The following is a 60,105-nucleotide window of genomic DNA, read 5'->3' on the forward strand; positions in this document are numbered from 1 at the left end:
GTAGCTGGAGCAAGTTAACATGCGCAAGTGGCCCGCGCGCACGCAAAAGATCACGCGAGTACAGTTATCGGCACGGATATCGAGCCATGACCTTCACCTGCGCAGAAGCGATTTACTGCCTTATTGCCTTATGCGTACGGGTGCGCAAAGCGATCCCCACTCTTCCGCCGAGAGCCCAATATCCGTGCCGGTATCTGTATTTTGCTTTGGTACATGCTCGAGTCGCTAGATCCGCACGTTTTAATGCATATAACCTGTGCATGTGCCTCAACATGCGCAAGCTACTTTTACCGTGTAGACGCACCCTAAAGATAACTCGGTGTCTGCGAATTAAATAAGTAATTAATAGTTTTGAAGACGCTGTAAATGGAATCGTTGTAGTTTGGCTAGTGTGGTATGTGAAGGGTTAGCGTCGTAAATGCGATTTATTTGATGAGATTTTGGTTTAGTTCTTCGGTTAATGTCGCTTCTTGTCTAAGTTGCAGTTGGAAAGTTAGGATTTATAGTCGTATAAGTAACTGTTATAAATGTTGTCACATTTAATTAGTACCTATTGCTGCAACTGCAAATACCTACACTTAAAAATACAGGGATACCTTACCTAATCCCGTCTTAACTATAAACTAAAAGCAAAAAACACTATTTATATAAATAAATATGTATTACACACACAATTAATATTTAACAAAATGTACAGAGATCTGTCAAATCTAAAGAGATGGAAACTTTCTAAGATGAGTTCTTCCCGCAAAGCCCTGTATTACTTTTAGGTATTTCAGTTCATCCAAAGGTTGTCTATAAAACGATCGCATTGTGCGATGAGAATATCCATTGTATCCTCGTTAGGTCTCATAATTGTTTTCCTATTAGTAGTAGTAATGCTGTAGGTATAGGTGTTTTTCATTGCAGCATTAGGTGAGTACCCTTTCGAATTCTATGAACGTGTGATTTAAAAAATATTTCACTAAAGCGGTATCAATCGTAAAGCTACCTAATATGTTGTTTTAGGGAGTGTTTAAATAAAAGTCGCCATAACTCATTCTGTTCCTTCTTATCAAATTCTTTTATTTATACATTTTGTAGGGAAAGGCTGTTCTTGTTCTTTGTTTTTTCCATAAGAAATTGGTAGCAATTGCATATGAAGGCTCCGTCTCTAACTTCTCTTCGAATCTTTTACTTACCTCATGAAGACACATCTCTATCGAGTCCTCCAAGCACTCCCATTGATCTATTTCCCGATTATCGAGAAAAGATCGCATTGGTAACGAAAGGCGATTCTGTAAATAAATCAACAACTGTCCGGCGGCACCGCATTAAAAGATAACATCTCAATTTGCGAAGTTGGACGCTGGAGCCTCGGGACTTATTAATTTTGGTCTTTGTAAGAGTATGCTGGTACGAAACCCCTTTTTTTAAAGAGGATTGGTAAGAAGGAAGGAATTGAGACTTTATGTCTGCAATTTTCTTTAGACGATAAATTAATATTTATTCACATATATGTTGATTTCGTCCTGTGTGTGGTTGACACCTCTATTTAAAGATATCTGGCTGTTTTGAAATGCAACTTTCAGCAGCTGTTTAGTAAGTGTTTGTGGTATTATTTAATTCATGTAGTGAATGAGTGGTCATAATATGATGAAACACAGTCTTGCTATAGAAATGTTTGTAAAATCTTCATTTTTACATTAGATGCCTAAATATCGGTGACGTGATCATAATTTTGTGAGTTGCGATATCAGCCGAATAAGGCCACTCCCATATGTGTGCCGATCACGCAGATAACACCAAAGCACATACTAATATGCAAACGATTAGTGATCGCAAGTAATGAGCTTGCGAGCATAGGTGTTCCTAATTGATGCTGATTCGCCTCTGGTGCTCGTTGCGCGTGGACGTGTCGAAAAAATTCCTTCGAAAAGTATTAGTGCGAAATAAATGGTACTCATTGCAAAGTGATTCTTACCGTCATGGACTCAAAGTGAACTTAAACACAAAGTGCAAATTAAGTTAAAACCTTGTGACAGCACACACCGGCGAGTGCGCAGCACCGCTCACCCCCGCGGGTAAAGGAGATAGTTGCTATTTTTCGTCGCGCTCACACCCGAACGGAGAACGAGCGACAGGCCGTACGTCACGCACGATGAGTGTACAAAGGTCGCCACCGACTCATACAAGAGCGATGAGCGAGAGCACAAGCGCTAGCGGATCTGCACCCAACTTACTCACCTACGTCGATAATGATGATTTTAAAAACGTCAACACATCGAAACGAAAAGAACGCACCGAAGAAACGGAATATAAAAAAGATTTCGAAGACTTCCGCACTAACATGACGAGTCTTCTAGAGAACTTTGGCAAGACCCAGATTAATAATCTAAATTACATAAAAGATGAAATATCTGAAATTAAAAGTGAAATTAAAACCATAAAATCAACAACTGAATCCTATACACAGCGTTTTAGCCAAATAGATAACGATATACAAGATATTAAAAACGACAACACTATAACCCAAAACAAAATTAAACGCATAGAAGACGAAATAAATGAAATAAAAACTCACCAAAACTCTGGAAATACAACACCTCAATCGCCCGTCTTGTGCCACCAAAACCATAACCTTATTCTTGAGCTAAAGAACCAGTGCGAACGCGAGAAGAATATCGTTATTGTGGGTATACCAGAAATCAATGAGAGAAACATACAGTCCAGGCAAAACCACGATAATAATGAAGCCATGAAAATATTTATAGCGTTGTACGAAAACTGTCCTAAACCAATTAAAACTATCCGACTAGGAAAATACATCCCAAACAAAACAGACCACTAAAAGTCTGTTTTAACAATACCGACGTTCCGAAATATCTACTAAGAAACAAGAAGAACCTACAGGATAATGTACAAATTTATGCAGATCAAACCCCAGCACAAAAACAATATTTACAAACATTAAAAGAGGAGCTAAATAAACGCATTGAAAATGGTGAATCGGATCTCATCATTAAATATATAAAAGGTATACCAACAATTATCCAAAACAAAACAAAACCAAAAAACTAATAACAGATTCTGTACAAAAGGCAATATACACAAATAGACTAAACCATCAACTTGTAAGTAGGTACGAAGATTTACCAACCTACCCGTCCTCGTTACGATTTTTCTATGCGAACCTACGTAGTATTCGCAAGACTGGCAAACTCGACGAAATAAAATGTATAATAAAAGCAACACCTATGACTGTACATTGCTTAATTTTCTCTGAAACATGGATTACATCAGATGCGGACGCAAAATTGTACCAAATACCAAATTATAAACATATCTTTAACTACCGAACGGATCGCAGAGGCGGCGGGGTTTCAATTTACATATACGACATAACGGAAGAGTTATACGAATTTGGAAACCATTACCTATGGATACATATAGATAAACTCTCGTTGAATATAGGAGCGATCTACAAACCCGGCGACTCCAATATCAACAATTTCATAGAGACATATACTTCACAATTAGAAAAAAGAAAAAGAACAATCGTATTTGGAGACTTTAACATCGACCTACTTAGTAAGGACAACCACGTTACAAGATACTTGGACGAAATAAAGGGAACCGGCTACGAAATATTAAACAAAATAAATAAACTATACAGTACCCGGGAAACCGACACTACAAACACCATACTGGATCATATATGCACCAACCTCAATAATCACACTTTCAGCATATCTATAATTGACTCAAGCTTATCAGACCATAAGCAATTATTCCTTCAAATAGGCAGCTTAGCACCAAAAGTAAAAAAAAGAATCAAGTACAAAGCACTCGACTATGAAAAATTATACAATAATACCATGACAGCAAACTACACTAATAATGAAAACGACTACTATTACTTAGAAAGATTTATCTCGGAACAAATATACAAAAATAAAGTGGATAAGACTAAAATCCTAAATCTACCCCAAGAAGACTGGATAAACCGGAATATTATAGACTCGATCAACCTACGAAATCAATTATGGCAACAAATAAAATCCTACCGAAAAGACGACAAACTACAGAAGAGCTTTAAGGAAGAACAAGAAAAAGTAAACAACCTTATAAAAACACAGAAAAAGAGCTACTACTACAATCTGTTCCAGAACAACTATAAACGACCTAAAAAGATGTGGCAACTAATAAACAATTTAGCGACCAACAAAATCAAAGACAGTAGTGCTCCTCCTAAACTACTGACAAACTCGGGACTCATCACAAATGGTAATGAAGTTTGTAACATATTTAACTCATTCTTTGCATCAATAGGCGCGGACTTAGCTAATAACATACCTCAAATGTACCATACAAACACAGGCAACATCCTCATGTACGACAGTAACTACACACATGAAGTAACTTTAAGTGAACTACCCCAATGTGACACTAATGAAATTATAAAAATTATTGACAGCCTTGACAGCAACAGTAGTACAGGTTTAGACGGTATCAGCACAAAAGCCATTAAATGCCTTAAAAATATAATTGCTGGAAGATTATCCGACTGTATAAATATGTGTCTAAGTCGGGGTATTTTCCCTGACTCGCTTAAAATTGCAAGGGTCAGTCCTATTCACAAATCTGGGAGTAGAACTGACCCCGGCAACTACCGACCGGTATCAGTCCTGCCAGTTATTTCGAAAATATTCGAACGAGTCTTATACAACCGTTTACAGGCGTATTTAACTAAGAAAAATTTTTTAATTGACCAGCAATATGGTTTTCGCCCTAAATCAAGTACCCTTACAGCCGCAGTAGACCTAGTAACAAAAATAAAAACAAATATTGATCGAAAGAATCTTGTTGTAGGTATTTTCATCGACCTAAAAAAAGCGTACGATACAGTTAGCCATCACAAACTACTACAAAAATTAAATAATATAGGTATTTGTGGCAACGCCCTTAGTATATTTGCTTCTTATTTACAAAACAGAAAACAAGTTGTAAAAATTGATAACTTCACAAGTTCAATACAAAACATAACATACGGCTGTCCGCAAGGTTCAGTTATTAGTTCGCTACTATTCCTTATATACATTAATAATATAGACAAGATAGGGTTGAAAGGACACCTAACATTATACGCAGACGACACCTGCCTCTTTTATTTCAACAAGTCGTTACAAGAAATTATGGTTGATGCTCAAAAAGATCTGGATCTACTTAACGAGTGGCTAAAATATAACTTACTAACTATTAACACGTCAAAAACATCATTTATGATCTTTTCTGCAAAAAATAAACGGCTTCCCGATTTCTCACCTCTTACGATAGACGGAGAAGTGATTAAACAATCCAGTCACGAAAAATACCTCGGGTTGTGGGTAGATGACAAACTTTCGTGGAAATTGCACATAGACCATGTCAAAACAAAATTAACGTCACTATTAGGAGTATTAAGAAATATTAGAAACTGTATACCAAAGAAAGTACGACACATTATATATAACTCTCTAGTAAAATCCAACTTGGAATACTTAATCGAAATATGGGGATCAGCCACTAAATCAGATCTAAAATCACTACAAAGACTTCAAAATAAAATCATCAAAATACTATTTCATTTTCACTATCTATACCCAACAACAAAACTTTACGAAAAAACAAACCTACTAAATCTGAAACAACTTTACACATTCTACACCTGCATTCTTATAAAAAAAATTATCACTAATTCTACACAATCAAACATTCAAATACGTAAAAAGACAACAACATACAATACCAGAAGCAAAAACAAGTTTCAACTAATGACTGCAAGAGCACGAACTAACTACGGCAAAACAACAATACTATTTGAAGGAGCACGACTGTTCAATGATTTACCGGAAGAAATAAAGAAGTGTGAAAGTATTAATATATTTAAATCTAAATTAAGAAAACATATTTGTAACCGATGACGTGATTAACGCGCCAGATGCGGACATCTAAATTATTTTTATATGAACTATTTTGTATCTCATTTTAAGTGAACTATTATTGTTCTTATGAGAATAAAATTCTTTAAACCTAATTGTTTTTATCAATGAGGACATGTTACAGTACCTAAAAAAGTGCATTCTGGAAGTAGGTAGGTACTACAACTTTTTTATGTCACATAGAAACCATCTTTTAAGAACGATTATTTATAAATAGTTTGGTAATAAAATGTTAGTTACTTTTAACCATGAACATCCTCGTTCTCCCAATCAAAATTTCCTTCATAATGCGGTGTAAAGAAATGTTTATGTAAGAGTTATATAAATATAACTCTTTAACATATTTCTACATTATTAAAAAGCTTTGTGTATTCTGTTGTTTATCTCAATAAAATAAAGAGGGCGTTTTGCGAATGAGGGCACGTAGGCACGTCCTGGAAGCTTCATCTTTGAGGAGCCAAAGATCGCTCCCATTGTGATACCGACTCCGAATCTGCATAATTTACATTCATTAAAGGAACGAAATGATTAATAATAGGGATCTCTGGTATTACGTACTTTGGGTTTACCATGAAGTGTGAGGAAAATTTTGGTACCTATATTACAAAATACAGTATGAAGTAAAGTAAATGAGAAATGCTTCACATGACTACGAAATGTCATAGCAGTGTTCTTAGTAGTTAAAATCGATAAAGTGCGTGTGAAGTCCCAGTTCCACTTTATAACTTTGTGTTTTCTCATGACTTATAATTCCTTCTTCAAGACTAAATTGGATTCTGCATCCGTCTTTACTTTAACAGTCATGATTTCAATCTTCAGTCATAAATACTCATAAACCACAAACTAAACTAAAATATTTCGGCATTGAAACCGTGGTCACCGTACTCAGAGACGTACAATCGGTTGAGATTTTAGCAAAATATTATCCTGCGAGTTCCTATTCCTATATTAGAAAATTAAACGAGTATTGAGGAGCTAATGGTTTGAATATTCAAAGGGAATAAATTAAGGGTAATGTAGGCGCGGCTTCTTCAAACAAAAGAGGGAAAACAAATTGTTTTGCGTACATCATGACGGTGTTACTTTGTAAGGAGCCGCGAAAACTGACGGTTCGTGCTTATCATTTACAATTCATTTCGAATGTTTAGCTTTTTAGGTATTCTTGAGAATAATAAAGTATATTCTACCTACCTCTCTTATAGCACAAATAATTGTCCTTTAGGATTTTGTTCAGTATTGAATCATAAATTTACGCATATTTAAGAAAGCTTCCTATACCAAAGTCCTTATACAATGTTATCTTCAACAATATTCCAGTAGCTACCTCTAGGAAGTATAAGGCACAGATATATTCTAGGTTTTAATGAAGTAATAAATTCGTTGGAAACCTAAAGATCTGATGGTAACGTTACGTCGTTTGTTAGAATCGGATTTAACTTCATTACCCACATACTAGTGGATGTATGAAACGAATGAAATTAAATCTTATAAGTTTCTATCGCCTAAGTATTAACCGCTTCTTGAATAGATTCGACTTAAAATGTATATAAATTCAAAAGATGTAGGTACAAATCATTCCTAATTATGTACTTCTAGATCATAGCAAGCACCTTCTCACCTACTCATGTAAACTCTTATACCTTGGCATAAAGATATTGGACAACACACTTCCAAGACCCTTAGTGTCACCAATAGGGTTCGGTAAGACATCGAACTGGTTTTCACATACAATATTACTTACCCTAAGATCGTGTAGGAGATACTCGTAGTAGAATCCGATAGGAAGCTTACGTGGCTTTTTATATGACAATGCTAGCACACTCTTTTTAATGAACTCTTCATACATCAACTTGTCTAATAACTCTTGTGTAGGACGATTATTATTATTGCTTTTCGATAGTTAAATTCTGTACTGAAACCACCATAATTGGAAGCAGTGGCCACAGACTTTGTGGTGAACTTAATGTCCGCAACGACTACCAAAGATTTTGGAATGTTAACGGCGATCCACCAATTTTAACTGCCATCTGAAAGACGGTGGAAGTCAAATAAAGTGACACTCTTGCAGACCCCAGACTGCGCCTTTACTTGATTGCTGTTTAGGTTTATTAGTATTAATTTTGGCCAAAGGTGACAGTAGCAATTTATCTATTTTGATAACATTTCCGTTAGTAGCAACAAGATTGTTTCCTTCTCTTCCTATAATTGCACTGTAATTCCCCAACAGAATTACATACTTACCATTAAAAAAATACACAAATACGTTTGTTAAAGACGTTGATACGAAGGCATTAGCCGCGAAACTCGGTGGCAGTGATAAGAGTTTAGATTTATTGTTCATTTATTGTCCTGATAACGGTGCAACCCGCACTAATCCGAACTTTGTCAAATGACGTAGTGTTATGTAATTGTGTTCATTTGTTTTTTTATTTGTTGATAGTGACGTAGGAGGTTGTATGTACTATGGTGAGGTTAGTCAATAATCTTACCTTTAGATATCTTCCCCATAAAAGTCTATTTTTCATAGAAGGTTAAGAAGGACTTTTTGGCAAAACCTTTCTCATTTGGCTGATAAGCAGTGGTGCTGTGTTCCTATGATTTTTTTGACTAAGTGTGTATAATGATTTGATGTGATATTATTTTCAAATATTTATATTTTTTTCCTATGTCGTCATGCGATAAATAAGGAATTCCTTTTAGTTATTTATTGTTTTATGTACTTAGTAATAAATACATCAATCAATAATTTAAAACCGAACATGATAACTAAGACGTTTCAGCAATTCATCAAATCTTGAATTTCATGCTTCAGTGATCATAATATCTAAACAGTGGCGATAAGTTAATGAAAATGCAATTTATTTTATACGTGTTTCTTATTGTATTAAAAGTTCGTTGGGGTCGAACCTATACGTACAATACTTTAATGCACCTACATTAAGAGAACATATTTCAATAACTTCTTGTTTATATGCCTTCCATGTTTCCAAATAATTATGTACCGATTATGTATTCTTTCTTGTCCAGTGTTTTGATTCGAGTTACGATCTCTCTACCTACTTCCATATATCCTTCGAGCCTTTTTTTCCAACTATGTTGTGGTCGGCTTCCAGCGATCTTACTACTAATAATACTTTACATTTCCTAATTTCCCAACTCTGAAATGATTCGTAGGTAAATATCTCCAAAAAGTTCGAATTCCAACAGTAGGTCTTCAACTTGTTTAAAAATAGAAAAATTCAGTTAAGGTAAAATCTGTCCAAAAATCTCACGATGATCAAACTTATATAGTAAGTTACATCATACACACACGTCTCTCGGTCAAGTTCAGCGCACGATGGCAGGAGCAGGATTACGGTCTTAGTTCTTACTGCTAATCTGCAGTAATCTTGCCGCTGCAGTCCGAGCCCAGTACTTATAACTGCTCATATTTACGGCACTTGGTACACTTGAAGCGTGGGACAATGTTTTTGTTCTGATTTATAAATACAAAATATATATTTCCTGACAAAACTTTATTTTATATAATATCCCACGATGATCAAATCTACATGGTAAGTTACGTCATACACACACGTCTCTCGGTCAAGTTCAGCGCACGATGGCAGGCGCAGGATTACGGTCTTACTGCTAATCTGCAGTACCTAATCTTGCTGCTGCACTGCCCAGTACTTATGCTGCTCATATTTACGTCACTTTGTACACTTGATGCGTGGGACAGTGTTTTAGTTTTGCATTATACCTAAATACAAAATATTTATTTCCTGGCAAAATTTTCTTTTATATAATATCCCAGGATGGTCAAAGAAGTAACACGTCATACACACACGTCTCTCGGTCAAGTTCAGCGTGCGATGGCAGGCGCAGGATTACGGTCTTACTGCTAATCTGCAGTAATCTTGCCGCTGCAGTGCCCAGTACTTGTGCTGCTCATATTTACGTCACTTTGTATAGTTGATGCGTGGGACAGTATTTTAGTTTTGGTTTTAAATGCAAAATATATATTTCCTGCCTAAACTTTCTTTTATATAATATCCCAGGATGACCAAAGAACTAACAAGGTAAGTGACGTCATACACACACGTCTCTCGGTCAAGTTCAGCGCACGATGGCAGGCGCAGGATTACGGTCTTACTGCTAATCTGCAGTAATCTTGCCGCTGCAGTGCGTGCCCAGTACTTGTGCTGCTCATATTTACGTCAAGCGTACCTACACTTGAAGCATGGGACAGTGTTTTAGTTTTGATTATTAATAAATAAGTATTAAAATAAGAGTACTTTATTAGATACTAGCTACATAGTTTTCCTGGTTCCAGCTGAGTCTTTAGAAACTGAAGTTATTTTTTATTAGTTTCTATTGATAAAGTTATTTGTCAAACAATTTCATATACTTAAATTAATTACGTAGTTATGATTGAATCTCATAGGCTGGGTAACTAATCCAGAGTTGATGAAACAGACTCTAAAGAACATGGATCTACCTAATCAGCAAGCCATGTGGCTAAGTAATTAAATGCATAAAATAATATCACTAGCTAATTTCCCGTAATCTTAATTAAAAGACACCGCAACAATCAATCACATTAATCTGAGCTTATAAAAACGTGCATTCTTTAACACATTTAGATAATAATTAATAAATACTTACTGCCTAAAACCTGTATTGTACATACTACAGAAATTAATACAGGGCTGGAGTCAGCGACCTACTTATTGTAATTATAATATCTGCTTATTTAAATTTTTATTTAATATCTAATGATGCAAAGTTACGAAACCTTATTATTAGATTTTGACGAATAAAAATAAAAGTTACGATCTATCTCGGTCGTTAAACTTATGCTGGGTTTATTAAAATATAACAGGATGAATTTTGAGAAATTGTTTTACTTGTTTTGAGGGACAGCTTTTCCTATATAATTTAAACAACTCTTTCGATATATTTATAAAGTAGGTGACAGATGAGTTTTATTAACAATTAAGTATGTCTCTCAACTTTAATCTTACCTGTTACTTTGCTCCCATACTTAAACATTCAATATCTATTTCATATCATAAGTTTGGTTCTATACATCAGGTTGGTTGGAAACGCATAACGAGAATTTCAATACCTCTCTGTGAATGGCTTACCCAAGCCTGCTTCTTGTTGATAGTCGTAAAGTTTTCTAGGATTGTTTGTATGTTCCATGTAACGAAAGTACCTATCCTTTACGTACTGTAAAACCCCAAATATATACATAAGTTATCCATGGAAAATTAATAAGATTGGTAATATCGGTTAGTAAGACTTGACTAAGACGAAAATGACATCTATAATATCTTTACTAGCTAGAAATTCCTAGAATATAAATTCCTCCAGTCAGTACGGAGAAAACGTTTACCGATATTCCATTCCAAATAAATCCCGTGTAAGTTTAAAGCATAAATTCAAATTTAATGCTAATGGTTTAGCAGCAATAAAAGGGGATGTAAATACTATCAATTACGTTTGTCAGGGGGATGGCGACAATATTGTGTTTTCGATCATATCGCCGCTCATATTTCCATGCAAATTCTAACAGCCATATGTTTATAGTTTATGGTTTCTTTAGGGTTAATACTTGATAGTTGTATTGAGAAAAACTCTAAGCTCGGTTTTTCCATCTATACCTAATATCCTTAGTCCTTAAATCGCTTCAGTCTTCAACTATGTGCCTATGTTTGGTTGTGATTATATTACCATTGTCATGGTAGAATAGTACTTTAATTGTAAGCTATAACGATAACTTAACAAAAATGAACCTGAGTATTAGGTTTGTCATTCCTGCTTATTGCTTGAAATACTTACTCAACTTTAAATTATCCTTTTTCTTCAGCATCTTTCAAAGTGCGTCCAGAAATTCTTCTTTACCTTTTGGACTCTGAAAATCTGCATCTATAAGCTATTTGATTACCCAATAACAGGTAGGTACCTATACCTACTTACCTACATAATTATTTTATAATATCTATTTTTATTTTCTTTCAATGTTCAGTTTTTCAATTCCAGTTCTTGTTTGCTTTCTTCGACCACAGTTGTGGGTTTTGTATTAAAGAACTCATTGACAACGTTGTTTGTAAAAAGGACTACCTACTCATATTATTTATCGACGGGTAGCTCGGAGCTGCATAACTATCTGATTGTTTGGTTGCAGTTCAGATTATTGTTTTGTGGCCAATATGTTAAGCATTGGATTTGTAGCAATCTACATTTTGTTGAGCTTCAAAACTTTGTAGTTATTAAATACATTGGGCATACCGAAATAAACCTATATTAACTGAAATAAGTAAACCTGTTATCATACTTATCCTTTGAATTTTTCAAAATCAATACATGTACCCTCAATTTGCAAAGATAGCATGAGTCCTATATTTGTGTAATGTCATACAAAACTTTATTCTGGTTGGGCGGTTACACATTCCAAGTCATTTGTGTGTTATAAGTGTTTCATAAGCTATGTTTAAGATTACGATGTGTTTTATTGTTTTTATAAATAGGAGGTTATTTTTAGCGGCGGGTTACGTCTGCTCTCAAATAAGAGCACTTTCAGATGATCGAAATACTACTTGGTTCTAATAAGTATTTTTGCAGTTTAAGTTATTGAACTTATTATTTTATTTTGTACTCTTACTACTCACATTTGTATTCTTACTACTCACTAGTAAATAAGCTTCTAAAATCTGGAAACCCCTAAGTATTGGTATTTAGTAACTAAACCAAATGAAAAATGAAGATGGGTAACTTCATATATGTATAAACAGCGATAGCCTATCTTTTTCATTGAATTTATTGTGCATCAATTCAAGTTATGATATGATAAGTTATTAAATTATTGTTCTAAGCATCCGGTGTTTATTTGATAATGATACCTAGATATGTATGATTATAGCATCTATAATCTGTATACCTAAAGTTTTAATCCACTATCTATGTATTTTAGAAATAGAAACGTAGGTAGGTAGGTACTTCTTTATTATTACGAAAAATCAAACTAATGTATAGGCATTCTAACTAAAGGTACCAGAAAAATTTAACACTACTGTTAATTATTTATTCATATTAACTTTTTTATTATATTCTTATAAGTTCAAAATAAAGTTGGATAAAATTAAATGGATAGGTACTTTTCTTTCAAAAATAATGATTTTTCTTAATATAACTTAACACTGCTTGATAATTTAATGAGATCTACTGTTATTGTGAATGCTTGTGTTGAATTGTAAAGAACATTCATGTGTCCGTCGGTCGTTTGCCGTCGGGCGAGGCGCGACGGCTCGGCTCGCAGGCCGGGCGGCGTAGCGCGTAGCCGGCGCGTAGAGGCCGCGTAGCAGCCACACCGCTCCGCTGCCTGCTACAGTCGCACTCATTAACAATGCCAAACTAATTAACCACTCGAAAACACGTGAAAGTCGACGCGTCAAAACAGACTGAAACAGCATGCAACGCCGGCGTGCGGCGAGCGTACAGGAGCGAGCGCTACGGGAAGGTTGCCGCCATATTGCCGCAGGCCCCGCCCCCTGCGCTCTCGCAACCGCCCATTGGCCCTTCACTCTATTTAAGGTGGAGCCACTACCAGCTAAATGTTGCCAGCTTTTTGAATAAATAATTTCAGTAATTTAAGTAATGAAGGCAATTATGGCGTTGTTTAGCTAAGTTTGCGCGGCGGCGAGTGGGAACTTTATATTTATACCGCTCTCTTTATGTACGCCGACGCGCGGTTAATGCGCCCGATCTGTTTACGTTGCGAACCGGGAGCGAGCTAGCGATTTATTGCGCCCGACTCCGGTGCACGCCACGCGATTTAAACTGCAATTATTTTACGCTATAAGGAAAACATATTGCACCATTTAAATGAGTTTTTACAACACAATTTATAAGAGCAGATGATGTGCTCTGATTTACCTTTTTAGCTACCCCTCTTATAGAATTCAAAGTTTGTATTTGTTCATGCTATTTGAATATGTAAAGTAGATCTATGTTTATCAAGTACCAATGTAAGTGCAACACACTGGTTAAAATTTCCCAATGACAAAATGGAATATTTTTGAAGTCTATAAATCTGAATATGGTTGCGTCACAGTAGTCCGTCAAAGATCCAGTGTCCACACTTCACGGGCAGAAGTAAACAGTGACGTCACGAAGCGTCATCGAGGCGATAAAAAGTCGATTTTATTCGCACAAGTTCGGCCAGCTGACTGCGTCCCCCACCCCGCGGCCCGCGGCACCACGCACGGAATTTTCAGTGTGGCGAGATTTCAGGGCGAGAGAGAGAGGTATAGGGGAAACAGGCACGTGTGAGAGAGACGAGGGTAGGTGGGCGCCGGCTGTTGGAGCGGCGCGGTGGGCGGGCGCGCTCCGGATGATGTATAGAGTGGTGGAGTTAGGTTCAAATTGGTCCGGGAAGTGGCCGAGATTAGAGCCAGCGCGGGCCGCAACGCGCCGCGTACGTAAGCCCACTTAAGACTGTTTTTAATACTAGTATTTTTTACGCGATCCCGACAGGATTTAGCGGATAAGCGACGTCGCCGCGATCGTGCGCTTTGATTTATCGGTATCGGATTCGTATTTGGTTTGTTCTCTGGTGTTTACGTTAGTGGGTGACGGCCGGGCGCGTGGACGTAATCCCGTGGCTTGTACCAGATTATGACGGATATCATCGGATTTCGTGTACACACACTGTGAAAATCAGCGTTCCGAGGAATCACCGAACTCACCACCATCGCCTGTCCGCAGCCGGTCTGACATTTTAACTGTGAGTATGTCCACTGTCAAAGTTCCACTTGTTTCGGCTTTATTTACGACAGCTGGATTGTGCAGTTTCTATCTCAAAATGTATTTCTGAAGCCGTCCTCATTGCCAAATCCACACTGAGTATGCCATGAAATGTGTCAAGATTTTAAAGTTCCATTCAAACTGGTATCCCATAAGTTCCTGGCAAGTTGAACTGAGTACAGAGAGTTACTAAGAATCTTATAAGACAGTCAGGTATATTTAAGTGACCATGTAATCCTACGTGATTAGGTGTTATGATGTGTGTAGAAGAAAGCCTATCTATGGCAAACAGGTTACCTAGGTGCTTGCTCAGTAAAGCTGACGCTTACTATTGTTTATCCTCAGTGAGATGCCAATATTTGCATTAGGAATATTATAATATTAAATAACTATGTTTTGCCTTGAAGTAGAATAACACTGCTTATTTATTTTACTATAGTTGGCAATAAATGCTAACCTCAAAATGACATACATACAAGGCTTTGTAGTATAAACTTTATGTTCACATTCACATCTATCTTTGCTGGAATTGAATGCTTTTTGTTTGCTATTTACTTACCTACAGATCCAAATGCCAAATCATTGACAATTTATATAATGAATCAATAACGTATACTTACCTTGATAGTCTGAATTACTAAGTCTGCTTGATTTTTTCAGGCCATTTCTTTATATCTTTCTTATAGTAATTTTACTCTAGGGTCATTATTAACCAAAGGAGGCACTTTATATTACCTATACATATAAAACTACCTCTATAATATTAGAAAGTCAACTTGCATTTATGAAATATAGGTAAGTAGGTAATTTATTATCAAGTGTAACACCTCTTATATTATTAGTACAAAGTCCCTTGCACGTTCAGTAATTATAAGCAAAGGGTATTATAATAACGAATATAAGGGAATATAATAACAGATCAGGTACCTACCTAGCACTTTACAAACTGGTTAATAAGTTTAATTACTGAATTATGTATGTGATGTATGTCTTTATGATGCATGATAGGTAAAACTTTTTTTATCAAATTATTAAAACAACACTTTTACAGTACCTAGTAAACTTGATCTAAGAAATGACAATTGTACCTTTAAATATTTTAATTTTTATTAAAGCTTTTAATTTTATATTTAAAGAAGGTTGGTCAACATGATGTTAATAAACGAACAAATTATTCCTTATAAATAATAATAGTCATAATTAAAAAGTTTTAAAGTCATTCCTTTACTAATCTAAAATTTGTCTTCTTCTATGACATTTAAAAACAAGTTTGTATGATTTAATTGCCACAAATTGCCTTCTTTATTCAAAATTACAAAATATCACCAAGTTTTTACAGGGCTTAGAAACTTGCTAGTTCTTCCTGAATAACCTTCAAACTTTTAAGAATATCTACCTGAAGCTTGGTAAGTATATACCAACCTTTCTTTAAAAATATTTAAAACTCACCTTTAGGTTTTCAAGACAATATTTTCTAACCTTTTCTGACCCTCTTAATTAATTTTACTAAATGTCAACCGGGAAATATAATTTGATTTCTAAATAAACTTCTATCATTAAGTATAACCACATCCAACAATATATAAGAATATTAAAACTGATTTGATTTTTTTCAAATAATGACTCAATTTATTTTCAAGAAATACTTAATTCTAAATCTAAAAATAATGTAACCTTTTTTTATTTATTCATTAATAGGTTGGTTATAATTAAGCACCTTCTTTGTCATCATCTGCAAAAAAAACTGACCCTATAAAAGTTCATAAACCAGCCAGTACCAGTGTTCAGTGAACCATGAAAATCTGTACATGACTAAGTATAACTTGGAAACTGCTTGCTCACTTCTAACTTGTTCCGTCGTTTTGCCAAGCGCTCGTAACTTTATTCCGTACTTTAGGTTCTTATATGACGGTAGGAATTTTACATGTCGTCATAAAGTTAGAAATAATCAGGAAAAAAATCACTTTACGTAATAGCGAAAAATTTATATTTTATTTAGTCCCAAATTAGGTGTTTTTAAATCGTTTGGCAACTATTACTAGGCCTATATTGAACATTGTGAGGACTGCACTTGTGTTTATTCTTTAAAGTTCAAAGAAGAAATAAATTAATGACTGGGATAGAAATTAATAAAGTCAATTTATTTTCTTGTGCATTTAAAAGCCCTTATGGAAGTTGAAAGAATAAAAGAATATAGAACTTCTCCAAAAAGTAGCTTTCTTCAGAAAAGAACGGGCAAGAATCTTCATGGTTACACTTCTTAAAACAATTTATTATTTTTTACAAAAATATTTTTTTAATCTATGCATAGAATACATCAATGCGTGAGGAAGCATGCGAAACATGTAAGTATCTACCTAATTCTTTCCAAAATCTACATGCCAGTTGTAATTAGGTATTGTTTCTGTCACTAAATAAAACATTATATTTATGCTCTGAACAAATAAATTAGCTGTTGCAAGCAATTGCAGCAGCCAATTGATTATAAAAACAACGGAAGTTTTAAGTTATAAAGGGAAATTAATACGGATTTACCAAAATGCAATAAGTTGATAAAGATCGGTCGGTACAAATAGCAGGCTTGATAAAACATATTATCGACATTGATTATTACCTACGAACTACTATTTCGGAGGCATTTTTTGATAATAACAATATATTTGGCAAATAATAATTGTTTCGTGCAATGTACACCTATCACATAAGTAATGTTACCTTCTTTATAAACTTAAAATTGTTTAAAATTACTTTATTTTATTTTGTGGTCATAGAATCGAGTAACGTGTTTAATAGTTCCTATAGTTTTCTCTTGAATAATGATGTCTGAAAATGGTACCTCTATGGTTTAGTGGTCGTGTTAGTGTCGACATCTAAGCATGTAGGTACAATTCTTTTATCACAATATTTTGAAATGGTAGAACCTATCTCAATCGGGGTAAGTTAATAATCTGGTATGTTTAACGTCTCAAATGATATTTTAATGAAAATAACAAACAATAAATTGTGTGCGACACTAAGCACTTACTTAGTTGTAGGACTTATGTGCAAACCAAAATATTTTTTAAATCATTGTATGAAAGGAAGGTTATTATTTATAGATGTATCTTGCTCTAGCTACAAAATTTTGGTAACAGTCTCATACACATCAGTCTTTTACTTGGGTATTAATCACATTGTTATTTTACAACTTAGTACTACCGACCACCACCCTTCATTTTCCATGTAGAACATACATACGCATATTACTAGTTCTTTTTAACCGCTTGATACACAAGTAATACTAAATGCATTCATATTCATACACAGAGCTATAAAGTTTTAATGCATTCAATAACATTCCACAGAGTACCAAAAATAACCGTAGCATTACAATTCGAGGTGTTGGTGCGCTCATATCAGCGGAATGATAATTTTATCTGTGTGTTATATTGATAACAGATAGATAAATTGACGTGACGTCGGTTCATACCTTTACTCCTGTATTTCATGGATACGCCCAAAATAATTTATGTCATTTTATTAAAATATAAGCTGCGGTAATTAATTGATTAATCGATTCATTAATTATTACGTTAGTGCATCATGAACGCGTGACTTTTAAGTGAGGAAAATTTGTAAAAAAATAAGTTTTAAAAATAACACTTGTAACTTGATTGATGTAGTTTTTTTTATCTTAAGACATGATAATTTGTTGTCATGAATGCCAAAGAGAAGTATTGCTTACCTTGAATTTTAAACTTGTGACAGAAAGACAACGAGGCACTATCTTACTTATCAATGATAACATACAGTCATATATACCTATATATAGTCATATATGGCAAATACAAATGTGGGCTGCAGGCAAGGATAATATTTTTAATGTAGTGTTTCGCATACCTACTGACACATTGTTGCACTAAGTAAATGACCAGTCTAGATAAGTGTTGTTGACCAATAATTCCTTTACCTATGTATTCTGAAAAGTTCAAAAGGTTCTTCTGAAAAGTTATAAGCAGCTAGGTGCACTGTTCGAAGGAGGTAATCTCATGGATAAGAATCGGCAAAAAAATCCGTGAACTAAGCTGCTTTACATTATTCTCATTTTGTTGAGTCAAGCAAATAGTTATTTAACTGAGTGCAAACTGACTTAGGGTTTTGTAATAACTTTGTTGAAAAGTACAACAATGTTATGAATAAACCGGCCACGAGAGTCCCAAAACCCAACACCCACATAACATCTACAGAAAAACGAATAAAATCTAAAAATAAAGGTGTCACGTATACAAACAGATAGATATTATCTACAAATCGAACGGTTATACATGGAGATGATACGAGCCCATTGACAATATCATAACATCATGTTATCACTATACATTCAAATATTTACTGCTATCACACGAGGTACATGTGTTTTACATGCATTAATGTTAGGGCTGGCTGTGTTTGAATGTATTTTAGTCAGTTTGTTGACTGGGTAATATAATATTTGATTATAGACTGCATTATTGTCTGGCTAGACGCCGCTTTCAATGTATGCAGTATAGATAAGGACTTCTTCGGGTTTTCTTGTACTATTTTTTTTTGTAGAAAACCATATTTTGTCAATTTGGCTTGTGTTTTTATTCTTTTCATCAAATTGATTTACATATGAACGTTTGAAATATTCTCTATCAGATATGCCTTTGTTAGGAATTTTAATTAGATATTATTTAACAAGTCCTGTATTGGGATTCTATAAAACTCGATCAACAACTCGCATTTCACTTCGATTCGTAATGTCATTTCATACTTTAGGGGAGGTAGGGGAGGGATGGGCACTTTTTCACATTTATTGCATAAAAAATCAGATTTTACAGATAATCAACTTTTATTGCCATTTCTTATGTTTGGCTAGATAAAATCAAAGAGCTATCCTAAAAATTACAATCAGTTTCAACATTACGAGATATTTAAACGGTTTAAATAAAACCGTCGACACGTCAAAATTTTGTTTAGTCTGACATGGTTTAGTTGGTACTTACGTAGTGTTTAAAGTTACTTTTTGCTTTTTATAGGGTTTATCGTTTATAACATTTTGTCATAATAATTGCGTACTTTTTGGTCGGGGTTTTTTAATTTATAATTTTATTTTATTTCATGGTTTTTAAAGGAGCTCCTTAATGTTTCCTTCTTTTATGATGGGTTCGCTAATGCGATCTCAGCCAAAGGAAGCTGTTTAACAATCCTCATGACAAACTGGCTCTGGGAGAATTGCACAGATTGAGAAACAATAAAGATGGACCTTTGTTGATCCAGGGTTATATATCATTCTAGGGTTTCATCCGCCACATCCCATTTCCAGAATTAGGTTCTCGTCAATTAGAAACATGAAGAAAACTAGTCAAGACAAATTAAACGAGCCCAAACTCGATGGGTTTACTAAAAGGCAGTTCAGGGTTACCTATCTTCGTGTCCTAACAGCAGACCAGCTCAGTGGTTCCAGAAGACATTAGTATTTCAAATTTTAGATCCCACATATGCTTGCAAGTAAACTGAGCGTGTAACATTCCTATCACACCTAACAAACGAGCTGATGACCTTGAAGACCTGAACCGATTTCCACCAAACATAGCTAAGAACACTCCCGAATGACATTCCTTTTAAACAAAAAAAACCCCATTACAATCGGATCATCCGTTTGGGAGCTACGATGCCACATACACACACACACACACAGACACGTCAAACTTATAACACCCCGTCGTTTTTGCGTCGGGGGTTAAAAAGAATGGTTTGCGACGGGAAATTCCTAAAGATTTAATATAACGAGCAATACAAGAGGTATCAAAAGGTTAAAAAATAAAATTAACAGCTGATAAATACGGAGTCCCTAGATCAAGTTGGCAACGGTACCTGAAACAAGATTCTATAAAGGATTTTTAGCGCAGATTTATAACCTCACAAATTTTCACTGAAGAAGAAGAACAAAAATTTACAAATTATACATTACATGGTATGTCCAAGCCTCCCTACCATAGGGAGCATTGGACACTTTTGACTTAGTTTATAAAAAAAAAATCGGTAAAAAAACTTAAGTAAAACGGTTTTATCTTATGTGCACTGAAAACTAGAAAATAAAAAATAGTTACTTACCTGTCAACCTACGTAGGTGGTCCCGGTCATATTAGACTAAAATAAAAACGTGGGGCCCATAAACTATTGCTGTAGTACCTCTTCTAGAGGTAAGTATAATAGGTGTGGATTGCATCGACTTACTATAATCGTAACTGGAGATTTTGACAATCAATCATTAATAATAGAAAATACACATACCTTTCATTAGTTTTCTCTTTATAACGATCCGAAACCGCAACAAAATATTTAAGTACTTTTACGAGTGTTTGTTCTTGACAACTCACAGAAATGACAGATAGTCTATGGATGAACACCGTTACCAGTCGGTAACGTAAACTACCCAATAAAAAAAAAAAACTATGATCAAATCAGAATAAAAGGACCCCCCCCCCCTTTAATCTGATTTGATCATGTCTCCCAACTGCCCATCTCTTCCCTACCTCCCCTATAGATAGACAGATTTTGGCAGATCTGTCAAAATCTCGACTTTAATTTAGTTCAACTTGTCAACACGCTCGATAGTGTAGCGCTAGTGTAGTTTGACAATGTCAATCACGAAACTTTAAGGTAGAGTTCCGTGGGTCGCGATTGTCGCAGCCGCGCGCGACAAAAGTCAACCTATGAAAATGTATGGCACCGCTGCCGAGGGCCGCGACAGTCGCGCGCGGACGACGAATTTCGTGAGCCGCTGGCGGCCGTACGCTTCTCAACATGGTCTAGCGCTTAATAACATCTATAGAATTTTAGTAAAACCAGAATTAAATTGTTGACAATGCCGCGAGCAGCTTACGAAATTCGTCGGCCGCGCGCGACTGTCACGGGCCTCGGCAACGGTGCCATACATTTTCATAGGTTGACTATTGTCGCGTCCACGGAATTCTACCTTTAGATCGAAGTCGAAGTGAGAGTGATGTCGAAGTGAGTTGTGATATTTTATAGAATCGACATGCTGTAGATAGTTACACTTTTGATTCTTTCTTATTTTCTTGTAGGTAATGTTTTTTCAAAGAGTTTAGGAAACTAGATGTGCAATGGACAATAGTTACCAGTTATTATAAGATACATATGTCGTTACTTCTTATGCTATTTATACTCGTCTCTAAAAGATATCGTCTATACGATAAGTCATATTCTCATACAGGTACCTACATGATATATTTTTACAGACAAAACTTAGCTTTTATCAGTAGGTACTTACAAAAAAATAACAAAGGAAGATAGAAGTTTAGAGTTAATAATTTGATTGCTATCACCAAAAATACCAAGACAATCCTTATCAATGATGAGTGAAACATTTAAGATAACTCTCTGAACATTTGATATTGACGTCTAAACTATTGAATTTTCTTGTAGTACCTAAGTATGTAATTCAGATATGATTTGATTTTCTTCCAAATAGGCTTGTTGGCGGTATGTTTCAAAGTTCTAGATACAAGATAAGACAATGACTGTTGTAAGTGCTGACGCTCAAGTTGTTGACCTCGGTCGTGTAAAACATGTGCAGAATTCGTAGATAAGTGTCTAATACTAGATATTTTTTTGCAGTGTAAGGTTTTGTTTCTCTTCAAACTTGTATAATGGGATGTTGGTGTAAATTCTAATCGGTTTCGAATTAGGCATAAAATAAATCAAGGTACATTAGTATTTATGGCAGCACATGCTGTTACAATATTTTTTTGATTAATTACATATTTTTAATGATAGGTACCGAAATATTAAGAAAAAACCTATGTAGGGTCTAGATCAGTTTTCTTAAAATCATCGGTATTAATCTATTAAACAAAACTAGCACTTAAATCTGAAACCACCATTCAAACCTCCATTGTTGAACTTTGCAACGATTACAATTGCCACAGTACGCGTACGACCATAGAGAAAAGTTCAGCGACATTCGACCTTCTTGTGCCGAGAGTTGAGACCATCAAATCGTACCGACTTCCAAGTAAAATTCGAACCAAATGGCGTTTTAATAGAGCGAAGCACTTTCACCAACTTAAATCTTTGGGCTTAAAAAAGGCTTTACATCGGTTTAAAGGGATGACAGTGGCTCAAGCGGCTCGATTGCTGCCTTTAGCTTTGGCCAATTACTCACCGCCTAGTCAAGATTACAATCGCGTTGTGTGAGCGACGATTATTGTGCCTGTCATATTTACTTTGGTTTGTTTTCTTGGTCTTTGTATTATTTTTGGAGAACTTAAACTGATTAGAAACTTAGTTGGAATGTTCGCGCGTATGGATTCGCCTACATAAATAAAATATACTGTACAAGGAGTAGGTATGGGGGCGACGACAAACAAAAGAGGGCATATAATCTATATTTAAATAAAACAATGATTTTAATAATGCCAGACGAAAAAAAAGAAAGTTAAAAATAGTGGGAAATAAAGAATTCGCTTTGGTATTATTTATTTAAAAATGACCATAAATATTTTATTTCCGTAATATTTTCATTTAAATAAAATATATTCTTTTTGTCGCCTTTATTTTACATAATTTAGTTACTGGCACATATGAAAACACAACGATAAAAAAATATTGACCAGAAAAGAGCTGAAATAAAAAAAATTCGAACGATTTTAAATTTCGAATTTATAGGCATATCTTTATTCTAAAGTTGACAGTCAGAAAATTTTGCTTATGTGTAATTTTATATAAAGACTGTTTTACTAATACTTATCAATTAAGTTTTTATATCGAGAGTTAAAGTTATTACTGAATTTAATAATGTGGCTCGTTCAAATAGTTCTGCAAAAAAACCGTATGCAGGTAAAATACTTTTATTAAAAAGTCATACCAGACAGTTTCACTGAAAAAAATGCAATAAAACGCTGGCGCTTCGACGCAACTCTTTGCTCTTATTTCTGAATATTGAATTCCCGTCGGCCGCAGATAGGCACTACCGCGTAAAAAGGCAATTAAACCTATAAATCATTTTATGAATGCCCTTTTTTCCTACTTTTGCCTTTCCTAGCCATTATGGCAGGTTTTATGTGTTCACTGAAACACCGATGCCCAGCCACTGACAAGGCTATTTGAAATATGAAAGTTGTAAAGTGATATATCTCCATCAGAACGTTTTTTATGGTGCTTATTTTTTTCACTGCTCAAACATCGTCGTGTGCCGCTTTAAATCAAGCTGATATTTTTACTAAAAATGATTTATGAACGTAATGTTTTAGGAACTTTTGTACGACGAGGAAGTTTCTAGTTGTTGTAAGCTTGTTCGTGTAGTTTACTAACACAAATAAATGGTACTAATAAATTGGTTGGGTATTTGGTAACTTTATTGTAGTTAACAAAAGTTTTAGTTTCGGGAGTCCAAATTTATAATAAGTACCTACTCTACAGCCATGTACCAGCCACTACTTAAACATTTAATAAAACTTTTTATTTTGCTAAACCGTTATGAACTGAAATGTCATCGTATAAATTAACACTATCTCAACTTGACTATCTGAAGATAATCAACCTATCATATTTTACTGCTGTCATATACTTCGTCTGCCATATCGAGTGCCTACCTAACTCAATGATTTTGAGACAGCACAATAACGTTCGTAAGCAGTTCTTCCTTAGCACCTTGTAAAGTTTTGTTTTCATTTTTATACAGATCATTCTAAAATACTAGTTATTACATATATTATATTATTGCATATGTATAATAGATATCAGTGTCCACACTATTGCAATATACCTAAGTAACAAAAGTATGTCCCCTTTCCGCAGTCAAACCGTGTAAACGGTTTTGTGGAGTATAGATTTAAGATAGGCTATAAGAAAACTTGATTGTAATAATAAATAAATAAAATTTGTTTCAGTGGTCACAAGAATGCGAGTGCGCGCGTGATCAGCTGGTCACCCGCGTTCCTTTCAACCAGCGTCAGAACAAGCATCATCATTCACCTCCGGGTGTACAAGGAGGCGCTGGCGGCCGGAATGGAGCCGCTAAGCGAGAACGGGCTCTGTCTATCCGAGCTGGAGTTGCATGGAGGAGGTCACTTGCATGAGTCGGTGGCGGCGTCTGTCGGCTCTGCGATCTCGAGCCTCATGGCGCCGCTGCATCATGAACCTCAGCATACGCCGCTGCACCATGCCCCGCCTCTACACCATGAACCACTGGAAAAGCTCAAATGTGAGTTGTTTTGTATGACTTAGCTTATTACTGCAAGTAAAATCGTGTACTCGGCTCTCCTGTCAGTCATAAAAGACGTAAAAAAATTGCAACATTTTCCTCCTCTGAGAACGTTGTTTTCTCTCTCATTCAAATATCTGAGGAGAAAAGTAAAGTATAAAATTCTTCACTAAGAGCAAATCAGTGAGCATAAAAGATTCTTATAAGAATTCTCCTTTTATTAAATTGGTATCTTCTGATCACATCGATCCGTTTCCGCGTAGAAGTGAACCAGCGAGGTTCTCTTATATTGGCGAATAAATCCCGTTTTAAACTCTGCCCGGCCAGTAAATAAAACAAAGGGGAGTTTTCGCGTTTCATTTCGCGACGCGCGACCCGTGCTCGCATACGATCTCGTTCGGCGCGTTTTATTTTTATGAAGATATGTAGCTCCTCCTGTCCTCAGATAGGAACCTATAACGGGTAAATAAAGCACTCTTTTTGCCTTTTATTTTCGATATAAGAGCTCTCGAATTTATCGAAAATTCGTATGGTTAAAAAATTGGTTAACTGAGTTCGAAATCGTAAGGAACGTTGAATTATCTTGATATTTTCCTTAGCTATATACTAGGTGCAACACCTAAGTCTAAAGAACTAAAATAAGTACATTGGATAACTCAGATGGATAAAAATATCGTCCATTAAAAAAGTCATTACTTATGACTTTTCAATAACACAATATGAAACTAATCGTTTTACATTCACTTCTAATATCTGCTAATAACATAGTTTATTTATACAACAAAGCTATAAAAATCATAATTATGAAATATGACTTTTGTCATCAATACTCGACAATGGGCTCGAGTGCACGTGGTACAGTCGCCGATAGCTTTATTTATGGAGTGAGTCGCGAATAAAAAGCGGTGCATCGTCACAGGCGATCGGGCAGGAAGACCGTGACGCGATGTGGGCGCACTTTGTATACAAAATTAGGGATTATTCACCTCCCGCTCGCGTGACACGCAATTTGCCACTTTTGTCTACGTCAGTACATGACATGCTACACATCACGATGAGCAATTTTTTTAATGGTGCCATTTGTTTTTGTATGAAATGATGAAGCAATCTAAAAAAAAAAACTGGTATAAATTATGTTTATAAATGTGCTTGTGTATTAACGTGCACACCTATATATTTATATTAGAAAGTCGAATTTAAAGAAACAAGTTCATCATTCATGTCCCCATCAAACAGACAAACCTAATGTAATCCGATTACTACCTGCTTCCGAATAAAGATTAAACAAACGCTTGCACAAGAAAACAATTTGTACAATATAATCACAAGCAAATCAACACGAGCTGGGGTGCCGGGCTAATCGGATAGTTTTTACAAACACATCAATATCGGATTACGCGCTCCCTATGTGTTTAGTTACGCAATTAGACATGCCTCGAGGGACCCGAACTTCAAAAACACAGAGGAAGATACTCTACTCTTATTTGCATTTTGAATACGTAGTGAAAGTTTTAGGATGTCTAGTATTAAGATAGAAATTGGCGTCTTATATATAGGTTCTTTGAGAAAAGGTAAATTTTTGTAAGTAGATGAATCACTGACAATGTGTTTGTAATTTTTCTGTAGACGAAAACGGTTTCGTCACTCGTAAAAAAATAAGCTTGTGAACTTGAAATAGTGACTTTATTTTGTAATCATACTCGACACAATTGTTGACTATGAGTAGGTGTGTTTAAAAATATCATTAAAATATAAGGTACTTTTTGTATTTTACACGTGCGTTAACGCAAAGCAATGATATGCAATCCATCACAGCCCGACAAAAAGAGCAATAGAGGTAATCATTTAAAGTCAACTTGAATGAATCGGCTATCATCTATCCTTCTCTGAACCCAAGGTTTTTTAATAAAACAGTGTTTTGTCTCACTCGTACCCTAAAAAACCAACCCTCTTGTAGGCCGTAGTCGGTGAAGCATTATATTGCGATGATTAGACTTGCACTTGCCGCTTTCGCCATTGAATTTAAATGGGGGATTATAACGCTACTGTGTGCATTATATTATTAAAACTCTATTGTGTGTTACTTCATTAGGCGATTGCTGTCGTCATTCTATCTTTATTTGTTTTAGATTGATTATTGAATTTCTATAAGTATGAAATGCATAATTGAAACAAGATCTTTTTTAAACCGACATAGTATGGTAAATTGATATACTTCGAGCGTGGGGAAACGTCACCTAAATTTTTCAACGTTTTTTGATTAGATCGTATAAATTCTTCGGAAAATTGTGTCTCAATTTTTGCACATGCGGTTAAAAATCCCCTCTGTTCTGCGTATGATATTGCTTCTCCAAGCTTATCCGTCGAAGATTGTTCCCATATCCCGAGATTTTTATAAAATAGGCGAAAAACACGTTTCGTGGCTTTAATTTTAAATTGATCAGGTTTTGCGGAATCTTATTAAAGCCTCCTCGTTCGTTGATTCTGTCGATACCTTTTTTTCACCTCATCCGGCGCTAAACCGGAGGCGGATCTCATTATTTCCTGGAACAAAATATGGAAAATTAATTACGCGGGATTTGAGCACATAATGTTTTTCATATGGTATGTGAAAACGGTATTTTTTCCTGTTGTAGGTACCTTCTCGTACCGATGTAAGATTGTGTACCTAACGTTCAGCAACGTGCTCGTTTTTTGGTGAAATATACGCCGTTAATGTTATGTAATATTGCCTCTGCTTTATAATTATGATTACTGTAATAGTTTTGTTTACAGAACTGTAGTCTCATAAATTTGACTTCCTCCTAAACAACATTAAGTCAATTAATTTTACGGTATTATAGGATATTAGAATAATCCTTAGTCATTAAATAAGTAAAACAATCGCTTATAGAGTCGATTAAACATATTTAATAAGAAAAACAAACGTTCTTTTCATCCATTAACCAAGTTTGTGTTGGGAAGTTTGCCAAACAAAGAATTGGGAAGCTTGGCGCGCACGTAATCAACCATTTTGTGATGTGAAGGATTACAAGTTGCCGCGACTACGATGTTACGCTCATTTTGGACTAATATTCCAAGTAGGTTGATTAATTTACGATACTTACTATTTGCGTTTCACTTTCATCAAGAATATATTGCGTGCTTCACAGAACACTAAAATTGTTTATTATCGTTTTGGTTATTCTAGAGAGGAACTTACGGTTAATAGAAAGTGAATTAGGGCTAAGAAACATCAAAACATACCAACAAATATTTGAGATTTATTTAGGGGCTATAAAAAAGATGTAGTTTTATCGGTGTACAAGAATGTAAATTGTGAATATTTCATCAAGTAGGTAGGCGTGTGCCCATGGTGTGAGGCCATGCGCCCAAACAAATATTTGTTGTGTTAGTTCACGTCTCGGGTCGAGATTACTGACTTTATCTGAATGTGCCCAAATCTGACCGACGCAAGCGCATAGCGTAACGCCACGCTTAGATTACTGAAGAATGTTTCACTTCTCATCTAAATATTAGCCCAGTATACGTTTTATGGTATATTCTATTAAACAAACCATAGATGAAGAAGAAAACAATAAGTATTGAGTAAAGATTTAAAACATGCATAGTTTTTCTAGTATCTAATATAAATTGGCAATTTCACATCGATTGATCGAATTTTTGTCATTTAATGTTTCCTCCAATATTTTGGACAGCGGTATCTTTGATATAACTTAACATATTGCTTAACTGTTAGAAACTTTTAGATCCACACTTTTTCTAAACAAGCGGTTTTGTTTTACAACTTATAAAATCGCAAACGGACATTATTTATCTGTCTACTAACAAAAAAGTGCGCAAAAACTCGGTGCCACACTGTCTGCCATTCTGTCTGTACTTTTTCAATAGGAGAAAAAAATTGCATCCCCCTGTGACAGCGAGCCTAACACCGGGCCCCGTTGTCGCCTGCTTTGATCGCCGTCCCTGGCGATAAATTAATGTGTTTTTTTGTTATAATTGATGTTTAGAAAAAGATTCTGACAAATTTTATGCTGCAAAAACGGGCGGTGTCACTTTCGGATAGATGTTAGCGCTCTTGTTGCTCAGATTTAGGTTTCTTTGGGATTTTGAATCTTTTAAGACTTGGGGCAAAAACAGTGTTTGATTGAAAATAATCAATAGAGGCATAATTTCGCTTTTACAAAAACGCTCATTATATTATAAATTATCATCCTCCTAGCCTTTTCCCCAACTATGTGTATAAGTGAGTGAGGGGTATAAAAATAGCTGCTGTGTAGCTGAATAAGATTTCATCTAAATCTGAACGATAGTATGAGTTACCGAGAATCATTAAGTTTGAAATTCATAAGCAGCTATTAACATATGCACGAGCTATTAACTTTGTCATCAGCAATTAGTGTAGGCAAAACTAAATAAATAAAAAGCTGGGCATACCTCGCTAGACATGTGACACCCATTCTGAACGCCTGTTAACAAATTAAACCGATTTGTTCTGTTATTCTAATAGGGCGCGCTATGGGAAGTGTTTGTGTCGAGCATATTTTGACAAAATTTATTACTACCACGCCTCCTCGACGGGCCTTTTTTCTGGTTTCTCAAAGAGGGCGGATGCCGTGACATCTGTCGCGCAGAAAACGTGGTCACGCCCTCCGCGGGAAAAACTCATAAATATAATATTGTCATACACTATTTTATATTGAGCCATCCCAAATATTTGCGAAATTACCTGGTTATCTGGTGAAAATAGGTATAATATTAAGGTCTGATTAAATAATCAATATTTAATGGGTTAAATATTTTTCTACGTAATTAAATCTTTATAATGATGCGTTAAGGGGTCTTCTATTTCCCATGAATAAAATGCCAATAATTCCTTGTCCTTATAAAATGAGAAATCAGCTCACACCTATTTATTATATCCATCAAAATGACGAGGAAATGATTGAAATTAATTAAACCCTTCCGCGGCCACATTAGTTATTGACAACAGTGAAGTAACGACACATCTCAGCGTGAACTCCACTGATGTATCGGCAAACAATAAGTCATCGGTACAAACAAACAATATTTACAATGTGCGTGATTGATAGTGGATGACAGATGTCGGGTCAACCCTTGCGATGCGACTCGCCCATCTGTCGCCGACACCCGTTATAATGGTCACTGAGACACCTATTTACAAGTTCTCCAACTTTTACAGTCAAAATCTATTTCTAAGTCATCTTGTCATGACCAAGCAACTAATCGTTTAATATACTTCTAAATTATAAACTAATGTTCGAATCTGTATAAGTGTACACCATATACAAAGATCATTGTCCATTGTCATCCCCATTTATATCACCAATTTGAAAATATACCTATTTATTTCTTATCTCGAATAATGACGCCATAAAGATACGTTTTTATAACACACGGGCAGGTAATATGATTCTAAAATAATGCTCTCATCTTTTGTATAATATTACTTTCCGTTTATTTTCATTTTATTTGTTGCTATAAAAGGGAAGAGTAACGGTTGTTAAAACAGTATCTGTACACATTGTACAAACATAGGCGACTTGGCAATAAATCTTTTTATTTTATGACAAATTGTTGTCTGAACGGTGGCGCAGTCACCCTCGCGGTAACAAAAGATCTAGAACAAACAGTAACATAATGCTATGATGGTCAAACACCACGACATGAACTATTTGTAAACACAAATACAATGATACCGCCCCGAGGCAATAACTGTATGAAAGTACACAAAATATTGCATTGTATCACTCTGATTTATAACTTTTGGGGCAGTAAGAACGTTGAAACTTTATATAAATTGTGAGAGTAGAACGGAAAGACAAAGAAAGCGTTTAATTGTAAGATTGCTGTACAAGGTCTCTTGCAATAATAAAGTGACATAAATGCTTCCAAATAAAATACAATACTCATTGTTAATTTGGAACAAGTTGCAATTATACATGTGCATTTCATGCGGTATTAGTATAAAACACGGTGACACTAACGTGAAATATGATACGAGCATCTAACAAAAGCGAATGACGCCGCTTTATGAGCTGCGACGGTCCCCGGGACCCTGCCTCATAATTATAATATTATGACTTCACATTATTCCACAAATATACTTGTATGGCTCAAACCCTTGGAGGTGGGAGAGATAACCTATTGTATTGGCACATTTTCAACATAAAAGGTTATTACTATCCCGCACCCCTTGATAAAAACTGTACATTTTATGTGTTCTAATATTTTCTGTACGATGCTTGCAAGGAAAATGATGCGGCGTGGTAACACGACCAAAATCATGTACAAAAGTTACAGGGGATAAATATAACGCTATAACCGCAACCCCTAAACAGAACGTAGCTATAATTTTGTAATCACCATAAAATCTGTATCACCGCACTAATATATTTATGACATTACAGCTCCCACTAATATTTATGCAAATTGAAAACGTGCAGAATGGCATCGTTTACGCGACCCTAATCCCTGTATAACGGAGACCAACATCGACATATGTCGCTTTTGACTGCTAAATTTTATTCTACTAGTATATTAGATATTTTATTCGAGTTAGAACAGAATTTAATGGTTAGTAGCATGCATAAATAAATAGCATAACAACGGAAGTCATTGTTTTTGTAGTCCATTTCACGTCTATCGTATGTTGGAGTATTTTTGCTCTGCTTGAAATATCAATTTAGTAGTTAGCTAACAGTATGGACGGTTTCAGTCCTACATATTTAGAACATGTGAAGTATTATCCAATAAATAATGGCAAGAAATAAGACACTGATAGTTTACATTTAACCCCAATCCGCGTTTCATTTGTAAACAGAAGGCGGCAAACCACAGCACCCTATTCCACTTGTCATCATAGTAGATTTGTGCACCAAATAGGAAAAGTAATTTGTGTCCATATGGGACCAGTGATTGCCTTCTGAACACTCTCACCCTCGACCGGGTCGCCAAATAGTCTTTTGGTAGCCAATTTCGACGCCCCCAACTCATTTCCTTAGATCTCTTTTAATATCACAGAACAAGCTCGATGTTCTTATATTGTGGTCGGTCCTGTAAGGGTTATTTAGATATTTTGCCCCATATCATAAATGGGACTGATTTTTAAACATATTCAGTTGTTGGTTGGATGTTTCGACGTACAACGAATTCTAGATCTTCAGAACAGGAAATGTCATTTGAAAGTTGATTTAATTAACATTTTACAAATTGGTAACCACGGGCACATTTCATTTAAAAGTTTAATATCTTCCAATTTCTTACCCTAAGTTCGGTTTAAAAGAACGAGGTAGCAGGTTGCGGCTAGTAAATAGTAATCATTTTGTGGGGCATTTTTACAAGTCTCAGGTGGTCGGTAATTTGCTTGCGGCAGAGGAAGGGTTACACTTGATTTATCTCGGTCGTAATGCGCGCCCGGGGACGCACTATTTCGCCCTGCGCTCTTCCCACAAACCATAAACACTAATTTATCTAGCACCGCAAATTAGTTGCTTTGTATGATATTTACTTGTGATTTAGCGATCTTGTTTTCTTTACGATACTCATAACTAACCGAATTAACTCCCTCTCAACCAAAATACGGCATGAGTAATTTTAAACAATGCGAGTAAATTGTATGAAAAGTGAGTTGTTAATAGAGCTAATGCCCCTTGCCACACATTGTAAAATGTAGTAACAGCTCCGTGCGACCTTGATACCGATAGACACGTGGCCAATAAACAAAAGGCGAGGAATCCTCGAAGCGTACGTGTCATGTCTCTTCGCAACAATAACGAAACATGAAAAATTTCCAGACGCCCACATCAGACTGATAAATGGCTTCCGAAAATCCAAAAGGAAGTTACAGCTTACTTGGGATTTGGTCTAGAACCTCTCACGTCCCATAACTGCTGCACTCCGCTTTATTACAATTACCATAAGCCTCAAAGTCCCGCACTCCACGGCCGGCGGGTGTGACTTCATCATTTTGAACCTACTTACAAGTGCGGTAAGACGGTTATTGCTTGGGTGAAATAGAAACCGCGACGGAGACGTACACTCGGTACAGTCGCAGACAACTTTAGCACTTACCCCTGTTCTTTTAAGATTGGAGTTGCGGGTGTGGGTATCATCCGCGAGAAAGTTATGCGTCGTTCGTGCCGCCGAGCGGTCCACTCTTTACATTTTATGTACGTGTACGATATGTTGGCGGCTATTTGGAATACTAATTGAGCATGCCTACAGATTCCAAATCATCTCTATTTACTTTTTCCGGAGCGAAAAATAAGCTATCATTATGGTTTTGTAGAGATTCCTTTTATTGCGATTGGCATTATTATCCCCAGGTATCTGTTCCATTATATAAAAAAAGTTCCTTCAGTTTACCGAACCTTTAACCTTTTTAAATAATGAACTCCTTATTTTATATAACTGGATAGGTAAACACAGGTAGTCCTAATTTATATTTCAACCACCGTTTTCCTCGACAGCATCCAATCTACAATTTGAATGGAAAACCAGTAAACCGCGAAATGATGATGAATCGCGCTAGAGAAAAGGCCTGGCAGAGCGAGATAGAGTGTAAGCCCGACCGTGGGCAAGAGAAGGACGCAAGGTGGGGAAATTAGCTGATGCTTCCGTGAATTTGTGTACGTTTTCAATGAAGCCTCTTTACGGTAGGTAAAATAGGAATAAAATGGATGGGCCCTAATCCGCCGGCCATTTATAACTTACACGCCATTAATTTGAGTGATAATTCATGAATAGCGACGCGATTGGTCGTAGATATTGAATTCGGTAAAGTACACAGTAGCCGTGCCTACTGAAACTCGTGTATTACAGTTCTTATCGCTCCGGTAGGTGGGTAATCTAATCAAATTTTACAGACTGCTTTATGCATTTTGTAATATTTTTATTAGTCTCAAACCGAAATGGTAGACTAAATACATAGGGTTTCTGAAGGATTGTTTCAATTAGCTCATTACATTATGGTATAGTTACCGTGGAATCAGTGCACGTAATAACTGTAGTGTGTTTTGGTTAATTGGGGCACACCTAGTTGAGTCACTGTAGTCGACATCTCACATTATAGTAATTACTCATTACCGCATCTCAGTGTGGGCTTACAGGCTGAGATACTGGGAGTGTTTCATCTCATATCAACAACGTCACTTGATGTCTTACATCATCATCATGTCATCATCTCATCATCCTTGCCTTGAATGAAACCATTGTATAAGTGTATGCAATATTACTCAAACAGTAGTAGGTACATCATATCAGTCGTAGGTCTATCTAATAGGGTAGTTTCCAGGGTCGAAATAATGAAATAATATTTAGTCCGCTTTTTAGATAATCAAAAAATATTGGATACGTTTTTTTTCTTTTTTTAATTAAACATAAAATGACAAAGATAATACGCTTCAAAAATTAGGAGTGGGGGCCTTTTACGTCACAGTCTCCTGAAAATTGTAGCAACTTGTGACGTCACACTCAACTTTAGCACGCTATATCTTAACAAGTTCTGATCCAATTTAAAAAAGAAAAAATACGTATCGCTTAATTTTGGACAATCTACAAGACGGACTAATTATTATTTTTTAGGAAACTACCCTATTATGTGCATTAGGATTTTGTCAGGAGAGATGTTATAAGATTTTTACCAATTTGTAATGCTGCTTAACTAAGAATGCTGTAATTACAATAAGACAGAAAACTAAGTACATAATTGATATAGCCTTAAATTACCAAGTTAATTGTTTGTTTTTTTCAGTAACTATTTCTTTGCATAATGCTGCTTACTTAACTAAGAATGCTGTACTTTTAATAAGACAGAAAGCTAAGTAACTGATATAGTCTCAAATTACCAAATTATTCTTCCGTTGTTTCACTACTTTGGACATCTATCTCATCAACATCACTAATGACAGAGTCACATTTCAAGTACCTTCACAAGTCTTAACACAAACCCCACATCCGTGGACCACCAGTGACCTGAACTCACGTGGCTAGAACAGGAAGTATGCGCTTGTTGGCCGTCAGTCCTTCCGTCCCTATCAAGGATTATGTTATTAAGCAGATGCCATCGAGCGCGGTGGTCGCAGATAATAGCTGCTTAACTTTACTAACAATCCCATTGAGTGGTAACTTTAGTTAATTGGGCTAAATATGGAGCGGGATTGATTAGTTTGTGTTTTTGTTGATTTTTCAAAAGTTGAGAAAAATAGCCAAGAATTTTGATATGTTTGAAAATAGTATTTTAGCTCTCAAATGTTGTTCTGACGAATGATAATATTGATTAAATAATAAATCAATTGTTAGTCTATTGGAGAAAGGTTTATGGGTAACCCTCCTTGTAAAAACCGAATTAACATTTCTTATTGGATATCAATTTTGCAATATTCAATAGCAATACGAGGACAACTAGGAGTTCATTTGGATTATGACCGCAGTTTCAATAACATATCCTTATTAATAGAGATGTCCAGTTTAATTTTCGTAGCCATGTTTTACTAATGTCTTCAAAACTGTCACAATGAATCCATTGTTGATTAGTGCTGATTTTAACTGCACCTGAGTTGATGCGTGAACTAATATCAGTTATCTATTTGTGCCGTTAAGCCAATAAATACTTATTATATTGTGATAGATAGTTGCTTTGAATAGTGATTAACTAGTTACGAAAAGTAATCTAAATTAGTCAGTGATTAGGATGTATTAGAGGTAGTATTCAGTGTAAATAGCTACTATGAATAGGAATGCTCGTGGATTTGTAGACGATTAAAATTATCGCTGAAAATTCCCTGATAGGTACACAAGTGATTAAGAAATAAACCTTTTAAAACAACACGAATTAGTGGGTCCCTAATTTTATCAAAATATCAATAAATAGCTAAGTATAATTAGGCCTCAAACTTTCTCAGTAAATGAATGAATAAAGGTTAACTTGCAACATCTGGCGTGTCTCCGAGAGCCGGCAGGTACGGCCGTCGCGGGCCAGAGCTCGTAAATTACCAACACTTATCTATATTTACCTCGCGCGACTATCTGTCTTTAATGTAAATACAAAATTATCTGTTTATGTTCTTACACCTTTTTTCTGCAGCCTCCTAAAATTTATAACTCTACGTATTTGGGACATATCTTGTAGCCAAATGGTGTTGCTAAATGCTTAAATAAATTAGTTACTTTTTAAAATCGACATAATTGATGAAATTATTTTGAAAAATTCTATCTATATCTTTGAATTTCAAAAACTCTATAGTTGTGGTGTTCATACAAGTCATTAAACATAGTCCCTCTTATTATAAAAACTGCCGCAAGTAGTGGTTTAAACCCGACTGAAGACGTCTTGGTTTGTTACGGTACTTACGATAGTCTTTACATCCTTATTACAAAACGTAGACTATGAGAAGACTGTTTAGTACTTCGATTTGTCTATGGTTCAAATAATATCCACAGATTATAAGCAACAAATATTTAAATCGTTCCGAATTCTATGCGCCGTTCCTTTTTACATTATTTTGTTAAGTCTATTTAGATGAAAAATAAATAACTATGATAATAAAAAAAATATCTCTGCAGTTTAAAATATTACTTTTTATTATTTAAAGGTAATTTTATATTTCTAGTATCTTTTAACGATATACATGATCCAATTATTCTCTTCTAAACAACTATCGAGTTTGCGCGTATAACGGAACGTCAGCGCGCGTATCCGAGTTATGTTTTGTTTTTAGGTTAGAAATAATTTGGATTATTTTCATCCCGATTTAAATGATTAAATAAGACGTTGTGCATCTAATTAGAACCTCTTCAAAAAGTGCACAATAACTTACACACAGCATATCGTGTGCATTAAATTACCAAATGAAAATGAAACATTTGAAACAACATAAAAGTAGAAAATTATATTTTATTCCGATCTCTATTTATACAGTCAAATGCACTGATACATGTTGGACACTGTTCTTCATCACACAATCTTGTTGCCTTTCTCATCTAGGCATTTTTGTACATTTTAGCAAGCTTCCAGTCTTTTACAAACATTGCATATTACTGGCAGAGATACGGCGTGCAAAACGCCAAAATAGTCTTGAATCTGTAAATAAACAGTAGACTGTATGATAATCTGATATATTTTCGGAGTTTCATCAAAATCTATGTGGTAGTTTATGCGTGGAACATAAACAAACATCCATAATAAAAACTTTGCCTCTTATACAATTGATTAGGATGTTTTGGCAACCTACTTGCACTGTAAAGGCTACTTACTTTATGGCGAGCCCAGTTGAGCATCATAGGATCATCCTGGATTATCATCATGCATTCAACTGACTATTATTTCGAAAAACGTAAATCGATATTTATATCGAAAATTGTCGTCAGGTAATTTGAAGAGATTTTGTCGATGACGCATTCTGTTGGGTCCCCGGACACTCTCAATAGTAGTCTAACACATCCAAGTATTCCAAATCACACATATTTATATCCACTTTCGTTTTTTTCATCACAAAACAAATAACCTCAAAAGTAAATAATGTCGGAATTTGACGTTTGTCGACTAAGTACTGCAGTTAAACTAGGGGGCTCGATGGTTTATCTTTTGTACTACAGATAGTAATAGGACTTGCGATAAACTGCGTTTTGTAATAACGTTTTTTCAAGGTCGTACTTAAAGGTGGATTAAAGGTAGTACAAAAGCCGATACTTATTTGATACCGCGTTTTATAATAAGAGGGAGTATGTTTCAACTTGCTTAAATAAAGATTTCTAATCAGTTCCTCATTTGATGCAATTACGTTAAAACCACAAAGTTATCAATGTTTCCTGATATGACTTGTACATTGTATGGCACAGTTTTGTTTCTAATCTAGTTTCAGTCAATAGAAAGCTCGTAACTATCGCGTGTTATCCTGAAGGCGTGAATTACCTCGTGTTTGTAGTAAAAATAGCGCATTGTTATGTTCCGTTGTAAACCATGTGATATGACTCTATATTTGTTGATACACTTGGCGATTGTATAACTCATTAGGACTTATGCGGAGTACACTCGTTTACGTAATTGATTTTATTAACATTATGCATGTTTTTAAGGAGGTAATGTGCAAGGATGCAATTTTAAAATCGAATCATGCCGTGTACGAGTAATCTACTGAACATCTTTATGTAAGCAGTAGTTACTATCACACATTAAACTAGAAATACATACCTACTTACATTTGAATATAACAAAATTCTCCACTATTAAAATAAAGTTTGATTCATAAAGCGATGTTATCTATTCTTGTGTTAACAAAACAAACGTGATTTATTTTGGTACCTACGTATGTCTTAGTTACTTGTATTTACTTTATGTGCTATTTTATCTTTTTGTTTGTCATATCCTGAGTAGCAAGTTGAAAATAAAATATCTCTTTCATAATTTTATGTTTATAATTGAAAACTGAACTTTGATACTAATTTTAATGAGATAACATCTACGAATACGCAGATTAAACAGTAAAATCAACCAAAGATAAATTATGAAAATTGTACATTACAGACAAAAGTAAGAACATAACATCTTCTGATGATGATGATGTCCTACTAGTATCACATCTTCTAACATTGTAATAGAGCCCTACAAGAAAAATACAATTAAACAAATATGATACAGCACAGGGTTCACATCGCGTGTAGAATATAAAACACTTTTATGTGCGATTGTGTCCACAGTTGATCACATTTAACGAGAGTGTAGAGGAGACGGTTTAGAGCCCCCAATAAAACAATAAACGCGCTCTTATCACGCGTTATCAAACGCAGCAAACATAAAATTTATTTGTACGCGTTCCTTGTTAATGTACTCGTAAATACGTTTGTGCGGACCGACGTTTGTTCTACACTGACATGATAACGTACACTAATTGTATTCGTTTTAAAATAACCACAGGTGTGTTCATTAGCATGCTATATGAATTGGTAATTGCTTTAGCGCCATCTTCCATGAAAGTTTTCATGAATGACTTTTTGATATGTACGAGTATTAACAACAACAAAGCATTCACTACTTATAAGCACTTAACTGAAACTTTTTTTTCTAGTTTCACTACTGCCGATTTTATTACGAGATTTCAGGGAATATAATATACTACTGTACCTACGTATTTTTTATACTTCAGGATCTAATATTGCACTATTCTAAACTATATTATAATTGATTAATGATTACGCAAGACAAATACCAAGCATTCTATTGTTTTAATTTTGTCTACTACAATACATATTAAATTAAGTAGAACGTTTATTCTTCAAATTAAAAATAAACAGAACATTAAAATAAAGAAAGAATGACAATGCGGTCACATTTTTAATTGTAATTACTGACAGCATTCGCAGCTATCAATTGTGAGTTCGTGACTTTTCCCAAAACAATGGGATCAGTGCACGTTACAGCGAAGACGACTTTAAATAAACATCGATAAAAAATCAGTTATAACCATTTTAACAATGGAAAATAACGTGCGTTTTGCTTTGTAATGAAAATAAACCGAAAAAAAAGCTTCTCAATTTTCAGTGTAAAGCCAAAACTATACAGCAAAGGTGAAACTTGATCATTGGAATCATAGTCGCAGAACATTCATTTTCAATAACTTATTTTCCAAATTTGAAATTAATTTCACAAGACTGAATAAATATAGAGCCCTAACCACAACAACCAGTCCAAAATACAATTACATTGAAATATTATAATCGTTAGATTTTTATTGTTTTTCACATTCATAAAATGTTTTACAAAAAACCATGCATGTGTTGGTCTCATATGGCGGGCGCTATAAATAAGGGCGCGCTCACACGATCGCGTCTCCAGTGACTAATTTGTTAACAAGTGTTCGGGGACACTTAATTACACTGCAAGCAGCGGGGCGTCATCGTCGTTCAACGAATACATTACTTTGTCAAGATATCCTTGTTAAATAATGCGGCTATTAGTTACCTTAATTGAATGTATGGAAGCATCCACGTTTTGTGTTTCGCTTCCTCGATTACACATCGCCGAGCTTTCTGTGATATGAAACGATTAAATTGTATCTGAGTACCTATAAATTAAATAATTTATTCTACATTAAGACAAAGTGATCAATTAGCGTAATTTTACATGTGTAAGAATATATTATTCAGTTGCTTAATGAATTGTTTAAATATGACACTTCATTCATACGAGTACATGATGCCAAACAACCTAGTTCAAATAGTATATTTTAAGATATTTTACATTTAAGGTGACACGTGTATTTAAAACAGGTAGGTAGGTACTTTGTTGTAGCTGTAACATCTTCTTATCTAACAATGTATGTAATTATCAATGACAAGATTACAAGATTCCTTTCATTAGAAGCTAGTTATCATTGGATATAAACCAAATGATGTACATTACTAAATAGTATTTATAGGAAAATTTATAAACCATACTTGAATAGTTAAAACATCTTTAGGTATATCTAAATTGGTTTATCTGATTGATGGCAGCTAATTTCAACTGAAGCAATCAGACAAGGCAATCAGGTGTACTAACCGGATCAGTTCCTATGAGTATTTGAAGCTCACTTATATTTCAGGTGTTTCCTAATATTATATTTTTTGTATACCTATAATTGACATTATTTTAATTTATCCAGTATGGGCGGAGACAGGCGAGTTCCGGGACAGTGGTCACTCATCGCTAGCATCAGTAGGCTCCGGTGTGGAGCAGTCCTCACTATACGCGCCGCCTCGGCCGCGTCGCGACCGCAAACCCACTGACGACAGTGAGTATTTTTGTAAGTGATTCCAGATATGTAATATTTAATAGTTAGATCATTTGCTTCTTTTATTTGAAAAGCACTTGCAAGTAGGAACACAACCGGAGTCAGGTCCCGAAATACACAAACGAACCTTTCTGAATGAGCTTACCAAGAATCGTTTCAAAAAGTTGTTTTATAGTTGAGCGTTTCACGTATTGTTAAAGTTACTAACATATACATTTAACTGTCACAACGTACCTTATAAAGAGCAAAACAATTACTGTATTTTGAAAAGTGTGAAAAAGTTGTTTTATAGTTGACTGTTTCACATATTGCTCAAGTAACTATAACTACCACACATAACTGTGAAAATAACAACAGAATGAGAGCTTACGAAATTGAAGTCACTCAAACTCATTTCTTAAGAAAATAAAAACGGTCGCATCATCATTAAAAACTCTTCTTTACAGAGTAAAAACAAAGCAATTTAATTGGTGGACCACACAAAGTGACAAGCTTAAAACTGAAAGTAAACCCAGTAAAGCGTAGGGAAATCTATGGCAAATACGGCCGCGCGTTATTCTAATGCTTTCACAAATAGCCGCGGGAGCACGGCGCGCGGTGTGCCAGAGCCCTAACTTTGTGCACTATTTGTCGGCACACTGCTAATTGCTCTTTTATTTATACTGGCTGATTTGATTAGTATTCACAGAGTTTTTTTTTTCTACAGGTGTATTACGTAGTGCTATGATAATCGTACCTTTATTTTATGTAATGTGATTACGTAACACTTGTCATTACAGCAGCACACAATTTGAATAATTAATTTGATACCAGAACAATAACCAATTATCATAACACAACATTAATTAATATGTATCCTATAATAACTATCAAATAGGTAGTAAAGGTCTAATAGGGCAATTATCAGCATATCAATATTATACGTTATAGAGACGACAACCGATCGCATTTGCGCAATGCTGGATGAGATTAGGATTACCTACTATAGTCTTAGGTAAAAATGGACTGTTGTAATAAGAGCATGAATTATGTCATTACATTAATCTGAATACATAAATAAGATACATAGGAAAAATAAGCTTTGAATCATCTACATTTTTTAAAGATTTATTAATTGTACAGCTTGCAGAATTGATACTTAAATCCTTGTAAATATTATAAGCCATAAAAATCGTGGCTACTTAATTCTTAGCTATCATAAAAATCGTAGCAGTGACTGTGTATAAATACTACGCGCATCCTACATTTGAAGCCCTGCGATAAGAATCATTATAGTAAGAATGTACACTCGGTGTAAACTATTTGAAAGTAAACACATTAAAGGAAACGTCGCGATGTTTTATCAAAATCGAGTGTCGGGCTTTGAAGTGGCAACATATTCTGATATCGGTAACACATGTAACTACGCTGTTTACCAACCAGCTCTTGTCATGTCGGCCAAACGCAAAGGCATAGATTAAATATGTTACCTACTAACGCAAAGGTTAGTTCGAAATGATGGATGGGTCGGCGAACGCTCAAAGCGTATCGCTGATAACCGCTATCGATGTGTTATCGACGCGTATCGGACTTATCTAGGGTTGTCGCAGCTAAACACTGAACGTCGGGCTATTCTATTAGGGTCCATGGCCTGTAAAAGTTTCAAGAATATTTTTATCACTGTTCGAGATTTCATAAACGAGTTATTGAATATGATTTCGAGGTAGTCATGTTTGAACACTCTGAAACACTAAAAGAAAAATCATTTTCTTTCGTTTTGTGTGTCATGAAAATTTTTAAAACAACTCATCAATTTTGTTTAATTAAAAACTTTAGCAAAAGCATTGCTTTTTCGATAATAGGAAGGTTACTAAATTAATTACGTAAATATGCAATAAGACTAACTTTGCAAATTTTCGCGCCAGCCCTACATTATGGGCGGATAATGATCGCAGTTGAGGATGGCATCGGTAGCCGGGTGCGTAACCTTTGAGTCCATAATCCCGCCTTGTTCATTATTCACATACACCAATGAGACTCTAGACACCTACCGATTTGTGTTTGCCATTTTTCAGCAAAATGGACGAAATCGATTTATGAAATACATACCCTTATATACTTGAATCTACCCAATTGTATTGTTAAACGACTTATGTGATATATTCCTGTAGGAATTTTATATTCATTTTCTGAAGAAAAAAAAAACATGGAAAATATAAAACTATTTGTGCGTATCTACGACTATCATAATTATGACGACAACCTGGCATTTCAGTAGGTACAATATCAGCCAATAATGATTATTTAACAATGTTCAACCAAGATAAATGCCAGCAATAAAAATGTTAACGTTAATCCGATATGTAATAAATGAAATTACAAGTTAAAACAATTTATTATCAACATAAAATAAACAATGTTATTCATATCGCTGTGCTTCGCTACGGTAGCTGTCGAAACTTTTCATTGCCTAATTACTTACATTGTAAAACAAATCGTTGGTTTTTCGAAAAAATATTCAGTTTGTTCATTCTTTTATTCAGTTCCGATGTTTCAGTTATGAAAATCTTTGCCTTCCATGATTTGAAGACATTATTATTTAGTTTCGATTTTCACAAAATACCAAAAGGAACATTCAGCTTGCCTACTTGACTCACATCAGATTAGAAGAAGTATATTTGCAATCAAACTAAAATTAAAATGCATGTCTTTGTTTGGCTTTTAACAACGAGTTTTTAGTACGAATGAACTAAAGCAATCGTTCATCAGATTACAAGCACTACATCACGCCACAATCTAATAGAACCTCAATCGATTGGGAGCGTAACCGCGCAGCTTTTTGACACCGATAGTTATTCAGTAGTGACCTCTATTGCACTAGAGACAATAGGTACATTGACACAGGGATTTCGAGCAAAGCCAATATACGCGGCTTGATTGCGATCGACGCGTTATCAGTAACGAATTGATGTAATAACAACACGGTATCACTTGTCCCCTCGCTCGATACCGTTTTCGAGGGAATTTTAACATTGTACAATCACGCGGTAGTACTTTCAATAGTTGGTGATGGCTGTTGTAAAAACTGGACTGGTGGTCAATGTACTGTTTACAGTCTATTAGATAAAGGTACTTTGTACGGCTAGTTGATTTTTTGCTTGGATACAATTTGGGTAGAAATTAATATTAAGTTTGTAGGTACCTACAACCTAGACGCAAAATAATTGATGATGATGCTTGTCAAATTCACCTTCAAGAACCTTGTAGGTGCTTCTGCTTACCATTGTTCAGTACTACTTACAAGAAATTTATTGGAATATTTTATTTATTTATTTATTTATTTATTTATTTATTTATTTATTTATTTATTTATTTATTTATTTATTTGGGACAAACAAACAGTAACACATTATTTATGTTTAGTCTATTTAAAATAATCCGGCACTAAAACTTATTAGCTTCTAATTTCTTTAACACTAATTTTCTTTCGAAAACACGTTCGTTTTACACTACTATTACCGCTGCCTATCAAAATATGTGCCGAAAATAGATTTTATTGCATGTAAGTGATATAAATTATATGAAGTGTGACGTCGCTCATCGAGATCAACGAATTTACGGCACTGTCGTAAAAGTATTAGGTGCGCTTGCGTCTAATCCTCCACCGCATTATGGGCTTGCTACTGGTACTCGCCGGCCGTGGCCCTGATTCTATATTTTTATCTAAATAATATTAAATGGGAAAATACTTTTACGTTACATTTTGTTATGATTGTTTCTTTTTGTTTTTGGATTACCATATAACGAGTGCTAAATTCGAACTTCAGTTTAATTCATGGCTTTCTTTAGTAATTTTGGAGTTTATGACTGTACTTATAATCCATGTTTTCGTACGACATACGTACAATTAAGAGACTCAAAATCAAATAAACATAAACTCAACCAAAGCTTCGCTAATGAACTTGTAGTAGCTACGAACTTAAACCATCCAACTTGGAACTAACTCCGTCTATCTGTTCAGGCAATCGTCCACTGACGTCTGAGCCGACGATAAAGACGGAGTCAACGACTCCCGGCGTCGGTCCCGATGAGCCGTCAATGGACGACAAGGGCGACAAGAAGAACAAGAGACAGCGCCGTCAGAGGACGCACTTCACCAGCCAACAGCTGCAGGAGCTGGAAGCCACCTTCGCCAGGAACCGCTACCCCGACATGTCCACGCGCGAGGAGATCGCCATGTGGACCAACCTTACGGAAGCACGAGTTAGGGTAAGAATGTCTACGTATAACGTAATATTTACAGATAGGTTTAGGAATAGATATCAAGGTATTGGTCCCTCAGTATCAAATGCATTCGGAGGTAAAATTGGGTGTCACATTTTCAGTTTTTATGTCGTTGCATGCAGTGTGACAGACGCGAGTGCATTACAATATTAACGAGCTAGATGTTTAGGCTAATCGTCGCATCCGGCGCGTCTTCGGTATTTTTGTGCCGTGCCGGCCGACGGAACACGGAATCCCTTAATCCTCGAGGATTTGATGCGTCTATTTCGGTCTCTTCATAATCCCCGGCTTAAGTCTGATCGCATCCACACTCACTGTCAATAGTTTCCGAAGGCCCCTGTTGGAGATTCTGTGGTTGCAACCGAGTTTGTAGTGTTTAGCTTGTACTGAATTCATAGAATACTTTACGGTTTCTTTGGCATGTGGAGTGGTTAGTTTGGTTAATCTCCTGAACATGTGTATCGGCCGAATTCTTAGAATTTATTTACAGGTATTTTAATAACGAACGTAATCGAATACATTTTTTACACAGTGTCGTACTGAAAGTACATAAAATTGTTTTATTTTCGCGCATATTTCATCACGACATGATTAATAGAGTTTTAAATGAACTAACTGAGATAAATCACATCTTTTTTCATTTTGAATATCTAATACAGAGAATCTTGCAGAATTTGCCAATGCTCGTTTGTCATCAATTATAAACTCCAGAAACGTAATAGTGGAAACATAAAAGTTTTACTAATTGATTCTCAGGGTTACAGATATTAATGTATAAAAGCGAAAAAAAAATCGCATCTGATTTATTGAAATATTTATTTGTCATTATTACTCAGCGAACTCATTAGGGCTTTACTGAGCTCTTTCTATGGAACAAATAATGTTTCACGAAACTCTTGCAAGCAGATTAAAAATACCTATATGTATTTATATAAGATGCTATTTCACATAAGGATTTCAGAAATGCATACTTCATTCCCAACTTTGAAAACAGGCAATAGATTTAACAGGGCGACGAATAAAGCTGAAAATTCCACTGGTATAATAATTTGCAGCTAACCGTAACACAAGCGAGTAGTGATTCGCCACAAATACACCGTGGGCAATTAATTACTCGGTTATCACATGCAGATACGTGTAAATCGATACTTTATGAGTTGATCGCGTTGGTTCAAGTGTTAGGTATTCGGTACTCGACTGCACTGGATCATACGCGTGTGTTCTTCAAAACATTCTCGTTTGTATGCTAGGGCTGCGGCGCGTCTCAACCTTTATCATTATTGAACTTCAAGTGCTTTGTCGAGTGCCGGTTATCGTTTCCGTTAGGCTTTATTGTATTGTGCAATAGCCTAGAACTGGATCGATCGAGATAGGTTACTTCATTACGTATTGCCAACTTACATTGTTTTGGAGGAGTGTTCAATTGTGAATTAGAAAGTCTCATATAACCATTTTACATTATATTTTTGATAAATCAACATTGGAATACTTTTGGTTTTGTGCGATATATTCCCACTCTCACTTTTGCCCGTAATCCAAAATGAAGAAACCATATTGACTAAAATGAACACGATTGCTTAATATGTATAACATAAGACAGAATTTATAAAAGAATTTACTAATTTTAGATTAAAATATCTAAAAAAATAATTACTGAAAAAAGACATAATTATTATTGGGCAATAATGTAATTAAGACAGCCCTAAACAGGGGATTATGGTTCGTTCGTCCGCGCAGCGCCGCCGCGCCGCGCGCCGTCTAATAAATCTGTGCGCGCGCGCACCGATAAATCGTTGAACATTATTTTTGTTACCAACTCATTAGGGTCATTGCCTGCTTATTGACTCAATTAGCGTCTGTAAAATATGATATGTTTAGCTTTGTTTTCTTTAACACGTACTTCCTTGCAAATAAAACCACATTTTTATTTGAGTTGTTATTTTGGATGTCTCAATGTCTTCAGTAAACGTTTACTGTTACATTTTCACTCTGTGTTTTACTGTGTACAAAACAAACGATATTTCATTTGTCGTCGAAGTATTTCTTTCATCTCGTTCAGAATAACACATCACACAACAGTGATTACAACCATAATTTGGGTTTAGTTTTTGCGGCAATTTGTAAACGCAAAACCGCCCCCGGCAGTTTTCCTTTCTGAGAAACGAAGCGACACGAGCCGCGTCGTCGCGCGTCGCCGCCAATCGTCCGTGAAACAGCTCTTGACACATTTCATTTGACACGACGAGACCGCCCTGTCGATCTGTTGCGTGACGTCCAATTACAACATCCATCTTACGCACTACACAAACACATCATTTTACTATTGATGTATTCTATGAACCAGTCCGAATATTATCGTAAACTCAACTACTTGTTATGATTTCTAGTGAGATACATAATATTATTCCGTGAGATCTTAGGTAGTCTAGAATAGATGTTGATAATCCTTGGTAATATTCCAGCGTCAGAGCGAAGATGATCGTTACTTTGTGAACTAATCTCACTTCAGTCTTGCCTCAATTTCCTTTGTACATTATTTCTAAATATTAATTCTTGCCTAAAGTCAGAATCCACGTCGTTACGGATGCTAAGAAAAGGTCATACATAAATTATATTGAAATACTCGGATGCATAGAAACAAGGAAAATATAGTTCAAAAGTTACAGCTAGAACAAAAATAAACTAGAAATCTGGAAAAAGAAGTAAATCAAGCGAATAGTTTTAAGATGTGAAAACATTTTAGTGTGTGCATGTGTAAAAAAGGCGTGTATCAAACGCGTCCGCCGACAGGGCAGGCGGCACGGAACATTATTTATTTTACGTGAAAACGGCTCGCCCCACCGGCTCTCGGTCTGTTTTTGCGATGCTTTTAGTGCACGTCCCTGTCGCCTGTCTCGTTGCATGCAAACAGTTTAGCGAGATTTACCTTGTTTTTACACACTGGTCACGCGTGCAAGAACTAACTCTAGCCTCTGACAGAGCTGTGTTAGCAGTGGCCCGTTTGTGCCCGCAATTACTGTTTGTTCCCTTTGTGCCAACCAAAGTTTATGCAAAATATGAACAGATTACATTATGAAATTTGCGTAGAAGTTGTTGAAAACTAACTTTACACATGTTTGAGCACTAACAGTTACTACATCTATTGCGTTAAATCGAAGAATCTCAGAGTGATAAAATATTAAGTTTATTATACCGATGCATTAGTTAGTTTGTTTCCAATGTAACAAGTATCATCGCATCTAATTTCGAACTAAAAACAAAGAAAATAATTTAGTCTAGCGAAATGACTCAACTTATCATAAAGCACCTTGACATCGCTAAGTCGGCTAAAGCAGCGCATCAATATTGACATTTACAATACAAACAAATGTTGCTATAATTACATGATTAAATAACATTGTCATGTTGTAACCACGGCTGGCCCGATCCCAACCGGTAGTCTTCGCAATAATCTCACACGCTGAATTTGTTTCAGTAAACAAGAGATACGGTATTAACGCATTTCAATTACAAAATTTATTTCTCTTCGTATATTCTTGCCAAGTATTTGTATTCCCGGAAAGTTTACTTTGTATGTGAAGTTTTAGAGTTTATTATTGCTAGTCGTATGTTAAGGCGAGGTTGAGCGGCCGGCATGCTAGATGTCCAATGAGTTATCCCGATTATGTTTTGATAGGCTTACGGTATAGTGTTGTGATCCCGCGGACTTTGCACGGCGTTAGCATGGAATTTATATCAATGAATGGAAGGTAAGATCACTTCACTGTCAAATATTGTGGCTGTTTAACTGCCTATTTTCTGCCATCCGTATCAACTTTATTGAACTCAGAATATATTTTACAGTATTCGTTCTTTTTCGTGATTAGTGATTTCTCTCGAATTCTCTACTTTCAAATGATTCAGTTTATATCATAGCAATCAGAACACGATCTTCAAAATATTTTTATATGTTCCGTGGTTTTACTGGTACAAGAACATTGTCCATAATACGGGAGTTAGTGGCTCCGCTCGGCAGGGTGCATTTAATAATCTACTCAACGTTAGGGGCGTCAGCGACTGGTCACCACAGATTAGCAGCCTAGTCTCCAGTAGACTACAGCACTAGCTTGCTGTTTGCTGCAATTAACTATGTAGGAAGTGCACATTACTGCATAGGCGGCGAAGACTCGAATTGTGTTTAAGATTTTTATGGCTATAACTACAATCATAATGGTAAATAATATTTAAAGAAAAATATGTATTTGTTGTACTAATTTTTTAAATGAATTAGATCAATTTTCATACCTACATATTTCGTAGGTGAAATTATACGCAAATTAAAGTATGGGTGATTTATTTCTAAAATTCGAATATCAATAACAGTGGGAAAAAGTTTCAAACGTATTTTATTAGACTGAATTGCTGACTGAATAGACAACCCTGACTCAAATAGAGTCAATCCCGAGTTTATTATGCTATATCCATTTATGCGAGCGCGTGTTTATTTGACTTTGGAATAGTCTCGGGCCAAATCGCACTAGCAATAATAGTTCCACTTGCTTACGGTATAAGAACTATAATCCAATGTCCGTAAACTATGGCCATCCGCTCGGATAAACCGTAGTTTGATTGATGACACTAATAAAACTGTGATTCCAGTTTAATTTAAATTTAAGGCAATTTAGCGACCCTGTAGTTCTGCTGACCGTAAAATAACTTCATTATTGGTGGTGGGGTGTGCCATGATTCATCACTGCTAAACTAATGAATTTAGAAAGGCCACAATTTATTCGGCACGTGCTAATTTCACGTCTTGAGGTTCGCCAACTATAAGCAGATTGTCTGTCTTGGAATACCCAACTAGATTACCTGAAATTCAAATAATATTTTTTAGGCTTGCACTCAGAAACTGGTTTAAAGTGCCATTGATGTGGCTAACTGACAAGGATTTTTTATTAAGTCAAGGGTTAAATTAAAACATACCATTAGGATGACTGAATAATTTCCTATGTATACGGACCTTAAAACTAAAGTTCTACGGACCTTTGTAGCCTCCGTAGCAAGTGCTACGAAACTTAATCGTAGCATTATAATTTCGTAGCACATAATATGCTTCGCTCGTTGAAGGCATGTGTCAGTAGGTATTCGGGCGTGCGGCAGTTCGCATTAATCTTGCTGAACATGCGCCTCCCGCATGATAACTTGATAACCCAGACATCTACCGTCACACTGGCCGCTGGACGCCGCGGCTGACAGCAGTTCGTCATTGCGCTTTCCGATATCGTGGCAAGTTTGGCGAACTGATGAAAGTTTGCCACAATTTTTCAGTTCATTATTTTTTGGAGCTACTTACAAATTGATAGAAACAGTCGTGTCTAGTAAGTTGAAGTCAAATAGAATTGGCCACAATCTCACATTCTCATGAAGGTGTTAACTGTTAACCCTCTAAATGCGACAAACAAGCATCACACGGAATAAATTAAAGCGAACACGCATTAGTATCGATTTCGGAAGCATTAAAAAGTGTCGGGGTGTCTCCTTGGCGGGTGACGGAGGGCGCGGGACGGTCACCATTCTGCAATAATATATTTAAAGGATTAGCCCCGCGTCGCAATATCGCGACCCTCCTCCGAGCCCGAGCGCCCCGCCGCGCCGCGCTCGCTGTCCGCCGCTATTCAAATAATGGAAATTATTTCCACATATGTGCACCTAAATAAATATCATTCCAACGTCATTATTGAACACCCTCGATGTTTCTGTGGAGTTATTTTCACCCGTTTGTTTCGCGGTCTGACTGGGAAATAGCGGATGTGTAAAGCTTTTTGTTTTGGTAATGGTAGTGCCCACATATTGGTTGTTTCGATTGTCATTAATATAAAATGCATTTGAAAGTAACAAAAGTGTTTAGTAACAAATCTTTGTAGCTTCACGTGCGTGCGAATTTAGATAGTAGGTAAAGCGCGGTTTACCTGTGTCAGCCTGTGTACGAAACATGCGCTCATGCGAATTTGTGAAATTTATGTTTCGAAAAATAAACGATTGTATATGGGGTGGAAACGACCGTTTATGTTCACTTAACCGAGGAAAGAGGGTATTATTTACCGTTTCGGCTGGGTGAACCCGCCACAGTGAGTGAGACAAATACCGCCGGCGGCACAATATTTATTGCAGTCGCTACGTGGATTGCGCAATTTATCGCGGAGGTGTCGTCGGCGCGATCGATCGCCGCGTGACGGACGCGCGCCATACATCAGCGCGCGCGTTATCTGCGCTCACGGCGACTTATCACGCGCTCGCAGCACTCCGCCCCCAGCAGCTCGGTAGTGGCGGTGTGCTGCCCAGCGGCCGCTCATTTATTGCGGCTCGATCAAGTCGCGGCGAGCGGCCCCGTCCCGCCCAATCGCGACGCTCGTTTATCTTCATTTCGCGGCCGCAATTAGACGGGTCGTTGGCTGCGGCAGGCGCTGCCCGGGCGGGGCTCGCCTCCGCTACGTGGCTCGAATACACGCCACAGCCACAGCCACGACGCTCTGTCAACTTTGTAATGAGTAAAGTTGATAACTACGCAACGCAAGTCGCGTCCACATTCTGAATCTCGTTAAAACTTGTAGATTTGCCATGAAAATGCCGGACACCCAATTTACCTGTCTCCTATAAATTACAAAAAGGTTGCACTGCCTGAAAGTTTAGGAAACAGTGTAAAAGACTTCGGAATCTTACTATTAACAGAGACATAATTAGATCTTACATACATAACATAGACTGTTACAAACATCAGTATTTCTGTCAATTGTAAGTAGGTAAGGTACCTATAAAGTTAACTAAAGAATCCTTTTCTTGCAGGTGTGGTTTAAAAATCGGAGAGCGAAATGGCGGAAAAGGGAAAGAAACGCTATGAATGCTGCAGCAGCCGCCGCCGCAGACTTTAAGAATGGCTTTAGTACACAATTCAACGGTCTGATGCAGCCCTTCCCTGACACGGACGCGTTATACTCGTCCTACCCGTACAACAACTGGGCGGCCAAGGTGCCCAGTCCGCTCGGCACCAAGAGCTTCCCGTGGCCGGTGAACCCGCTGGGCTCCGTGGTGCCCGCCAGCCACCACCAGGGCTCGGTGAACTGCTTCAACACGGCGACGTCGATGGGCGGCGTGGGCGGCGGCGGCATGGGCGGCGTGGCGGGCTCGGGCGGCGTGGGCGGCGGCGTGGCGCCGTGCCCCTACACGCCGCCCAACCCGTACAGCATGTACCGCGCGGAGCCGTGCGCCGCCATGTCGTCGTCCATCGCGTCGCTGCGGCTGAAGGCGAAGCAGCACTCGTCGGGGTTCGGCGGCGGCTACGGCGGCGTGTCGCCGGTGGCGCGCGCGGGCTCGGCGCCGCTGGCCGCGTGCCAGTACGCGGGCGGCGTGGCGGAGCGGCTCTGAGAGGAGGCGCGCGGGCGCGACGAGCGCGACGCGCCGCAGCTGGCGCGCGCCTCCTAGTCGCCGCCGCTGCCCGCGCCGCACCACGCGCCGCACCCGCTCTACCGCCACCTGTGGGACTGGTTCGACTGAGCTCGCGTACCGTGCGACCGTGCAGCACTCCCTGTGCATCCGCGTGCATGCAACAAACTTACCTAACTCCGGGCAATAAAAACTTAACGATGTCGTTCTAAAGTTACTGTAAATATGTAGTTATATATGTACGTATACCAAAGCGATGTGTGCAATTTTTACAGCTTATAATATACCTAGATAATGTAATGTAAGTGTTTAGCTTAATATTGAACATTGTATATAACATGATAATTTATTTAAAAACAAATAACGAGCATTGGAAATCGTTACACAGCAGCTATAAGTAAAGGTACATTTCCGAGATATGCTACAGACGCACGCGGCTCCCATCAGTAGCATGCAGCTCAAGTAGTAACAAAATTGGATGCCTTATATACTTCAGCTGCACCTGTAGTGCATTCGCATACTTTGATTACTTACAAGTTCGCCGCTTGTGACCGATTGCAGATGTTCGCGGCAGAAGCACGACCCCGAAATGTATCTTAAACGTTGTTGTTCCAAATGTTTTACTTATGTTGGCGGAGACATGAACTTTCTAGCTCAGTCTCTTCACTTAATAATGCAATAAATGTGGCATTTAAACTTTAACTGGTGGACAAGTCAGCTGCACTATATGTGCTATGAACAATCCTTAATTTATTACCACTTCCATAACACCTTCCTACTTATTAAAACAAGATTGTTCTAAATTCTCATTCACACATTAATATACAGGTTGTTGTTCTACAAGTACAATAAATTGTATACTTTTTGTAAGTACTGCAACAATTTTGTTTTAGGTATTTCTTAATAATGTAAATATAGAGTAATATGATAATAAATTGTAATTTGAGTACATTTTGAAAACATAATTGTCAAAAACTTTTAAATAAATAAATGTCATGCATAAAAAATCGTAGCAAAAATTGAAGAACTTTTCTACAGTACCTTAATGTTGTTCTGTTTAAATGTAGATGTAAAATCTTAATATGCATTTGCAAACCCATAGAAACTTTGACAGTTTACTCCTAATCCTATCAGACCTTTACAAATTAATTTTGTCGTACCCGTTAGTCTGAACGGCTAATATCTGAAATAGTCTGATTCAGTTTAATTACGTCTAGACAATGCTAATAGCATTCCATTATTCCAATTTGGAATAATGTTCAAATTGAAATTACTCAAAACACTTTTGTCATGTAATGTAAATCTTTCTCAAAAGTTGCTACGCGCTACGCCTGCTACGACAAATGCTACGCGAGGCTACGACGATAAGTTTTTTAGATCTCCCATGTATATTTCTATTCCAAATCCAATGATTGTTAATACTTTATATGGTTTTATTAGTTTCTATAAGGATAACACATAAGTATTTCAAAAATATAACAGTATTTGACGACTGTCAAATATTGAAAGAGAGCATTTAGTCGTAGCCGACGTAGTTATGTGAAATTACGAAAATTATGTTTTTTTAACATCCATTGCTAGAAATAACTGCTTACACAATGAGATTAACGTAACCAGGATCTCAATATTTATTAAATATTTATAACTTAACACCGTTTATGGATGTAATAATTGTAAAATATTGTAACTATTTAGATGTAAACATTCACTAGCTATAATGTTTAGTTTATTACACGAATTAGTATATCCTACTTCCGTGTGCCTACCTTACAGTGAAGGAAACACTAAATTATGGAAATAAAGAATGTAAATATATAGATTTGACTTTAAATAATAATTGATGTGGAATTCGAGGTTTTCATTTTATACATATCAGAACAAAATATCTGCGAACACGAATAGTTTGTTAAAGTTATTTTGTAACAATTAAGAGAATACCGGTTGTTTTGTAACTTAAAAAAACCTCTAGTCATAATAAAAGATATCACTGAGTATTTTTTGGTTTTAATAATTATTAACGGCATACCCAATTTTTTCACAAACACAGATTATTAGGTAAGTAAGAATGTATAGGTTAGGGCCTGATATAGTCCCTAAATATATTCTAGACACTTCCAGAGTAACCTTTTACAGCTAAAAACCCTTTCTTATATTTAGTTATTAAACCACCTTCAGAAAAGTATATGCCATATTTTGCATTCCACATTATTTTCATACACTTAAGTAATAACTATAATTTTGAAGGGTATAATCGTATCCATAATAATTACTATTTTTGCCAATATATGCCTTTTTCAAACTACCCTATGAAGCCTCTCGTCTACAGATCAAACCCATTATGACGAAGCGTTCTTAGAGAAAATATTACTGATACGAACACATATCACGCGGATTGGTTTCCGAAACGAGATGATATTGGTGTACAGTTGAATGACCTCGCCTTCATCCCATCTTCTCGGAAAATGAGTAGTTTATGTAGTTATCAACAGAAAATATAGCCTGTAGATGTTATTTTCTTGAGGTGCCAAAAAACGTGGAATGTTTTTTTTGTTGTTGAGAATAAATAGGCAAAAGTTAGTAAACAAGTCCAGTTCTGAAATTGAACAATAGTTTGTACATCTTCAGGTATTGGTAGGAACCGTTTATAACTCTCCAGGATCATAATGTTTTAGTACCTCAAAAGTCAATAAATACATTAGTGTATATGTTATGGACCATGTGATTAATTCGGGCATTATTTATAATGCCCGAGCATTATGAATAATGTCTAGCTTTATCGGGCCAAGTGATTAATAACTATCTTTACTTCATTATTTATCACATTGCACGGGCATTATTATATTGCTACATGACAGTTGGGCAATTTGATAATCAAGCTATATTTTACCGCGGTGCGAGGGCGCCAAAAAGTAATGTACCTCAAAATGCCATCACAATGGCATTTTCTAATAAATAAATCCTTTTACTTGCTACATATTTTATGATTATTCTTTTAAATTGTATGTTATATTTTAATTATATTTTCTGTGACTTTTATTAAGAGATGTTAATTATGCCAAATAATGAGTCTGATTGCTTAAACTTTAGTTTATTTTGTTTTATAATAATAAGTCATTTCTATAAAACAAAGATATGTTGTAATTTTTTTTTAATTTAATTATATTTTTTGTTATATTTTTAATATATGAGTTTCCTTAACTTTTAAATGCAAAAAAACTTGTTACAAAAAAATAAAACCGATTTCAAAAAATACCAAAAAGCCAAAAAAAAACTAATTTTAGGTGTATCGGCCTAGAAGTCGGTGTCTAGTGGATGTTACTAGGTTATTTCTTTGCAAAAAGTTTTTTTTCAGCATTTCAGTGATACGAATAGTTGTCACTATCCGCATTACTGGAAAGTTCTCATCAATACGAATAATATAAGCCCAAACACGAGGTAGTTTACATATTCGGTTGTCGAGTTCCCTCGACCTTCTCTGATCACCATCATCACGTCAGCTCAAAACCTTCACTGTTGAAATAGTGCTATCAAGCAAACACAGTTTCCATCATCAGATCCTGATCTGATAATAATGGGACCACCTCGGAAGTATACGCTATCAAACAAAAAAAGTATCATCAAAATCGATCAATAATTGGCTGAGTAATCGCGTAACAAACATACAAAAAAAAAAAAACAGTTGAATTCAGAACGAAAAAGAAGTCGGTTAAAAAGTAGTGGATTTTTAAGGCAGAAGTCCTTCATAATTAATCCAAATCATAAGGCTGATTATTTTAGTGGTTTAATATTCAGTTTATTTTAATTTAAATGGCAATAACAAAATAAAAAAATTGAAATTAAATATGTTTGTATTACTTTGCCCAAAAGGTCACGGGCAATATGTATAGTGCCCGGTCAATTTGATTACTTGAATAATTATTATCAAACTAGCTGTATCCCGTAGGTGCATTCTTTCACGTGACAGTATAATTATGCGACTGCTAAGTGCTAATGCACTTAGCAGTCGCATAGATTCATTGATCAAGGTTGTGTTGTGGATGTGACCATTTATCTAAACAAAAGAAGTAAAGTTTGTGACGTTGTGAATATCTCTGGATCCAGTCAGCCAATTTGGAAAATTATAACGTATGGTGCGTAAGTAATTTTCACAGGAAACAGTTAAGTATAATCTATGTCTATATGCTTTGAGTCTGACAAAGCTGTCATTTGTACATTTTCTGCAGCTGCTGCGACTAATCAGAAGTCAAAAAGTCTGTCAGTCTTACCATGGATATCGTCTTGTGTAGTTGACTGGATTGAAGGTAGCTAGATAGGTAGTCGCTCCAAGCAAAATATTGGTACTCAAACAGATTCGGTGACTGGAAGCCAACACCAACATAGTTGGGGAATAGCTGGATGGATGATAAAATGAGTCATCATCATCAGCAGGCGCATAGGGTAGGATAGTTTCACTACTGGGGAGAAACACTTGTATGACGGGGATTTTCTGTGCACTTACTCACTATGGTAAGGCTGACCCCACATTAGGCGTGCGCGACGCACGCGCGGCGCCCGCGCTACTCACACGCCCGAGTTCGTACTTGAAACCTGCAGTTTTGCCAAGATTTTCAAAATGTACACTTGCAATTTGTAATTTCTTGGTGGAGCCAGCAAATCGAAAGAAACATACCTAAGTGTTGTATACTGTGCGTCACTACCGCACACACCGGGAAAATTTCGCTCTTGCGGAAGACGTTTATATACCATATTTTGTGTCACACAGGACGACTTTCAAAGATCTGATGAACGAACAAATCAGACCTGACTTGGTCACCTGGGGCCAATCAGAGCTCTATGAAGCGATCATATGCTTTGGCTCCTACTGTTATTGCGGTTTCTGAAAATTTATTCACCTCATTCAACGATGAATGTAATTCTGATGGTACTATTAAGAACACTTGCTTAGCGCAGAAGCTGACGTTGGCAGGTCGACTCTTTTGACTTCTCGAACAGGATACCATTGGTTTTTGTGCAATGCATGCTGGATTAGGATAGGATACAGGTGGATAGGATTTGCAACAGAAAACAATTCTGTCTTTGTGATTGAATGACATCAAACGTAGTTTTATATAAAAGGTGTTTTTTTAGACTTGGCTCGGGTCCTACTGAGACTGTTCGTAATCGTGACCAGTGTATTTGCGATCAGAAGTTGAAAGTAAGCATGTCTCTGGTATGCGACGCGCAATGTGTTCGTTTTCAGACGCATAAAGCATTTTACGTGTGTATGGTATTAAATCGAGAAAGCTCCCATTTCTTATCTGCACTTTGTATCTGGGCTTGTTCTTAAAGCTACAGAATCCTACATTACCTACCTACCTCACGCTTAGCAGGGCTTGCGAGAGACAGATCCTCATTTCTTCTAGGATTAAGTTTACATATTTTGCATCAGAAAAAATAATTAAGGTCTACTTAATACTACTCACTCAAAGTAATTTAGCCACCACATTAGTGGAAGATAAGCTAAACTATGTTTATGAAAAAATCCTGATATGAACTCCATCTGTAACTTTAAATGATAATTAATTGTTATACTAAAGTCATCATTTTTGACATAATGTTCAAAAAATAATTTAGATGGCACCGTTTTAAATTTGGCTGAGAACTATTAATTTTCCTTTCATCAAGGTAATAATTATAATTGGATTTTGATGTGGCACGGCAAACTGACAAACACTATTGAAATGTCTATCGAAAAATTACACTACGTGTTAAAATATGGTGAATTACGGAAAATACACAACTCCATCTGTTGAAATAATAATCCTCTATAAAGAATGTATGGTAATTTATTGTCATTTACCACCTCGCTCCTTTGTCAAATTTTATGTATTTTATTTAACACAGATTACCACAGATGGAGCTACTTTAACCTTGGCTAAACAAAATTTTCATTTTTTTTTCTTCCGAAGTTACTTATGAAGGTGTGATTTTCTGTGTAAAGATTAATAGGCCGATCAACTAATATAAGTACAACATTCAAATGTACAGTTTTGACAAACAGATTGCGTGTCGTAATATTTTACATCTTGAATTCACAAAATTAATCATATCTTTTGATAGAGTGAATCGATTTCGATGAAACAAAAACTAAGTAATACCCCAAGTTACGTAGAATTTTTGTATATAAGCATTGTCTGCATTGAATTCGTAGATTTTACGTGAATCCCGAACGAACAAACAGATAAACAGACAAACAGACAAACAGACAAACAGACAAAAATGACAAAAATGATGGAAATGGGTTCTGTTAGTTATCCTTTAACATGCTGGCTATTTTTTTTGTCAATTTCTTCAATGTACAAAAATTACTTTTCTACAGATTTATTATATGTATAGATTGCACTGTCATATTGGGCATTTTTCATAATGACCGGGCATTATGTATACTGCCCAATTTATCACTTGGTCCATAACATATAGATCGAACATCGAGTGATTTTAGTGAAGCCAAATGGAATAGTGCATCAGTTTGAGTGACTTTTTCATGTCTGAGTAAGTATGTGCTGCTTTCTGCAACTTTATACCGATTTATGGTGCTTTTTTTATCTATTTTGATTACAGAAAATTAACACATTCTTCAGACTATTGCGGGTTGTTATTATTTTCGTTTGATACATACGGGGCCACTACAAGCCGCTAGAGAGTAATATTTTTGGACTCATACCACATTATATCTGCAACGCATTGACAATCTATCAACCGGTAACGGGCTCCTAAATCTAATCAAATCAAATCAAATCAAAAATATTTATTTGTCAGAATATGGTACAATAGATGGTACAAATTTCTGGTTCCAACATATCCTGCCATACTATGGCGTACAAAATATTTATAATGAAATTGAAATTACATTATATTATTATTGTAATTATATTATTATTGTAATTATGTCATTTTTGAATATTATATAGTATGTACAGTCAAATATATTTATTTATTATGTCACTAGCGATTCATCCTCCAAGTATTCTTTGATACTGTAGTAATTTTTTTCTAATAACAGTCTAAATAGCACTCTTTTAAATAATAACAATGGTAAATCTTGGATATTATTTGGTAAGTGGTTATATATAGTTATTGCCATGCAGTAAATATTTCTTTTATATAATATTAATTTTACTTGGGGTAATTTCAATTTGTCTTTGTGTCGTACTCTACTATTTGTTTTGTAGTGTTTTTTTTCAAATAGATCATAATTGTTTTTAACAAACATGCATGTTTCAAATATATAAAGACATGGTAAAGACAATATTTTAAGTTTTTGGAATAGAGGTTTACAGCTATCCAAGAAGTGAGCTCCACACAATGCCCGAATACATTTTTTTTGTCCTTTGAAAGCTCTTTCCACGTCTACTGAGTTACCCCAAATTATGAGACCGTATCTCAGTAAAGATGCTACATAAGCATGATAAGCAATCAATGCGGTATTTAAGTTAACCGTTTATCTATGGGCTCATGTTACTCAATACCCACCCAAAACAAAAATGTGAAAGACTGCCAAGTTCGATAAAATGGGAATACTTCGCCTATAAAAGAAGTGAGATCTGAATAAGTACCAAGTTCCATACACATACCTTAGTTAAAAATAGTTACTTTTTCATGATGTTACTTG

The 60,105-nt window shown here is 35.8% G+C and overlaps 1 protein-coding gene and 1 long non-coding RNA gene across 3 annotated transcripts; one reads left to right on the top strand and one right to left on the bottom strand.

Moving 5' to 3' along the window:
• The first annotated feature begins 14,307 nt into the window (after positions 1-14,307).
• On the top strand, positions 14,308-54,448 carry LOC110378176 (pituitary homeobox homolog Ptx1). 2 transcript variants are annotated; one of them, XM_049840400.2, is made up of 5 exons: positions 14,308-14,730; positions 24,668-24,981; positions 40,644-40,784; positions 44,773-45,020; positions 51,858-54,448. In XM_049840400.2, the coding sequence occupies exons 2-5, from the start codon at positions 24,786-24,788 to the stop codon at positions 52,434-52,436; spliced, it is 1,164 nt and encodes a 387-aa protein (XP_049696357.1). In that variant the 5' UTR covers positions 14,308-14,730; positions 24,668-24,785; the 3' UTR covers positions 52,437-54,448. The 2 variants fall into 2 exon arrangements, with proteins under 2 accessions (XP_049696357.1, XP_049696358.1); XM_049840401.2 differs by having other exon boundaries at positions 14,329-14,730; positions 40,644-40,772.
• On the bottom strand, positions 36,885-37,727 carry LOC135117724 (uncharacterized). Its single transcript, XR_010277085.1, has 2 exons — positions 37,258-37,727; positions 36,885-37,084 (listed from the first exon to the last, which is right to left on the bottom strand). It is a non-coding gene; the product is annotated as an uncharacterized LOC135117724 (long non-coding RNA).
• Positions 54,449-60,105: the final 5,657 nt, after the last annotated feature.

This window comes from Helicoverpa armigera, chromosome 13 (assembly GCF_030705265.1).
Source record: "Helicoverpa armigera isolate CAAS_96S chromosome 13, ASM3070526v1, whole genome shotgun sequence".
NCBI lineage: Eukaryota > Metazoa > Arthropoda > Insecta > Lepidoptera > Noctuidae > Helicoverpa > Helicoverpa armigera.

Excerpts from the sequence above, each read along its gene's own strand:
- LOC110378176 (XM_049840400.2), top strand. The coding sequence starts at position 24,786 with ATGGAGCCGCTAAGCGAGAACGGGCTCTGTCTATCCGAGCTGGAGTTG. Across the intron at positions 24,982-40,643 it reads ACCACTGGAAAAGCTCAAAT|TATGGGCGGAGACAGGCGAG; the intron begins GTGAGTTGTTTT and ends TAATTTATCCAG. Across the intron at positions 45,021-51,857 it reads TTACGGAAGCACGAGTTAGG|GTGTGGTTTAAAAATCGGAG; the intron begins GTAAGAATGTCT and ends CTTTTCTTGCAG.